The sequence below is a fragment of the Arachis ipaensis genome, chromosome B5, assembly GCF_059453495.1.
Source record: "Arachis ipaensis isolate K30076 ecotype BB chromosome B5, ASM5945349v1, whole genome shotgun sequence".
Taxonomy (NCBI): Eukaryota; Viridiplantae; Streptophyta; class Magnoliopsida; order Fabales; family Fabaceae; genus Arachis; species Arachis ipaensis.
In genome coordinates this window covers 149,520,247-149,592,335 of record NC_142440.1, presented here as the reverse complement: position 1 = coordinate 149,592,335, position 72,089 = coordinate 149,520,247, and the positions used below count along the sequence as shown (strand labels likewise).

General features: G+C 35.2%; 4 protein-coding genes across 5 annotated transcripts; 3 read left to right on the top strand and 1 right to left on the bottom strand.

The window, feature by feature from the left end:
- The first annotated feature begins 15,753 nt into the window (after positions 1-15,753).
- LOC110263050 (zinc finger BED domain-containing protein RICESLEEPER 3-like) lies at positions 15,754-20,222 on the top strand. The gene is made up of 2 exons (XM_088487432.1): positions 15,754-16,290; positions 20,178-20,222. The coding sequence occupies exons 1-2, from the start codon at positions 15,754-15,756 to the stop codon at positions 20,220-20,222; spliced, it is 582 nt and encodes a 193-aa protein (XP_088343558.1).
- An 8,683-nt stretch (positions 20,223-28,905) lies between these two features.
- Positions 28,906-29,385, top strand: LOC148566198 (uncharacterized). Its single transcript, XM_088487431.1, has one exon. The coding sequence runs from the start codon at positions 28,906-28,908 to the stop codon at positions 29,383-29,385; it is 480 nt and encodes a 159-aa protein (XP_088343557.1).
- A 15,786-nt stretch (positions 29,386-45,171) lies between these two features.
- LOC107641298 (putative ABC transporter B family member 8) lies at positions 45,172-53,270 on the top strand. 2 transcript variants are annotated; one of them, XM_088489162.1, is made up of 10 exons: positions 45,172-45,607; positions 45,717-45,771; positions 46,205-46,383; positions 46,945-47,402; positions 49,144-49,687; positions 50,398-50,577; positions 50,809-52,104; positions 52,186-52,601; positions 52,690-53,047; positions 53,199-53,270. In XM_088489162.1, the coding sequence occupies exons 1-9, from the start codon at positions 45,365-45,367 to the stop codon at positions 53,045-53,047; spliced, it is 3,729 nt and encodes a 1,242-aa protein (XP_088345288.1). In that variant the 5' UTR covers positions 45,172-45,364; the 3' UTR covers positions 53,199-53,270. The 2 variants fall into 2 exon arrangements, with proteins under 2 accessions (XP_088345288.1, XP_016200280.2); XM_016344794.3 differs by lacking the exon at positions 53,199-53,270 and having other exon boundaries at positions 52,690-53,156.
- On the bottom strand, positions 53,023-54,445 carry LOC107644430 (F-box protein At5g07610-like). Its single transcript, XM_016348287.3, has one exon. It carries the CDS (start codon positions 54,412-54,414, stop codon positions 53,158-53,160), a length of 1,257 nt encoding a protein of 418 aa, XP_016203773.1. The 5' UTR covers positions 54,415-54,445; the 3' UTR covers positions 53,023-53,157.
- Positions 54,446-72,089: the final 17,644 nt, after the last annotated feature.

The following is a 72,089-nucleotide window of genomic DNA, read 5'->3' as shown; positions in this document are numbered from 1 at the left end:
CAATGGCTGAATCTTTTAAGAGCCAATGCTGACATGCAATTTGGTTCTCGATTCTCGCTACTCTTGTTTTGCTTATAATTGCAAAATTTGTTGTCTCGATTAAAGAATCAAAGTCACAAGCACTAGTTGTTGTGCTTTTCTTGGATAGAACATGATTATGGCCGACTTGCAGCCCTCTCCAGGTTCTTGGCAGGATTGGCGTTAAGATCCCTACCACTCTTTTCTTTACTAAGAAAAGGATGCCAGTTCGAATGGACTCTTGAGTGCGAAGAAGCATTCCAGGAGTTCAAAAGGTTTTTAAGCCAGCCTCTTATTCTGACCCGACTTAAAGTTGAGAAAGAACTCGTCCTGTATTTGTCCGTAGCTGACAAAGCTGTAGCATCAGCTCTAATACGGGAAGACGAGGTCGAGCAGCATCCTGTATACTTCACCAGCAAAGTTCTACAAGGCCCTGAATTAAGGTATCAAAAATTGGAGAAGTTTGCGTATGCCTTAATAGTAGCCTCTCGAAGGCTACGGCCTTATTTTCAAGCTCACACAATAAGAGTTCGAACGAACCAACCCATGAAGCAAATCCTCTAAAAGACGGATATTGCGGGTAGAATGGTTCAATAGGCCATAGAGCTATCCAAGTTCGACCTTAAGTACAAAACTTGGACGGCAATCAAAGACCAATGCCTCACCGACTTCGTGGCAGAATATGCAGGAGATCAAGAGGAAGGTTTCACTACATGGGAGCTATACGTAGATGGATCCTCCAACAAAGTTGGAAGTGGTTCAAATTGGCTCTTGTAAACTGTCTTCAAACTACTAGCGCCAATGATGATGTCCGTTCTGAATAAGCCAGTGGCTGAATCTTTTAAGAGCTAATGCTGACATGCAATTTGGTTCTTGATTCTCGCTACTCTTGTTTTGCTTATAGTTGCAAAATTTGTTGTCTCGATTAAAGAATCAAAGTCACAAGCACTAGTAGTTGTGCTTTTCTTGCATAGAACATGATTATGGCCGACTTGCAGCCCTCTCCAGGTTCTTGGCAGGATTGGCGTTAAGATCCCTACCACTCTTTTCTTTACTAAGAAAAGGATGCCAGTTCGAATGGACTCTTGAGTGCGAAGAAGCATTCCAGGAGTTCCAAAGGTTTTTAAGCCAGCCTCCTATTCTGACCCGACTTAAAGTTGGGAAAGAACTCGTCCTGTATTTGTCCGTAGCTGACAAAGCTGTAGCATCAGCTCTAATACGGGAAGACGAGGTCGAGCAGCATCTTGTATACTTCATCAGCAAAGTTCTACAAGGCCCTGAATTAATCTATCAAAAATTGGAGAAGTTTGCGTATGCCTTAATAGTAGCCTCTCGAAGGCTACGGCCTTATTTTCAAGCTCACACAATAAGAGTTCGAACGAACCAACCCATGAAGCAAATCCTCCAAAAGATGGATATTGCGGGTAGAACGGTTCAATGGGCCATAGAGCTATCCAAGTTCGACCTTAAGTACAAAATTTGGACGGCAATCAAAGACCAATGCCTCACCGACTTCGTGGCAAAATATGCAGGAGATCAAGAGGAAGCTTCCACTACATGGGAGCTATACGTAGATGGATCCTCCAACAAAGTTGGAAGTGGTTCAAATTGGCTCTTGTAAACTGTCTTCAAACTACTAGCGCCAATGATGATGTCCGTTCTGAATAAGCCAGTGGCTGAATCTTTTAAGAGCTAATGCTGACATGCAATTTGGTTCTTGATTCTCGCTACTCTTGTTTTGCTTATAGTTGCAAAATTTGTTGTCTCGATTAAAGAATCAAAGTCACAAGCACTAGTAGTTGTGCTTTTCTTGGATAGAACATGATTATGGCCGACTTGCAGCCCTCTCCAAGTTCTTGGCAGGATTAGCGTTAAGATCCCTACCACTCTTTTCTTTACTAAGAAAAGGATGCCAGTTCGAATGGACTCTTGAGTGCGAAGATGCATTCCAGGAGTTCAAAAGGTTTTTAAGCCAGCCTCCTATTCTGACCCGACTTAAAGTTGGGAAAGAACTCGTCCTGTATTTGTCCGTAGGTGACAAAGCTGTAGCATCAGCTCTAATACGGGAAGACGAGGTCGAGCAGCATCCTGTATACTTCACCAGCAAAGTTCTACAAGGCCCTGAATTAAGCTATCAAAAATTGGAGAAGTTTGCGTATGCCTTAATAGTAGCCTCTTGAAGGCTACGGCCTTATTTTCAAGCTCACACAATAAGAGTTCGAACGAACCAACCCATGAAGCAAATCCTCGAAAAGACGGATATTGCGGGTAGAATGGTTCAATTGGCCATAGAGCTATCCAAGTTCGACCTTAAGTACAAAACTTGGACGGCAATCAAAGACCAATGCCTCACCGACTTCGTGGCAGAATATGCAGGAGATCAAGACGAAGCTTCCACTACATGGGAGCTATACGTAGATGGATCCTCCAACAAAGTTGGAAGTGGTTCAAATTGGCTCTTGTAAACTGTCTTCAAATTACTAGCGCCAATGATGATGTCCGTTCTGAATAAGCCAATGGCTGAATCTTTTAAGAGCCAATGCTGACATGCAATTTGGTTCTCGATTCTCGCTACTCTTGTTTTGCTTATAATTGCAAAATTTGTTGTCTCGATTAAAGAATCAAAGTCACAAGCACTAGTAGTTGTGCTTTTCTTGGATAGAACATGATTATGGCCGACTTGCAGCCCTCTCCAGGTTCTTGGCAGGATTGGCGTTAAGATCCCTACCACTCTTTTCTTTACTAAGAAAAGGATGCCAGTTCGAATGGACTCTTGAGTGCGAAGAAGCATTCCAGGAGTTCAAAAGGTTTTTAAGCCAGCCTCTTATTCTGACCCAACTTAAAGTTGAGAAAGAACTCGTCCTGTATTTGTCCGTAGCTGACAAAGCTGTAGCATCAGCTCTAATACGGGAAGACGAGGTCGAGCAGCATCCTGTATACTTCACCAGCAAAGTTCTACAAGGCCCTGAATTAAGGTATCAAAAATTGGAGAAGTTTGCGTATGCCTTAATAGTAGCCTCTCGAAGGCTACGGCCTTATTTTCAAGCTCACACAATAAGAGTTCGAACGAACCAACCCATGAAGCAAATCCTCTAAAAGACGGATATTGCGGGTAGAATGGTTCAATGGGCCATAGAGCTATCCAAGTTCGACCTTAAGTACAAAACTTGGACGGCAATCAAAGACCAATGCCTCACCGACTTCGTGGCAGAATATGCAGGAGATCAAGAGGAAGGTTTCACTACATGGGAGCTATACGTAGATGGATCCTCCAACAAAGTTGGAAGTGGTTCAAATTGGCTCTTGTAAACTGTCTTCAAACTACTAGCGCCAATGATGATGTCCGTTCTGAATAAGCCAGTGGCTGAATCTTTTAAGAGCTAATGCTGACATGCAATTTGGTTCTTGATTCTCGCTACTCTTGTTTTGCTTATAGTTGCAAAATTTGTTGTCTCGATTAAAGAATCAAAGTCACAAGCACTAGTAGTTGTGCTTTTCTTGCATAGAACATGATTATGGCCGACTTGCAGCCCTCTCCAGGTTCTTGGCAGGATTGGCGTTAAGATCCCTACCACTCTTTTCTTTACTAAGAAAAGGATGCCAGTTCGAATGGACTCTTGAGTGCGAAGAAGCATTCCAGGAGTTCCAAAGGTTTTTAAGCCAGCCTCCTATTCTGACCCGACTTTAAGTTGGGAAAGAACTCGTCCTGTATTTGTCCGTAGCTAACAAAGCTGTAGCATCAGCTCTAATACGGGAAGACGAGGTCGAGCAGCATCCTGTATACTTCACCAGCAAAGTTCTACAAGGCCCTGAATTAAGGTATCAAAAATTGGAGAAGTTTGCGTATGCCTTAATAGTAGCCTCTCGAAGGCTACGACCTTATTTTCAAGCTCACACAATAAGAGTTTGAACGAACCAACCCATGAAGCAAATCCTCCAAAAGACGGATATTGCGGGTAGAATGGTTCAATGGGCCATAGAGCTATCCAAGTTCGACCTTAAGTACAAAACTTGGACGGCAATCAAAGACCAATGCCTCACCGACTTCGTGGCAGAATATGCAGGAGATCAAGACGAAGCTTCCACTACATGGGAGCTATACGTAGATGGATCCTCCAACAAAGTTGGAAGTGGTTCAAATTGGCTCTTGTAAACTGTCTTCAAATTACTAGCGCCAATGATGATGTCCGTTCTGAATAAGCCAGTGGCTGAATCTTTTAATAGCCAATGCTGACATGCAATTTGGTTCTCGATTCTCGCTACTCTTGTTTTGCTTATAATTGCAAAATTTGTTGTCTCGATTAAAGAATCAAAGTCACAAGCACTAGTAGTTGTGCTTTTCTTGGATAGAACATGATTATGGCCGACTTGCAGCTCTCTCCAGGTTCTTGGCAGGATTGGCGTTAAGATCCCTACCACTCTTTTCTTTACTAAGAAAAGGATGCCAGTTCGAATGGACTCTAGAGTGCGAAGAAGCATTCCAGGAGTTCAAAAGGTTTTTAAGCCAGCCTCCTATTCTGACCCGACTTAAAGTTGGGAAAGAACTCGTCCTGTATTTGTCCGTAGCTGACAAAGCTGTAGCATCAGCTCTAATACGGGAAGACGAGGTCGAGCAGCATCCTGTATACTTCACCAGCAAAGTTCTACAAGGCCCTGAATTAAGGTATCAAAAATTGGAGAAGTTTGCGTATGCCTTAATAGTAGCCTCTCGAAGGCTACGGCTTTATTTTCAAGCTCACACAATAAGAGTTCGAACGAACCAACCCATGAAGCAAATCCTCCAAAAGACGGACATTGCGGGTAGAATGGTTCAATGGGCCATAGAGCTATCCAAGTTCGACCTTAAGTACAAAACTTGGACGGAAATCAAAGACCAATGCCTCACCGACTTCGTGGCAGAATATGCAGGAGATCAAGTGGAAGCTTCCACTATATGGGAGCTATACGTAGATGGATCCTCCAACAAAGTTGGAAGTGGCGTAGGCATAATCTTAGTCAACCAAGAGGGAACTTAAGTAGAAGTCTCCCTCAAATTTGAATTCTCAGCCTCCAACAATCAAGCAGAATATGAAGCCTTGATTGCAGGGTTAAAACTGGCAGAAGAGGTCGGCGCAACCAAAGTAGTTGTGTTCAGCAACTCTCAGGTGGTGACTTCACAAATCAATGGAGAGTACCTGGCGAAAGACCCTAACATGAAAAGGTACTTAGACAAAACTTTGGAGTATGTAGGGCGATTTGCCGAAACTGAGGTCAAACACATAATTCGGGATCTTAACAGCAGAGCAGACGCCCTTTCCAAACTAGCAAGTACCAAGCTAATAGGGAATAATAGAAGCCTGATCCAAGAAACTCTCCAAGAATCCTCTGTCACAAAAACAGAGGCCAGACAAGACATCCTCGAAGTATCCGGATTAGACCTCGGATGGATAAACCCACTAATCGAATACATGATGTTCGACATCCTACCCAAAGAGGAAAAATAGGCCAAGAAAATCCGAAGGGAAGCACAAAACTATACCTTGGTGGAAAATGTTCTCTATAAAAGGGAAATATCGACACCATTATTGAAGTGCGTCCTGACCTCAAAAAAATCGAGGTACTTGAGGAAGTCCACAGTGGTATCTATGAAAATCATCTCGGAGCAAGGTCGTTGGCTAAAAAAGTAATCCGAGTTGGGTTCTACTGGCCAATCTTGCAAAAAGATACCACCGAGTTCGTGAAGAAGTATCAGCCATGCCAAATGCATGCAAACTTCCACGTCACTCACCCCGAGGAGCTCATTAGCATAACTTCTCCATGGCCTTTTGCAAAATGGGGATTGGATCTATTAGGACCCTTTCCCCAAGCGTCTGGGCAAGTAAAATATCTAATAGTGGGAGTAGACTACTTCACGAAGTGGATAGAAGCAGAACCGTTAGCTACCATCATAGCCCAGAGAAGTCGGAAGTTCCTCTACAAGAACATTATCACAAGGTATAGGGTACCCCATTCCATCACCACTGATAATGGCACTCAGTTCACCGACTCTTCCTTCAAAAACCTGGTAGCTAGCATGCAGATCAAGCATCAATTCACTTCGGTAGAGCACCCACAAGCAAATGGACAAACCGAGACAGTAAATAAAGTTATACTGGCAGGTTTAATGAAAAGGTGCGCATGGACTGAGGAACTCCCTCAAGTATTATGGGCATATCGGATTACACCTCAGTCTACCACAGGAGAAACACCCTTCCGACTTGCTTATGGCACAGAAGCCATAATATCAGTTGAAATCAACGAGCAAAGTCCAAGGGTGAACTTCTACAACGAGGTCGATAACGTACAGGGGCACAAAGAAGAACTCAAGTTACTTCCCGAAGTCTGAGAACAAGACCAGATAAGAGAAGCAGCGCTGAAGCAAAGGATGACAAACAGATACAATAAGAAATTCATTCGAAGAAGCTTCATAGCAGACGACTTGGTTTTGATAAGAAACGATATTGGCATCAACAAGTCTGGAGATGGAAAGCTTACTGCTAACTGGAAAGGGCCATACAAAATTAGTGAGGTCCTAGGAAAAGGCTACTACAAGGTGACCGACTTGAACGGCACGAATTACCTAGGTCCTGGCATGCTTGTAATATGAAAAGGTACTATAGTTAAAAGCAAACTCCACTCTCTGATGTACTCTTTTTCCCGACTTTGTGGTTTTTTCCCAAAAAGAAGGGTTTTCCTGAAGGGGATTTTAACGAGGCATCAAAGTGGAGGCTAAGGGACAGCCATTTTTAACCCCTTAGTAGCAAAAAGTACCTTCACCAATAAATGAAGATCTTTCTCTACATCTCTTTGTAAAATTCCGTTAGTTATTATCATTTTTCTACAAAACGTGCCGACTTAAGCTTAACAAAACGTAAAAATTCCATGCCCGACCTACGTGGTCGGCAGGATAAAATGACGAGGTACAAGTCGGTGTAAAGAGGTTATAAAAGCAGATCATGATAACTCGGAAATACCACGACCAATAAGTCGGAAAAACCGAGAAAGAATTGAAATGCATCGCGAAAATAACCTAAGTTATGAACAATTCAAATAAGAAAATTTGAATTTATGAGGAATGCAAAAAGAGATAAAAGGAAAACCATAAAAAATAAAGGCAGAAGCTGTCTCAAGTCTTTGAAAAATCCAAATAACTTAGACAAAACACAGCCTGCCCAGATAAAAGGTTTTTCCAAAACAAAAAGATCAAAGGGGCTTTTTTCATAAAAAAACCTAACAAAGAAAAAATTGCAGAAAAGCATGCACACACCAATTAATCTTAAATCCCTTATCCAAAAAAGGGGTAGAAATTAAATGCATTTTTTGTTAACAGCTATAAAAGGCTAGGAAAGTCAACAACAAAATCACCACAAAAAGATAATAAAATTGTTCAAAAAAGGGGCCCATAGGACAGGCCCCAAAATAGCCAGAAATCAATTAAGTGGAAGAAAGATTGGAATCACCAGCAGGAAGGGAGGTCAGATCAGCAGCAGGGAAGGACGGAGCAGCCTCTTCAGGATCTTGAGTGGGAACCTCTGAAGAACTCGGCAGGTCTCCTTCTTGTTACTCCTCACGAGGAGGAGACTCTATTATCCTCTGTCCGCGAGTCTTCAGATCGGAGTCAGTCTAAGGTCGAGGAGGAGAAACAATAGCCCCATTCACGACTATCTTATCAGGATCGAGAGGGAAAAGGTCCAGGTCAGGAGCGATAACGCCGACTTGTTCCTTGAAGATCCTCCAGTCCTCCTCCGAGCTCTCCGCCATGGAGTCTTCCAGATCCTAGTAAGCCTCCCGACCTCTTGCCAGTTCCTTCTTCAGGTCAAGATTCTCCCCAAAAAGTCTGACATAATTCTGCTCCACCTTTTTCTTAAGGCCCTCTGCCATGCCACACTGGCCCATCAACCTCTTCTCCCTTAGCTCAGCGACCTCCTCCTTAAGCCTTTTCTCTTTCTCTTGATAAAGAAAGATCCTCCCCTCTAACTCCTCAACCTTTTGGGTAGAGCCCAAAGAGCTAAGGAGAGTTTTTTCCAAAATATCAAGGAGCCTCGTGCATACCCCAGCTGCCTGAACACTCCCCTGAACCATAGTATTAAGATGGTTTCGAACGGAAGCATCATTCATACTAATTTGAGTATGGGGAAAGATGTGATTCCGAATGAATTTGGGACCATCAAAGGAGGAATCCCCAGAAGATGAGCCAGAAGTCTTGCATTTTTTCTGGGTGGGTTCAGGGAAGGAATGGGCTGAAGGATGGGTGGAGGAAAAGGAGAAGCAGAAGACGAAGTTACCAAGATCGGACGAGAAGTCCCCAGATCACGAGGGAGAGGAGGAGGAGGAGGAGGAAGAGGAGCGCCAACAACCCTGGCAGCATCAACCTGGGCCTGAGACCTCCTCTTGGCCTCCTGGACTTTTTGGTAAGAGGCGCTAGAACCTTTCTTCACCATCTCTGAAAAAGGAGAAAACAAAGAATTAGTTTACAAATCAGAAGACCACAAGTTGGAAGCAACAAATCGAAAGATTACAAGTCGGAAGTTATCAAAATCAACAACGCAGCTACCTAATTGGGTCCGCACAAAACTCGGAGACCCCTGAAGAAATTTTTTGGTATCCAGGTAAGGGGCTCTCCCCCAAGCTTCCTGGAAGAATCCCACTATGGTCTTCTCAACTTCATCCAAATCATCTAGACCGTACTTTTCTACAGGAGAAGCTTTTCGCCAATATAGAGGAAAGAAGGGGCTGGAATGTTCATCAAGGAAAAAGGGATGGTGACCCTCTACTGCTTGGATTTTGAATAAAAATTCTTGAAATCATGAAAGGACTCGTCAAACATGGAGAAAACTCTCCGACCTTGAATGGCCCAGAAAGATACCTACTGCTGCTTATTATTTTGCCCACTGAAGGGCTTGGTCATATGAAAAAGATAAAAGAAAATCTTCAAAGAAGTCAGAAAATCTAATTCTCAGCTAACAAGTTAGTAAATTTTCATGAAACCCCAAGAGTTAGGGTGAAGTTGGGTGGGAGCGACGCGACAATGAGACAATCAGCTATTTCAAAGTCAGAAAATGGTAGAAGAACCCCCAGACGGGTAAACGAACAATCGTACATAAAAAGAAAGGAGGGTCAGCTTCAGTAGCCTCCCCAAAACAAACCCGGTCTTTAGGACCCGGGGTAATCAACTCATACTTGGGCTCACATCAGAGCCAAAAATCTTATGGTGGGTGTGGAGATCGATGATATAGTCTGTGTCTACCCTAAGAACCGTATCATCTACCCACTCAGAAACGTGAGAAGTCATCTTTTTCCAGTAAAAAGAAATAGGAGAAAGGCGACAAGACCTACAGAGGAAAATGGAAAAAAGATCAAAAACAGGGTCTCTAAAAGGCCAAAGCAGTCCCTCAAAAAGAATAGAGTCACTAGACCTACCAATAAACTTACTGCAAACACGAAAAACTCCTCCAAATGCACAAAATAAAGCACTAAGAAAAGGAGAAAGAAAAACTAACCTTTGTTGGTAGAAGCGAAGAGAAGCGGAGGCAACAGTAATCGCAACACCCCAAGAAGGAAGGCTAAAACGCTCTCTCTTTGAAAAAGTAAGGATTGCAAGTAAGGGATTTCAAAAGACGAAAGAAGATAAAGAAAAGAGAGGAAAAAGTATTTATAAACACGCCAGGGGCAAAATGGTAAAATTGGCGCCATCATTAAAGAGACGCGCCGTTACCAATGTAATTGCTCCCACGTGTAAATACAAAAACTTTAACGGACACGACGTTTGATTAGACGTGACTGTTGAAGAAATTTGAATCACGTCAGTTCTAAAAATCACGTCGGTTCTAAAAATCACTTCGGTTACAAGACCAAGTTCAAATACTCGAATCCTACTCATTAACAAAAGAGATCAGACTCGAGTAGGGGCACTGTTCATACCCTAACCCAACACTAAGGCCCAGGACTAAATAAGCCAAGAAGGCCCAATCCAAAGATTGGCCTTTGTTAACAACCGACCTCCCTCGAAGAGGTCGGATTCTACTCACGCTTTCTTTCCAAGAAGTCGGGCTTTGAGGATAGCTAGCAGATAACACTTATTCAAATAAGTAACTGCCGCTAAAATCTCTCAACCCACTTGCATGAGCCATATCTCAAATTCTCTAAGATTAAGGGACGGTTATCCACCTTAAAAGGTGGAACTACTCCAACGGTGGTTATTAGATCACCACTATAAATACACTGACACCTCTCAGGTATCTCTAAGTTCCAATACTTTGTAAACCTATAAAAACCCTTTGCTGATTTAGGCATTGGAGTGTCCTTGCAGGTACCACCCCCATTCCTTCACACATACAAGTCGGATGGTGGCTCCCGAGCGCAAACTGAATCGGAGATCTCCTCCTTCAAACGATTGGACCAACCTTACAAGTCCAGCCCATTAATCTCCGGTTACCCAACGTAACAGTTACAATGGAAAGAGATATGACTATGATCAAACAAATCCTAGGAATAAACATCATTTGAAAAATATTATGAAGAATGTTTAATGGACATGCATTGGTGAATTTTGTGAGAGTGTGGACCCACGCAGTATACAGCAAAGTCAATTACCTTGAGTCATTGGCAGAGATGTGAGTATAAGGACAAAAATTCATGATTGTTCAGTTTTTAATCAAGTTGACTTTTAGTCAAGTACACGCCGAAAAGTACCTGAAATGGAAGCATATGCTAATCAAATTGTATTCGTTTTATGTTGTTTCTTTTTCATGTCAACAATTTAAACTTTCTTCTAACTCCCAACCTTCATTATTATATTGTATTTCATTCTCTGTTCTTTCTTTTTCAACTTATTCATCATCGTTTTAATTTTTCTTTTCATTCTTCGGCTTCACATTTTTTCCTCGTCACTTGTTTGTTTTCACATTTTCTTTCTTATTTTTATTTCCCCTTATTCGTGAATAGTTCTTCAGCTACCACATTAAATAAAAAGGGAGAATAACAAACCCATTAAGCAACTTTTCTCATATCTTTTGTATTTTTTTCCATTTGAATATGTGAGTATTTTGTTTTAATTTATTATAGGAGAAATATAACTTTTTTTTATTTAAAATAAATGAGAGAAAAGACTAATAATCACATTAAAAATTTAGATGTGTCTCTATTTTCATAATACTTTAGATATATGTCTATTTGGTTAGGAGAGGTATATATATATAGTTAGATTGTTTCGGACCTAGCATTCGGAGCCTCAACAACTTAATGATGACCTAGCTCCCAAGTCCAAATCATTCTTACAGTCCAAATTAGCTTAAATAATCGAAAATCACTAACCAATATTCAAATTCAAGTATTCTCTTTATCTTAGCCAACTGAAAAGATAAGATCACAAGACATTATATAAAGGGGAGCTTAAAACTCTTCCAGGTACGTTACACACCCCCCCCCTTAAACCTCTACCTCTTAGATCCATTTTAATTTGAGCGTCGGAGTATCTTTGCAGGTACCACTCCTTGCCGATCCAAAGGTCCGATCACATCATCACCAAGACCGACGAGTTCTCGATCCTTCTATCAACCTGTACGAGTAAAGTCTTGTATGTTGGCACCGTTTGGGGACCTGCAAAACCTTAGTAGCAAGACACATAAAGAGCGACTTTCAAATCACCACCACGAACCAAACCCACCAACTCCGCCCCTCCCCCCAGCACATGGACCACAGAAGGACAACTATCCCTCAACTCACGGGAGGGTAACCAGTGTCGTCCACGCCCAGCCAACCTACAGCAAGCAACAATTGTGAGTAGATGATCGCCGATCTGGCGAAGGCAGGACAATCGACGACTTGGGAGAATATGCAAACCGGATAATCCGGGAGCTCCACTATCAGATGCAGACCTTGGAAGGCTAGGTCGCCTTTAAAGAACAGTACCAATGGGAGTGCACGAGCGAGGCGGTCTCCTAGACCATGTCGCGACGAGAGCAGAAGAACGAGAGGTCGCCAAACCAACATCACAATAGATGCCGAAATCACAGCAGATATTGGGAATCCAAATGCCATCGTGATGATGACAAAAGGATACACCAAAAAGATTTCATGCGAAGAAGAAGTGAACACGTGATAATGGGGCTACTCCATTCACCGAAAGAGTCCTAAAGGCCAAGCTGTCAAAAGGTTTTAAGAAACTAACTGACATGAATTACGATGGCACTAAAGATCCTCAAGAGCACTTAATAGCCTTCGAGGCCAAAATGAACCTAGAGAGAGCAGCCAATGCGGTTCGGTGCAGGGCCTTCCCGGTGACACTGGCTGACCCAGCCATCAAGTGATTCAACGCCCTTCCGAACGGCTCGATATCCTGTTTTGATTATGGGTGGCAATAGGGCAGTTTTTGCCCTACCCGACCCTGATCCTGTCCTATAATAATCCGCATCGAACCGGTTCCGTTTCTGCCCGCGGGTAGTAAAAAGTTAAACCCTAACCCGCCCCGCTCCTATCCATCTCTATAATTATTAAAATCTAACAAATAAAATTAAATTTTAAAATTTATATAACCATTATTACATACATAACATAAATTAAAATAAAAATTTAAATATAATATAATATTATTAATTATTTTATTAATTATTTTATATATATTACATATATTATATATTAAAATTATATATATATATATATATATATATATATATATATATATATATATATACCGGAGCGGGTATAGACGGGTTTAATCTAAACCCACCCCGCCCAAAAATCCGTCCCAAGCGAGTAGAGACGGGTGGGTACCTACAGGTTCGAGTAGTGTTGCCACCCCTAGATTCGACATCTCTAAAAAATTTATGGCACAATTTACCCCCACGGATCACAAAGACAAAATACCCAATCAACCTTTTCGAAATCACCCAACTACCAGACAAACCCACAAGAAAACACCTAGATAGGTTCAACAATAAGTGCTTGGAAGTCGATGGGCTATTGAACTCGGTGGCCAGTTTGTGTCTGACCAAGATGAGGGAAGATTATCGGAAGCACCTCACAACCTTTTTAAATATATATCATAATTATTTTTAAATATAATAATACAATATATATAACAATTATTAGTTGAAATAGAACATAAAAGAAATATTTACTCGTTTTTTTTATCCCTAAAAATGCAGATTAAATATATAAATCGGATATAAAGATACCTAAAATCTGTGATCCAATCCTATTAATGTGTAGATTGAATTGGATTGGATTCGATCTGACCTAACAGTCTTGCAGATCGGATCAATATTCTGAGTTTCCTTCTCATTGAGTTCTGCATCTAAATGTCAGATTTTCTCATCCGCCTTTATCCATTGCAACTCCTGATGCAATTATTGTTCCACCTTTGTTTGTCAGGCTAATTTAGTATCCAACTATGTTAAACGGTCGTTGTGACCATGAACGAGGCCCATGAGCTCCACGACATTCCTCTAAGTCGATTCTACTTTGTGGTGGTATGTGAATTCAATGCCAAAGTCATCAATAAGTGTTTTAGTGGAGTAAAGTTAAAAATTGGGTCAAGATTATCCGAGTTAATGTGATTTATGGAGATGTTAGTAGCTAACGGTTTCAAAGGAAGAGGGGTACCACTACCAACTATACAATAGTTCCTGCTCTGTAGGGACGACTTTTACATGGTGGGAAATGATTCTTAGCTTCTATCGTGTGAGAGATGTGTGTAGGTGGAGAGTTACTGATTTAGGAAATCGATCCTCTCCATTTTTTTTAACACTTGATAGAATAAAGTGTGATCTCTCACGTTTAATTTCATAAGTGAAACAAAAAATAAATAAAAAAGAGAGAACAATGAAGGGTGAGATTAGGGATGGCAAAAATTCCCAGCAGGACGGGTACCTGCGGGGATTTATCTGTCACGGGGCAGATATGGGGACGATTTTGTACCCATGGGGACGGGGGATGGGGACCCGTATATTAAACGGGGCGGGAGCGGGGATAGAGGTTCCCGTCCCATGGAGACCCGTTTAAACCCGTTTATGTAAAAAGACTAGAATACCCTTTATATATATATATATATATATATATATATATGAAGGAAAGTGAAAACCCTAGCCGTCACACTTGCAATTCACAATCTTCAACCTAGTCTCTGAACTCTTCACCACCCTCAAACCTCAGCCTCTTGCCCTCTCTGAACCACGCACGGTCGCACCATCACCACCACCGACCGCCACCTCTCGCCCTCTCAGTCCTTTACCGCTACGGCGCTACCTCCCACCCCTTAGTCCATCACCGCCACCTCTCACGCACTGTGGAGTGGACGTCAGTCAGGTCACAATACATCACGCACACCGCAGCAGGGAGTCTGTCAGTCAGGTCACGATACATCACGCCGGTCGTCACCTCTTCTTTATTCGTCGCGCCTTTGCTTGTCGTCACCTCTTCGCGTCGGGTAACTGGGTAAGTCATAGAACACTGCTCACACATGCTTTACTGCTGCTTCTCCTCTTCACTCCTCACCGTGATTGATTTGATTTGGATTTTCGATTTAGGGTAATTAAGTTTAGAGTTCTGAATTTTCTGATTATGATTTCTATTTAGGGTTGATTTGATTCTGAATTTTTTATTTAGGATAATTAGGTTCTTAGTTCTGAATTTTCTGATTCTAATTTTTATTTAAGGTTATTTGATTCTGGATTTTTAAATTTGGGTAATTAGGTTCTAAGTTGTAAATTTCTGATTCTGATTTCTATTTTGGTATTTTGATTTTTTTATAATTTTCTGGTGATCATTACCGGATCAATGTCATTCTTGAATCTAAGAAGTTTGCAACATTCATCTTGGTTTGATATCGACATGCAATATTTCCTGTTTACAACATTCATCCTGGTTTGTAACTCAGATTTTATTTTATTTGATTTTAGATTAAAGTGATTTTGGATTAGAGTGGTCAGCAATCTATCATTATTCGTTAGTTTGTTCTTTTGTTTTTTTTTAACTCATTTATTATTTTCTCAAACATCTGTATTGTTTGAGAACTTTTTTTAATTATATTCTGACGTTATTAGGAGCATTGAGTTCTTGTTGGAAGAAAGAAGATAATGAAGTAAAGTTATGTAGTCTATCATTTTTTTGAAAAAAGAGTTGTGCCATTGATTAAGGAGATAAAGACTAAAATTCTTAATGCATTGGTGTTTTAAAAACTTAATAACTGTTTTTTTTTCATTTTATGTACAATTTTGTTTCTTTTGATCGGTTAATCATGCATTGGTTTAGGATGTTGACTAGATAAACTTAATGAAACATAATGGTTTACAAAAGGAAAAAATGAAAGTTAAGTGAGATTATAAAGATTAGCCTCATTTATATATACATAAGTTTAAATTAAGGTCAAACTGGTCAGAGATAGATGTAAGAGAATTCCAGATCCAAAAGACAAACATCCCCACTTCAATGAGCCACAAAATTGGTCCCTGATTATTACTTAATAATAACATATATATTTATTGATTTCTAATTCCGTTGATTTCCTTTGAAGCATGCTTAAAGAATATTCATCCATCTCTTCAGTTACATGTGTAGCAATTGTTAATTTTATGTATCAATTTCGAATTTTAGCATTTATGTCTTCTGAAGCATTTATAATATAGGTAACGTAATTGACAATTGTAACTCAGATTTTATTTTATTTGATTTTGGATTAAAGTGATTTTGATTCATGATTTATATTTCATGATTTATAGAATGTCTTCTTCGGATGCATTGAGTAATACTCTTGAAAAGAGTACTCCATCGGAAGACCCTATAGGCACTAATATTCAAACTACACAAGAGGCTCCTCAATCTCAACCTCAAGAACCCCCAACAGATACCACAACTACTAATGAAGGAATGACAAACTCTACAAGTGGTGTTCGAAAGAGGAAGTTAACCTCTGAAGTGTGGAATCACTTCAAGATTGTGGAAATCAAGGAAAAATTAAAGGCTGAATGTAATTATTGCAAAGCGAAACTACTTGGTGACCCAAAACAAGACACTTCGCACTTACGTGATCACTTCAAAAGCTGCAAGCTCCGCACCACTAGAGATATAAAACAATGTATGATGAAGACAACTCCAACAACTAGTGGGAAAACAGTTGTGGTTAGTGCATATACCTTCGACCAAGAAAATGCAAGGAAAGAGTTATCAGTTATGGTTTGTCTTCATGAGTATCCGCTATCTTTTGTGGACCACATTGGGTTTCGACGATTCTGCAATGCTTTGCAACCTCTTTTCAAGGTGATTACTCGCAACACTTTAAAGAGTGACATCTTGAAGTCTACAATGATGAAAAGATCGAAGACAATGAATGTTCTTGAGCGTAATAAAAGTCAAGTTGCAATTACGACTGATATGTAGACAGCAAGCAACCAAAACAAAGGTTATATGGCTATCACGGCTCATTACATTGATGATTCTTGGAAATTGCAAAGCCGTCTTGTGAGGTAATAATATTATCATTATAGGTTCTTCTGAATGTTTATATGTTTGCAAAGCTGTCTTGTTTACACAATTGCAAAGCTGTCTTGTTTATAATTTATAATTGTACTAAATTATCATTACAGGTTTATATATGTGCCGGCTCCCCACACGGCTGAGGTACTTTCAGAGGTTCTTGTGGATTGTTTGATGGATTGGAATCTTGATAGGAAGGTATCCACTTTGACTGTTGATAATTGCAGTGTTGGGAATAAGTAGTATGACCACAATCCAATCAATCACGTGTCAAATAATTTGTTATTGTTATTATATTAAAATATTAATATAATAACGTCCTTGATTAAATTTAGAGATTTATCATTGTGATAGTGATCACAATATTGAGAGATAAATCTTTTATAATTTAATCTAAATTGTTCTTGGTCATAGGATTATTAAAAAGGACATTAATAATCCGGAAAGATCAATATATATATAATGGTCTTCATTGGATGAAGATTAATAGATCTCATTTATTAAATTATATATATAGATGGTGTATATAGAGATATGACCATTGAACTGACTCACTTTGAGAATTCCTAATGGTTATAATTACCGTATATTTGTCAATAGGATATTCTCAAGATGAACACAGTAATAGAGTTTCCTTAGACCTGCGACTGTCATAGCAATTAACAATGTATTTATTATACTTTGATTCCGGACACTTAATACCCTAGGGTGCTAGTTGAATGGATATTGGGTATGATTTAAATACTTGTAGAATTAATGATTAGTCAATAAGAAATCCGTCAACTCTCGGTAAAGAGTTTGAGCTCTATGATTATAATGACTGAGATAAATAAAACCTTGGCCAAGGGGATTGAATGAATGAAGAAATGAGTTTCTTAGGTTATTCACAGTTCATTATAATAATGGTAACAAGTTAGAGTTTGACAATTAAACCATACTCTAAGGGTTAACCAAGAGCTGGAAAGATGGAAGGAATTATACTTTGTTCTTCTAAGGTTCTTGGTAAAAATATATTACTTCATACTATCGGGTCGTTGAGGAGTGTTGCTAGACGCCAACCTTGATTAGTAAATTTAGTATGACTAATTTACTACCCGCTTAGTATTAAACCTATGGGGTCACACACTAACGAGTGTTTTAATCTTTGCTGTAGAATTATTTAATTATTAATTTGATTTGATCAAATAAATAATTATATTAATTCAAATAGAATATTATTATATTTTTTGCTAGCACCAAGAATATAATAATAGTATGATAATTGAGAATATTATATGAGATTTGAGAATAATTAGTTATTCTATTTCTAAACTTGAATTCTAAATTTGGATGAGATCCTAACTGATTCTGTTTCAAATTGAGTTATGATATGATTCATAAATTTGAAAGATTCAAGTTTAAAATAACAAGATATGATTTAAATTTGAATTGAGAATCAATTAAAATCACTAACAAATCTCATACTATATATATGTATGCCAAGAGAAGAGGAATGTGAAAGAGACGAGAATAAAACACAAGGGTTTTATTCCTTTACCTCTACACACATAAATGTATGTGAGCCTGATTCTTGGAGAAGAATTTAATGGCATGCAAAGAGTTGCAAGAGGTTTCTCAATTTAGATCAGATGTCCATTGGTCAAGGAGTTGACAGCAAATGTTGGTCTCGGTGTGGATACGCATAGAGTCTTCGTACAATCGAAGAATAAAATTTTTACTAAAGCGTCTAAAGGTATTTAGATCTGATCTATATATTATTGGAATAAAGTTTAAGCACAAAATAGATCTTTAGGATTACTTTCTTTTCTTCCGCTGCGTGTTATGAACACATGGTAATCCTTCCGTGGTATCAGAGCTTTGGCTTTTTGTGTTTAAATTTTATTCCTATTTTCTTAAATTTGTGAATTAATAGGATTAATTCAATTTTTTTTAAGCATGCGATGCAGTTATTTCCATTGAGATGGTTTTCTAATAAATTAATAGTTAATTTATTTCAATGTTAATTATTTAATTGTGATTAAATTATCATTTTTTTTAATATAAAAGTTATATTTATAATCAAATATTTTGTTTGATTTTATTTATATATTAAATTTTATTGTGATTTTGATTACAATAAAAGGAATAAGATGCAAAATATCTTTTATTTGTTTCTTATATATATAAGTGTATATATAAAGGTCAAATTTGATTTGATAATTTTTTAAGGCTAAACGTTAGTACATGAAAAATCAAATTTTGATTTGATTATGTGTTTTGAACACTATAATTTTAGAAATTAGTTTTTCTAATATTCTTGATTATAAAGAGCGGCCTGACAACTAGGAGTTTTATTTTTAAGATACTAATCAGTATATATATATTTGATGTATTAGGGATTTAATTTTATATTTACCTAGACAACCTAGGAGTATAAAATTTAATCCATGAATACTGGTAGAAATTCTCTAACAATTGAGATAAATCCTAAAAGTTAGGAGTTTGCCAAAAAAATAAATTTATCTCTTGTTTACAAGGAACAACCTGACAACCAGGAGACTTGTACTGAAAGATAGAATTTATTTATGCATATGATGATGTATAAGGAGAATTAATTTTATACTTGAACCTAGACAACCTAGGGGTATAAAATATAATTCAGTTAAATAATTGTCTGACGACCAGATAATTATTTGGGATTATAATTGTATGGGATGCAATTTAATCATGTTTATTTAAAATAGGTATGAATAACAACTTGACAACCAAGGTACTCATTCATGATTCTAAATAATTTTAACAGAAATATAGATTTCTTAATTTACTTTCATATTTTAAATTTTTAAATATGTATACCTTTTGTGTGGCATACTTGAAAGTAATATAATGGCTAACATCTGAGAATTGTTCTCATATATGAAAGGGTTATCATGGAGATGATAATTCAATTAAAATAATATCCTCCAATAAAATTAGTTTTGGAATGGTCAGAACTTTTGAAGTATTTGTAATATTATTTTACCTGGTTGTTTTGACAACCATAAGTTCTAATTTCAAAGGTATCTCCCTACTATTTATTATTGAACATCTTGAGAAGATGTATGGTGCCCAAAGTAAGATAGTATGACTATCAAAGATTTTATTTAAACTAATGGGAGTATTGGGCAATATATTTTGAGTTAAACAACTTTAGAAGTTGGAATGCCATTAGGCAAATGGCTTTAGCGAGAATTGTTCTTGCAAGCATTTTTGGAGATTTATTTTGTTACAAACAAAATTTTCCTTAATATGATTAAGGTTTGTGATCTTTTTAGAAAAATTCAACATGAATATTTTTATTATAAGAGATTAAAGTAAAATCTCTAACATCTAATTGATATTGAATAGAGAATGAGATTCTCTCAACGCACAAATACTAGTACTCCATGTACCCTATCATGTTTTAAGACATGAAATTTGATTTAGATGAGTATCATTGTTTGTTAAATATTTAGACTACATTTTAGAAATGTTGTTAAATTAACAAAATTTCTCACTAACATAGGATTTGAGTGCTACACAATTCATAACATTGAAGGAGATGTTGACGTAAGTAAACTATTAAATTACATATTGCACACTATGTTTTTATATTATTGACTTATTGAGTTATTATATGATTTTAACTTTAAATTGTTTTCTTGTCGATGTAGGATTCAAGTAAGTTAGAATCTATCATCACTACCATTACGGGATGAAAGGAAGATTGAGATGGTGGAATTATGTTTTTATGATGTGATGAACTTTATTTGGTTGTTTATGAACATGGTTGGTTATTTATGTAATATTTGGTTGTTTATGGATATGTTTGGATGTTTATATTTATTGTTATTGCTATTTAGGTCTTTAAAAATTATGGATATTATGTTTGTAATGGCAATTGAGGATTATCTTTGATTTTCTCTAATTTTTTTCATTTTTTTAATTTTTATTATTTTTTATAAAAATTCGCGGAGACCCAGGTCCCCGGCCAATACGGGATCCCCGTTATCCGCCATGGAGACGGGGACAGATATTGGAGGTGGGGGGCGGGGGCGGAGGGCATGTCCCCGCCCCATGGGGACCCGTTGCCATCCATAGGTGAGATTAAATACTAGACACCATTCAATTTTTTTCTATTGGAGAGAATCCACTCTCACTAATTTACTCTTCATGTTGGGTCTCTATCGGGTCTTGGAGTTCGATTTAGGGCTTGATCCCGTGACTTGACCCGCTGACTTGTTGGGTCAGGTCGGGTCTCATGCTTTTGGGCTAATCATGGTTTGTTCATGCTCTTCTTGAATAGTTTTGGGCTTCCCAATTTTTGGACTTATGAAAGAAAACAAATTTGACCAAAAAAAAAAGGAAAACAAATGAGAGAGAAGGTCAGTCACCATAATAAATTCGAATATATTTCATTTGTTATATTGGCTAAAAGTTATCTGTTCTTCACTTTTATTAATTATCGTATGGAATTTTTTCTCTATGGATCTTAATATAATAAAATATTGCTTTTGAATTTTTCATCCCGTGTTCAGACAATTAATAAGAACTAAAGCAAACAAATCTAGAGGATAAGAAAATTGAAGTGGGTAGAATGAACAATCCAATCGAAATTTCACTTATCTAAACTTAAACTAAAAAATGAATCCATAACTCCATATTATGTGATGTTTAAGGATGATGACAGTGTGAATGTGTGATACTATTTTATTTAATTTTTAATGTGATTAATAAAATATTTAAATTTTTTATATAATAAATACACAATATATATATATATATATATATATATTAAAAACCAATCCTTTTTTTTAATGTACATTTTCTTATGTGTTAGTTAAACCTTTGTTTATATATATTTATAAAAATGGAACAGTAAAATCCCACTCTTGCAAGGGAATCTGTAAACAAACCAGAAACCTTTTCTTGTGGGTGGGGGGAGGGAGGTGTTTATTTAGACAAAAAAAAGTTTGTGTAGTCAGAGGAACAGAAATCAAGAACAACGATTTGAATTTAACCATGTGTTGCAAATTAATCACGTGGCAATAAAAAGTTGAGACATTATTATTCTATTGTGCCTGTAGCCTAGTACTGCAGTGTTCATACTGCTTTAGTTAGAATCCTTAAGCACTTCGAATATAGAAGATTATTGCCAAACTAAACAAATACTAATTCTAGTCCTTTGCAATTGGCATTGCCTTAAACGAACAATTAAGTTCACACTCCCCGTGCGTTTTGTTCATTAATTAAATCTCAAACTTCCCCTACATGTTCCCCTCTTTTCAGCAATGGCTAAGGTGCATTAACTCTAACCATTATTATTCTCAATAATACAAGTACATATATATTTTTTATAATATACAACATACACGTGTTTCACATGAAAATATTACGTATATTACATAAGAAATTAAAACACTACATAAATAAAATCTATATGTGCGTCATGTGGACCAACCTATACAACATAGAGCCATGGTACTAAGCCCGACAATTTCTTGGCTTTTTAGGCATGAAAGCTAATTATTTTCTCTAGAATACACTAATTAGGTTCTTTTTTCCCAATTTGAAAAAAACAAGTTAGCGCGGATGCGTTTGATTCTGAGAATAGAATAAGATAAGACACTGAGAACAGAATACATATGATAAAAATTTTTATATTTTTATTTAATGATAAACTAAAATAAATTATAAAAATTTATTTCTTTTATTCAAAAAATTTAAAAAATATATATAAAAATAAAAAATGAATAAAAATAATAAAAAATAAAAAATAAGTTATATTTTTTATTAATGTTTTTGTATCTTTTCTATTAAAATAGACATAAAATATACTAATTTAATATTTATAAAAATAATGTTTTTATTTATATCTTATTTATTAAATATAATTTTATATTTTTGTATTTTTATATTTTTTTTTATCAAAGATATGAGACTCGAACCCGCAACTTCTTAATTGAGTATGAAGAGACTATATCATTTGAGCTATAACTCATTGGCTATATTTTTTATATTTTTGTATTCTTGTCTTAGGGTGTGTTTGGCAACTACGTTGAAAGAGAAAAAGCACGTTATAGCTTCTTGAACGCTTCAATTTTTGGTTTGGCTAATTTTTCTATCTATAAACGCAGAAGTAATTTTGGTTACAAAACCACGTTTACAAGAAGCAAGAATTTCTAGCTTTTCTGATGCACTAACTGATTTTTAGCCATTGACATTTAACTTTTATTTTTCTTTTACCAACTTTATTCTTTATACATATTATTGTATTATTTATAAAATTCTTATTATTTCTCTTTACATGAGTTCTTCTTTCTATTATTTATTATTTATATTTTTTATTAATTTTTTATTTGACATTATATATTTTTATAATGATAATTTTTGTGCATTATATTTAGTATTATCTTTTTATAATATAATTTATTGATCCTATTAGGTAAAATAAATTAAACAAAAAAATTAATCATAAATAATAATAATAGTAAAAAATTATAGCGTATTAAAAAAGAGTATTAAGAATATTAAAAATATACTATATAAAAATATATAAGAAAAAAATATAAAAAAATTAAATATATATAAAAAATAATATTATAATTTAATGTCAGTCCTTTTTAGTAATTATCTATCTAAAAGTGATTTTAACTAATATTATCTAAACAATATTTATTTTATCAAAATCAATTTTAGTATAAAATTGCCAAACATAAATCATGTTGACACAAACTTACTTCTACTCAAAATCAATTTTATAAAATCAATTTTATTCAAACTCCAGTTTGACCAACCACAATTCAAACACACACTTAGTGTTTCCGTGCCTATAAATAAAAGTAACCTAATATGCTAATTATGCGAACCTAACCTAAACCTAGCCTATGGAAGTCCGGCTAAATAAAAGAGAAAATTGAGCTGCATTTAAGCCTAAAATACCGCGTTGTTATAGTGAAGAGGATACCGTACTAAACAACACTTTGTATAGAAGTAACTAAACAAAAGTTTCTACTTTCTATACTAATAAAGCAAAATAATTGGTCGGTTACTACTACTCTTGATAATAGAGTTTGTTTTGTGATTATTTTTTTTTTTAACTAAAAATAGGAGATTCGAATTCGTAATTTTTTAAATGAGTATGAGGAGACTATACCATTTGAGTTATAACTCATTAGAAATATAATTTATTAAATATAATTTATTTATTTTTTTTGTGACTACTTGATAATAGAGTTTGGAAATAATAGATGATTTTATATATCAAGAAACAAAAAATAAATTGTTTAGTTTTTCATTCAAAAAAGAAAATAAAATATCTTTTCATTTTTCCATATTATAATTATATATATACTAATGTAATATAATTATTAGTTTTTCAAAAAAGAAAAAGATTAATATTACCAAAATAATTAATTTTAATCTTTTTTTAATGACTTTTATTCTATACCCTCATGGATGTTTAGTTCAGATTTCTCAATTTTGTAATTATTTAGAATGAAATTTTGTTAAATGACCTCATTTTTCTGCAAACTACAAATTATTGATTAGCTAGGGATGATAATGAGATCATTTTTGACATTATTTGATTTCGATTTTTTCTACTTTATCTTACTCAAAACTCACCCCTTTTATCCACAGGTATTAAAAATCTATATCCTAATCCTATTCACTGGATACCCGTATTACTCTTAATTTTTTGCCTTTTTTAAATATATTTTAGTCATTATTTTCATTTAAATAATAAATTTTAGTATAAACTATCAAAATATGTAGGGCAATTCACTTAAATAAAATATTTAGAAAAATATTTTACTAGAATACAACTTTGAAAAATAGAAAACACAATTATAACTTTCACTTATTCTATAGAAACTGCTACTGGCAGTCACCGTTTACGTGGATTAGTATGCTTACAGAAATTATTATAGGCAGCAGTGGTTTTTGAACTAATGGAGTTAGTCATAAACCGCTATAGGCAGTAGCAGTTTATGTATTGTGTACGCATATGATTCTTGTCTATATATACCCCTCCAAGACAATGAGTTAGTAGTGGAGTGCCATTTTTCACAAGTGGATGGTGAGGAGAGTTTCCTAACTCTAGTGTATTGTTCTGGTAAAATTCAGAAAAGCAAAAGACACGATGTTAAATTTATAGATAGGGAACCGCTTAGTCTTTTTATCCAGTTATTGAGTACGTTGGCCGATATAAAAAGCAGCATATTACAGAAGTTGGGGGTGTGTGGGACAAAGTGGGTAAAAAAGTTGTTCTACAAAATTTCTATTGCTGTTGTGTCTACCGGTGTGAAGTATATATGAGACATTTCTAATAGAGTCCGATGAAGATATGCAGGTCTTATTTCACTATAGGCGAAGTTTTCCTGAAATTAGAATACTCAAGTTGTTTTCCAAGTTGGAAGATGGCGTCAACAGCTTTGGGGCATCAGCTTCGAATCCTCAATCGACGACGATGGAGGTGCCTCAACGTTGATGCCTGTGGTAGCACCTACTTGTTTGTTGGGTGATCCTCCATGTGTTGCAGTTGGTACTGTTAGTGTGCGTCGGGGTGTTTCCAATTTTGCAGTTGAGTCTGGACCGGATCGATTTGAAAATGCGAAGCGAGACGATGATTTGGACAATGAGGTAGTCGACATTGTTGGGGACAGTGATGATGATATTCTGAGCAATCCACATATACCCCATGGGCCATTGAGTTCCGGCATACAATAACATCCTCCACACTTGTCAACCTTGAACTTGGAAGTCATAGGCCAACAGTTGGACATCTATGCAACCTTTGGGGGTCAGGGACAGCATGATGCAACTGCTCTAACGGAATTTCAGATTGGCCAATCTTTCCAAAGTAAGGAGAAAGTTGTGCTCAACATGAAGGATTATAGCATTCGGTGTGGAGTTGAGTACAGGGTGATGGAGTCGGACCATTTTAAATACCATGGAAGATGCAAGGAGTTCGGCAAAGGGTGCACGTGGATGATTCGTATCACGCTCCAGCAAAGGAAGAGCACTTGGGAAGTTAGGAGCTACAACTGACCGCACATGTGCTTGGCCACATCGATATCAAGCGATCACAGACAGCTTGATTATTATGTCATATGTGTGAGGATCTTTCCGTTGGTTAGAGTGTCGGTTACGATAAAGGTGTTGCAGCAAGCTACTAAGGACAGAATCAACTCTGTTCTCCTAATGTAAATGTCATACCTGATAATAATGAGGGAACCACCTATCTCTGCCCCTACCATCCTTAGCATGAAGCCAGTCTATGTTCAAAGCTCGCTCAGGAACATACTACACACTGCCAAGTTGTGGGACCACCCTATCAACTTGATACCACTCAATGACGGCAAAATATATCAAGCTAGTAACTACTCACCATAACTAACAATGCTCCTCCGTAAGTATCTCAGGATGAACCACAACAAGTACGTCGAGGGCGGAGTAAGGCTCCCACACAATTTGAAAATTCAACATCCTCATACGTAAGAACATTATATACTGTTAGAATAGTGAACCGCTACTTATAAAACCACCCATGCACATGAAATTTACATCTCGAGCGCTTAATCGATCTAATGCAACGCGATAATGTATAAACCTTTGCTCCTTCCTATCATTTGGCGGTAAGTATGCTGCCCACCTGAATGATAGTAAGTGGTAAGATGAAAGTTTAACCTAACATATAATAGTTTATAAACTTGAAACAAATAAACGATACTTGGATGCCAACAGAAATGAAAAAACCTCAAATCTGTGCGGTCTTAGAGGGGAAAATCACCAGAAGATCTAACTCTGTAGCAACTGGAAAGGACCCGCCAAGTTGGTGATATTTCTGTTTGTCACCCGACACATGCATCGATACAACCATGCCAATGTAGCGGTACCCCAGATATAACTGCCCATGTCATCAAGATTCGCCACAAAAGACAACCACCAAATATGAACCCGGTTCGCACTCTTGTCCCCAAATAATTGAGTGGACAACAACATCATAATATAGGTACGTGCACATATGCAAACAGTATCTTCGGTCGCATCAGCTGGTAACACCCTAAACCTCTCATGGAACCATGTGAAGTAGACTGTCATCTGCTTCACCTTATTTGGCGGTGGCAGCTCACCAAATAACTCCTGAAACCATTCCCAAGATGGTCGGCCACCCTCTATGAATATTTCAAACTCAACCAAGCACCCACTATCGGTGTTCCCATCGACAAGCAACCCAAGCTGAAATGCCATATCTTGCAACGTGACGATGCACTCTCCGAAAGGCATATGAAAAGTATGGGTTTCGGGACACCACCTCTCAATGAATGCACTCACCATAGGCTCATCCAACTAGAACCAACGACTGTTCAGCCTGGCCAAGTGGTACAAACCAACCCTCTCCAAATAAGGTATGATCCGTTCATGCATGGCCATATTTTGTTGCCGCCGAACACTGTAGATACACCTACTCGACTACATCATACAGTAAAAATAACTACAATGCAATTGAATCCTACTTGATACACGAATAAACCCTAAATAATTAAGTACACCAAATAATTAAAATTACATAATTAAACAATTAAATAATTAAATTATTAAACAATTAAATAGGTAAATACCAAATCGGTACTCGAAAGATTTTGGCGCTGACAAAATAGTACTTGACTTTTGTTATTGACAAAATAGTCCTTAAATGATTTTAAAATTTGACAAGCGTGTCTCTAAACTCTCCGGAGCACATTTCCGACGAGAAGGATGTTTATCAAGTATGTGTACTAGAGTCTTCTTTCACATTCATCTTTATCAAGTTGCAATCTTTGACTAAAACTTTTGACTATCCAAGTTGGACAATTTGCAAGTAGTTTTACGAGTCTTCCAACTTGATAAGAAACATTTGTATCATACTTTATTCTAGACTAACTTTAAGTTCTATAATCTTTAATTTTCTTGAAATTTTAACTTGCTCCATTTGTAACTTCTAACCATTTTTGTTGACTTCAAACCAAAAGGAAGCATTTTGCTTCTTCTTTTCACAACCTCTAGCCCCATTTCCATTCCTGAACTAGTTTATTCGTGAAGGCAGATCTCTGACCCTATAAAAATTTTGTGAGTTTCCGTTAATTTTCGTCGTGAGTATTTTTGCCATTCTTAGATTGAAAAGAGCAGTAGTAGAAAAAAAATTATGAATATTGTGTTTGTCATACTGATTCATAATTTGAAATTAGTAAAAAAAAGTATTGGTTATTAGGTGAAAATTAATCTGCCACAAATTATATTTTACATTAGATTATCAATATTTTTTTTATTTTTATGGTAACTTATTGATCTTATTATTGTAGTGATTATTTATAGGGAGGTAATCTTCTTTTTTATTCATGAAATTGGTTGAGCAAGACCGAGTCCATGGGAAGATCACAACAGTAAACTATCTCGAAGAAAGGAACCATTGGAGAAGGAATCTGAAAGGGAATGAGACGACAGGAAGACGGATGACTGAAGCAAACCAGGAGGGACCGGAATCCAATGATGTGGAGGGTATTTCAATGAACGTGGGACTGGGAGAAACAAATGGTGATGGACAAGGAGGGGAAAATGAAGACCAAGTACTACAAAAGACTGACACAGAGGCGGATAAGAACAAAGGCTTGGCAATGTACAGCGGCAACCAAATCCAGAGTTGGGAAGAGGAAATAACAGAGAACAAAGAGGCTTGAAAATTGGCGGTAGAATCAGGTGCGATCCCGTGCAGTGATGAAGAGGACATAATGGCAGCTCTTCAAGAACAAAATGAAGTATAGCCCTGAAATGGAGGCAGGCGAAACAAAAAAAGAAAATCAGAAGAAGTAGTTCAAAAATCCGTAAGCAAGTGTGTAATAAAATTTATATATGATTTTAAGCTCTTGGAATGTTAAGGGATTGGGAGGAGTTGCAAAATTGAATATGATAAAAAGCTTAAAAAATAAGTATAAAATAAAAATGTTGGGTTTGATAGAAACAAAAAAAGAGGTGGTGAATAAATTTGATATAGCAAGTATTTGGGATAATCATAGATCTAGTTGGGAGTGCGTTAATTCAACTGGAGCATTGGGAGGTTTATTGTTAATATGGGATGAATCTGTTTTTAAATTGATAAATTGCTACAAAAGAGATAGGTGGTTATGTGTAGAAGGAGTGATGACTAAAGATAACTTTCACTGTGCGATTTGTCTGGTGTATGGACTGCATGTGAGAGATGAAAAACTCTTACTATAGGAGAAATTAAGTTATATTACAGGGATATGTCAAATTCCTTTTTGTTACTTGGGGGACTTCAATGAAGTTGTGCATACAGAGAAAAGGAAATGGGTGACTAGCTTGTCAGTAACTGTTAAAGACTTCAGAGCATGGATAAATGATATGGAGTTGGTGGACTTGACTCTTAATGATCGCAAGTATACATGGTTTACAGGACAATCTTGTAGCCCTATTGATAGAAGCCTGGTTAGCCTAGAGTGGTTAGACGCGTACCCGAATACTCGACTTAGAGGAGGGCCGAGAGGGTTATCAGATCATTGCCCCTTGATAGTGGAAGATAGAAGAATAGCCCAGGGTCCAAGACCGTTCCGTAGACTAGACTCGTGGTTCACAAATGAAGGCTTCCTAAGGATGATGAAGGAAGAATGGAGGGGTTTGGGAGATGCACAGTTTTTGGATAAGCTGAAGGCATTGTCGAAACCACTGGGTAGATGGCACAAGCAACACTTTGGTAATATAGTTGAGAAGATAAAAAGATTTGAGGATGAGATTAAGAAAGTGGACGATATGGTTAGCAACGGGGTATATGATGGTACAGTAGAAGCAAGAAGAAATGCATTACTAAGATGTTGTGAGATATGATATACGAGACAAGATATACATCGGAAGCAAATGTCTAGATGTCGACATGCCAAGAAAATGGACAGGAACACAAGATATTTTCACAATATCGCATCGGCAAGAAGAAGGAATAACCGAATTGAGTCTTTGGTGATTAATGGAAGACTGGTAAGGAATCATGCAAGAATTAAGGTCGCCACTAGGGATTTGTATAGGAAACTGTACCAACAGGAAGCTTCGCCAAATATTAGCTTTCAAAATGGTCTAGTCAATCGGTTGGAGTCGAAGGAAGCTCAAGTGCTAGAGGTGTTACCGTCGGAAGAGGAAATAAAGAATGCAATATGGGATTGCGAATCATCTAAGACGCCGGGTAGTGATGGATACAACATGAACTTTATAAAACAGTGCTGGGAGGAGATTGGAGTGGAGTTTACTAAAGCTGTGACAACATTCTTTGAGACGGCAAGGCTACCAGCAGATTCCAATGTTACTTGGGTAGCACTGGCACCAAAATTTGTGGGCGCAAAGGAGATAAAGGATTTTAGACTGATCAGTATGGTTGGATGCATTTATAAGGTGATATCAAAAGTGTTGACAAGAAGAATGAGGAGCATAATGCTGGACTTAGTTGGGTAATCACAGAGTGCTTTTGTGAAGGGTAGGAGAATACATGATGGAGCATTAATAGCATGTAAAATAGTATAATGGCTAAAACTGAAGAGAAGGGCGTCAGCAATCATTAAATTGGACTTCTAGAAAGCCTATGATAGAATCAAGTGGAACTTTGTTGATATTGTGCTAGAAAAGATGGGGTTCGGTAGAAGATGGAGGGCATGGATTAGAGAGTATATTAGGACAACATCTATTTCCATAATAGTCAACGGGTCACCATCGAAACAATTCAAGATGGAAAGGGGATTTCCGCAAGGCGATCTTTTATCACAATTTTTGTTCGTTCTTGTTGTAGATGTGTTGAATAGGATGATTGGAGAGGCGGTAAGGAATAGGAGAATAACTCCTCTTTTAGTCGGAAGGGATAATATATAGTTATCACACCTCCAATTTGCTAATGACACTGTATTGTTCTGCCCACCGGAGGAGGAAACAATGAGAAACTACAAGAGACTATTGAGGTGTTTTGAAGTCATGTCCAAATTGAGCATTAACTTTGATAAGTCCAGCTTGATTCTGGTAAACTATAGTCAGGAGTGGTTTAGTCGGATGGGCGGACTATTAGGGTGCCAGGCGACAACTCTACCGGTAAAATATCTGGGCATTAATCTAGGAGCAAACCCAAGACTAGTAAAAACATGGAAGCCGATTATAGATCAGGTAAAGGAGAAACTGAGTTTGTGGAAAGCAAAAGTACTTAGTAAAGCAGGGAAGTTGGTCCTCATCAAGACAGTTATTAATAGCCTACCCATTTACTATCTGAGCTTGTATAAAATACCAGTTGCAGTGGCGAAAAAAATAATTTCATTGCAAAGAAGGTTCTTTTGGGGGAAGGACGATGGTCGACCTGGGCTGGCTCTGGTAAAGTGGGACATGATTCAGGCTCCGAAGAAACTAGGAGGGCTATGTGTGGGAGATGCGATGGTTCGTAATACCGCCTTATTGTTCAAGTGGTGGTGGAGATTTTCTAAAGATTGTCCACTGTGGAAGAAGATTGTGTGCTCGTGCAATAATCTGAACCCTAGACAGCTATTGTCTATTCAAGATCTACCAGCAAAAGTGGGACCGTGGAGAAATATATGTCACCCACAAATAAAAGAGCAAAATGTCAGATAAAAGATGATTGATGGACTTGCTATGGAAGTAGGAGATGGTAGATCAACCGGATTTTGGGAGGATACATAGTTACAATCTGGGAAGCTGAAAGACTCCTTTCCGAGGCTCTTCTTGGTTTCAAATAACAAAGGATCCGTAATTTGAGACTGTGGGTTTCGGGATGGGATAGAGTGGGTGAGAAACTTCCGATGGAGGAAGGAACTCCGCCAATGGAAGACTGATAGTTTGAATCAACTGCTTGATATCCTGCACGCTGTGAGATTGATAGCAAGGGTACAAGATAGAGTGGTGTGAAAATTTGACAAGGAAGACGTTTATACTACTAACTCATTTGTGCAAGTTTTGCAGAAACAGACTTTGACGGATGATATCCTTAGCTACAAGTTCACAAATGGAATCTGGAAAGGACTAGTGACCCTTCGGGTTGAGTTGTTTACTTGGTTTGTGCTAGTAGGCCGAGTTAATACAAAAGATCGTTTGAGTAGATTGGGTATCATTGATCAGAATGATAACATTTGTGTTATGTGTAACAAGGAAGTTGAATCTGTACAACGTTTGCTTGTTACGTGTGAGTATGCCTGGCAGGTATTGTGCGCATGGATTACTCATGTGAGTTGTGTTTGGAGCATCCCAGGGTCCATAAAAGAACACTTTGAGAACCAGAGGATGATGCCTATGAGAAAAGACGAACGTAAAACATGGTTAGTGAGCTTTTTCTCAGTTATATAGAATGTATGATTGTGTAGAAATGAATGCATTTTTCAGAATAAGGCTACAGCTGCGGTAGATTGCGTTGCTAGATCGTTTTGTTACTCCAACGAATGGTATGGAAAATAACTTATATTGTTGATGGCTATGTCGAAAATGACATAGAAGTTGGATCGTTGTTATCTTTTATATTATGTACACTCCACCGAATATGTTGAGCTTGTCTTTCTTTCAAAAAAAATAAAAAATAAAAAATTTAAGTTAATATAATTTTTAAATTTTTAAAATGATCACTTAAGTTCTCTACCTTTAGAAACGCCATTTTTATTAGTTCTGAATTAATTTTCGTCTAATATGTTGCGCTGATATGGTCAATTAAATATCACCCTATTGTTTTAATGCCTATTATTAGATGTAAATGTCTTTTTTAATTGATTGTGGTCAATATATTCTCCAAAATTTGTTCATATGACTACTTATTAATTAAATAAAAAAATTTCTAGGTATCAATTAAGTAACATTAATCAACTTCAAATACCATGTATATTGACTACTATCTTAAAGCTTAAAAGAAGTCAACTTCAACTAATTGTTATGAAAAATTTTTGGAAAATAGTAATTTTTAGTATTTTTTATTATTTGATTAATATAAATATTAAATTATTTTTGACAAATAAATTTTATTAATTTATGTGTGTAAATTTTAAAAAATATAGATATAATTTATATTAATTATGTATGTAAAATTTTAATAAATATAAATACAAATTATATATTTTTTATGTGTAAAATATCGATAAATATAAGTACAAATAAATTATTACTAATCAAGTATAAAAATACTAGTCATATATCGTTATTCAATTGTTATAGTGTTAGGGTGACCTTCACATTGAAGGGTATTTACAAATTTGATTAATTAATATTATTAATATTATTGATATTAATATTAATATTATTAATATTAATAAACGGTTACTAACCATTTAGTACCATTTGGTTGAAGGGACACAATATTTTAAGGATTGTGTATGTTCAAAATATTGTGTCTATTGGCTAAAGGGACACAACTCTTTAAGAGTTGTGTATGTTCAAAACATTGTATCTATTGGCAATAGAAAAGACACAACCATTTGTATACATAACTAATCATAATTACTATGTGCAATATGTATAAATAAGTCCTTGTTTACTATTTCAGACATGACGTACTAAGTGTACAAATTATTCAACCATTAAGAGATTTTCTTTGTTCAAGAGAGTTGAGAATTTCTTACTATTGCTAATTAATAAATTCTTAGGTTTCATTGTATCCTGGGAGAGTATTGTCATTAACCCTATAGCAACTAAGTGTGGGGACAAATATCTCTCTAAAGAAAGCAATCTAATCGTGCCTTGAAACCACTATATAAATATAAGATTTTGTCATCTTACCATCTTCATATACCCAACAATTTTAGAGAGATATTACTTGAAGATGGTACAAGATCAAAACACCACGTTCAAGGTCATGAATCAAGAGTTTGTCAAATTAGATCGCTTAGATGGAACGAACTTCAATCGTTGGAAGGACAAAATGATGTTTCTTCTTTCAGTTCTCAATCTTGCATATGTGATTGACCCAAAAACTACACCAATTGCCAATGCTGCTGAAAAATTTCACACTGGAAGAGGAAGAAGAGATTGTTCAATTGAAGAAGAAATGTGATGAAGATACTTTTGCATGTTGAGGTCATATGTTAATTCAATCACCATTGGAGATTTGGAAATCTTTGGAAGAAAGTACAATACTAAACGACAAGGAACAGATAAGTTTATTATGATAAAATATTTCGAATTTATTATAAATGATACTATGCCTGTTATGGATCAAATTCATGAATTACAAATCCTTGTAAGTAGACTTCGTGATCTACAAGTGGTGATTCCTGAATCACTACAAGGTAAAGAATAATTTTTTAATGAATTTGATCACTTTTGTGAATTATGTGGTATTGTGCATGAATATTTCGCTCCATATACTCCGCAACAAATAGTTTGGCGGAAAGGAAAGAAAGAAAAACCATACCTTAGTGGATATGGTCAATTCAATGTTACTAAATGCAAAATTGGCTTACAATTTGTGGGTGAAGCATTATTGACATCATGTCATATCCATAATAGGATACCATCAAGACATAGAAAGGTTTCTCCTTATGAAATTTGGAAAGGAAGGAAACCTAATTTAAATTATTTTAAAGTGTGGGGGTGTTTAGCCTTTTATCGAGTTCCTGATCAAAAGAGAACTAAATTGGGGCCAAGAGCCATAAAAGGGGCTTTTATAGGATATGCTCAAAATTCTAAAGCATATAGAATATTAGACTTAGTGTCTAATGTAGTTGTTGAATCAAGAGAAGTAGAATTTATTGAAAATAAATTTATCAATTATTCAACTTCTAATTTAGAATATCCCCCAAAATGATACTAATGTCTCACAAGAAATTTATATAGAGCAACCAGAAAGCTATGTGCTACCCAAAAATGAAAAGAAAGTTTTCAAATTAATTAAGTCTTTGTATGAGCTAAAACAAGCGCCTAAACAATGGCATGAGAAGTTTGATTCAGTGGTGTTATCAAATGGCTTCTCACGTAATAGTGCGGATAAATGTATACACTCAAAAATTTACAAAAGATTATGGAGTAATCATTTGTTTATATGTTGATGATATGTTAATCATTGAAACAAATTTAGAAGGAATTCATATAACGAAGGAGTATCTAACTTCTAAATTCAAGATGAAGGATTTGAATGAAGTTGATACAATATTAGGCATAAAGGTGCATGAGAATGAAGTTGGCTTTACTTTAAATCAATCTCATTATATCAAAAATATATTGAAAAAGTTTGATCATCTCACAATTAAAGAATCCAATACGCCGTATGATCCTAATCTTAAATTAGAAGGAAACATGGGAAGACCTATAGCACAATTAGAATATGCTAGCGCTATAGGAAGTTTAATGTATGCAATGCATTGTACTAGACCTGATATAGCATTTGCTGTGTGCAAATTATCAAGGTTTACAGGAAAGTCTAGCAATCAACATTGGAAAGCTATAACAAGAGTTCTTGGTTATCTCATGAAAACCATAAACTTGGGATTACATTATAGTGATTATCCCGCAGTTTTAGAAGGTTATTCCGACGCAAGTTGGATTACAAATCTTAGTGACAACAAATCCACTTCAGGATGAATTTTCACCATAGGTGGTAGAGCAATAAGTTGGGCCTCAAAGAAACAAACATGTACTACACATTCTACTATAGAGGTTGATTTTGTAGCTTTATCAGCCGCAGGTAAAGAAGCGGAATGGTTAAGAAATTTGTTATATGATATAAAGCTGTGGCCACAGCAGACGACAGCCATTTCAATCTTCTGTGATAGTGAATCAACCATGTCTCGAGCATATAATAAGGTTTATAATGGAAAGTCTAGATATATAAGTTTGAGACATGAATTTGTGAGGCAACTAATAGATGATGGTGTAATTACCATCACTTATGTAAGATCTCAAGGAAATTTAGCAGACCCTTTGACTAAAGGTTTGTCAAGGGATAAAATCAAAGAAACTACTACTAAAATGGGATTAAAACCTATTATTGCTAAATGATGGGAACCCAACCTTATTCTAGTAGACCACTAGTTTCAAGATTTAATGGGTAATAACAAGTTATTTAGCAATTGGAGCACTAAGGTATAGGATTTAGTGCTATTTACAATAAATTAGGAGGGTGAGTTTAAACTCTTAATGGAATGATAATATTATCTATCAAAAGATTCCACCTATATGAATATAAGAGTGGTGCCGCTCTAATCGAGAATTTTAGAGGTTTTATTCTCGTAAATATTCATGAAACCAGGATGAGCACAAGGCCATATAAGTGCTTAAAATTGTAAACTCTTGAACCTGGAGGGTATAAGTAATGTGTGTGATTTTTGGTACTAGCATATGGAGTATAGGTTTAATCGATTAGACACCTATTACTTCGTTAGAACTTTAAAATTTACACTAAAAGAATGTTTAATCTTAGTGACACATTCTTTATGCATATACTTGTATGATATTTAAATTTTGTAAATAGTGGGGGATTGAAGGGTATTTACAAATTTGATTAATTAATATTATTAATATTATTGATATTATTATTAATATTATTAATATTAATAAACGGTTACTAACCGTTTAGTACCATTTGGTTGAAGGGACACAACCTTTTAAGGATTGTGTATGTTCAAAACGTTGTGTCTATTGGCTAAAGGGACACAACTCTTTAAGAGTTGTGTATGTTCAAAACATTGTATCTATTGGCAATAAAAAAGACACAACCATTTGTATACATAACTAATCATAATTGCTATGTGCAATATGTATAAATAAGGAGAAAGTATAGGGAGCCAATGACCTAAGCGTACAATGTGTACAATGAAGGTTTAGAAAGTATTAGAGATATGATTATTAGTGTTACATTATCCTGTCAGGTTACGCTTTTGGGATGAGTGGTTTCAGGACATGGTATTAGAGTTCCAGATCCAGAAGGTCAAGAGTTTGAACCCTGGTGAACCCAAAATTAGCTTTTTATAACATGAGATGTTTATTATCTCTGGTATCCGGATAGTTATTCTGGATAGTATAGGTGGTATCCGGATGGTTATTCTGGATAGTATATATGATGTTCATTTTATTCATAAACCAAAGATTTAGCCCATTGTACATATTGTACAATTAGGCCATTGGCTCCCTAGCACTACTCATAAATAAGTCCTTGTTCACTATTTCAGACATGACGTACTAAGTGTACAAATTACTCAACCATTAAGAGATTTTCTTTGTTCAAGAGAGTTGAGAATTTCTTACTATTGCTAATTAAGAAATTCTTAGGTTTCATTGTATCCTGGGAGAGTATTGTCATTAACCCTATAACAACTAAGTATAAGGACAAATATCTCTATAAAGAAAGCAATCTAATCGTGCCTTGAAACCACTACATAAATATAAGATTTTGTCATCTTACCATCTTCATATACCCAACACACATCAGTACTACTACACTAACAATTATGTAAGATATAGATGCAAGTTTTTTGAAAAACTAACAAAATTCACATTTATAAAATTGAAAGACTTAAAAGTTTAGTTGCCATTTTAAAAAGCTAAAGAACTATATTAACACATCCAATCAATTTCATAAATAAATCTATTTCTAAGTGATATATCTCACCTTTATATAGTTTAACTCTCTTTTTGTAACACAGTGTTACATTGGAACTTTTTAGTGAAGTAAAATTGAGTTTTAATGATGTCTCGTTTTTAGTATGCAAAAAATAATTAAATAAATAATATACGATTCATATTATTTATTTCTTCATACGCTCAAATGAGTATATTTTATTAAACAGATCTATCAAACATGTTATCGGCAATACGTATATAACAACTTGTACTCGCAATAATATTTTTAAAAGAACGTTGTTAATATTTTTGTTTTGGGAATAATTTAATTTGAATTTTTCTTTAAAACGAGAAATCAGGGGACACAAGCCTCATAGTGCAATTTGTAAGAGACATTAGTACATTTTTTTGTGAAAAGCTAGGATATTATATTATATATATTTAAATAGATAATGGTTGTTAACGTTGTTGATCATAGCATTGTGGCGATGATGAAATTTCAACATTTCATACCAGAATTGATAATAATTAATGGGTGGCTCGTGGCCAAAGAGACCAAAGTGATCGACTGTCAATGTTTGATAATGATGTAAAGATATGGGTAATTGATATGATGATGATGATAATATAATTAATATAATATAAAAGTGTAAGCATTTGAGCCATTTCACATTATAAAATTATTATATCAGATAAAATTTGGAAATCCATCTTCTTTCACGCTACCCAGCTTTTCAGTTTTTATTTTTTATTTTTTTTAATTGTGTCAATAGTCGTTGTATAGAGACAATAATAACCACTTATTTGGGTTTTTTTTTTTTTTTCATAACTATCAACTACACTCATGATTAAAAATAAATAAAAATTTTACTTTCTTAATTATTTTATTCTTTTTACAAAACTAAATAAAATATTCACTAAAAATAAAAAATACAAATTGACCCAATGATTCCATTAATAATAATAATAATAATAATAATAATAATAATAATAATAATAATAATAATAATGGAATACACCACTTAGAGAAACCAGCACCTAAATAAATATTAGTAAAACGAGATGATGATCTATACTTAAAATTAAAATTGTCGTTGATTGGTTCATGTAATGATGATTATCATCAAAGTAGAAAAGATCACTAGGTCTCTTCTAATTTATTTCCTTTATTTTTGCTTTAAATGAAACTTTATGAAGGGCAATTTATCCTTAGAATGTAATTAGGTTCCTCATCATATGAAAACTGAAAAGTATGTCTAAATCACAAACAAAAATGTTTGGAAGATAAAAGTAAATATCTAAAGTTACTTTCTTTTATAATCTTTAATGATCGCTTATTTTATTTTGTATTCATTAATTATTATTAGAATAATTAAATTATATTTGATGTAATAAATATATAATTATAAATATTATATACATAAAATTATAATCATTAAATAAAATAAAATAAAATAATTATTCTCTTATTATCTTCTTAACATTATTAAATTTATTATATATTTTTTTTATTTTATATATGTATAACTTTATCAATAAATAATTATAATTCTAATTGAATCTTTATATTTAGGAAAAGTATATGGTACTAACATATTATCTGCTAACTTATTATTAATAATAATTAATTATTATATTTTAAATACATATATAAAGAGACACATCTAGAAAATATATTTTTTTTCGTAAAGTATGGTGCAAAGTATTTTTTTAGTCGCTATCCTAAGAATGCTATTGTGACAAATAATATGTGTGAGGGCTGGAATGCAGTTATAGTGGTGGCTAGGAAGAAGTCGATTATGACATTGTGTGAGGAGCTAAGGGTCCATATTATGAAAAAAATGACCACACATAAGAAAATCCTAGAGGCATACAAAAGAAAATTGACACCAGTGCAGCAAATGAAGTTGGATAAATGAATTAAGCTAAGAAGTCACAAGTGGAATGCTTAGTGGTGTGGGGACAATGACAATGTTATTTTTTAAGTCTCTAGAAATTCATACAAGCTTAGGGTTAATATGAAAAATCACACATGTACCTGTAATTTGTGACAGCTCACATGACAAGGACCTACTCCTCCTGCATTAACTCGAGCTACTTTGGGCCAGCCTACCACTACACCAAAAAATTTTGAGGTAATCTCCAAAGAAACAGTGGCTACAACAAATGGAGGAACTTCTTCAAGACTACTCAAGTTCATTTCAACACTAAATTTCAGGCCACCCAAGTAGACTTAGTTATTCAAGATGCTCATGTCATGAGATATCACATTTTGTTATCTGTTTTTGTGTTTCTCTTTGGTTGCTAATCTTGTATTTTGGAAACTATTTTGGGGTTTAGACATATTTTATGATACATTTTGTACAACGTCAAAAATATAATTTCTGTAGTTACATGTTCGAAACTTTGCCTGACAGATTTGTGAGATATATTGTTAAAACTTTGTCTCACAGGATTTGTTAGTTACATTTTAAAAATTGTCTCACAGGGTTTGATGGATACCTTTTGGAAAGTTTTCTAGTGTGAAATGAGAATATCTCATCTTTGTGTAACTGTGTATTGTGATTATGTTTTCTATTTCCTCAATTCAGGATTCTGTGTTTCAAATATGCATAAGTCATGAAATGTGAAAAACAGGGATAAATGAATATACTATATCTATTATTCCAGGACCATAATTTACTACAATTTCAATATTCGGCTTCAACTGCATTCTTAATATTTAGCCACTTGCAAAACACTAAAATTACACAAACAGAAGTACACTACCATTATGGTGTTGTAATTACACTAAACACCTTTCCTATTACAATGCCCAACAAAATCAACCCAAACAATTTTCACTTGCTAAGAGCAGCAATATTCTTCTCAACGTTTTTGCATTCAACCAACTTCTTCTCTACCTCTGCAATCCTTTCTTCCATCATTTCTGCTGTACCTCCATTTTTTGACACTTCATCAATAGAAAAAGAGGCAATATACTCATCTAACCAAGCAAAGTATTTTTAATGTCGTGCATTGTTCTATAGCAAGCATAACTAGTGTTAAACTCCAAAAATCACTAAATAACTCATCACACCAAACAAAATCCTAAACATGAAATTTAGCTTAAAATAAAAACAATTAAAGAAAAGCCTCTTTGGATTCTGAGAAGTGCCAAATTCAAATAAAATGGCATACGTTTCGCAATTGTACATTGGAAAAACAAATTTCTTCTTTCTCCTCTTCGACACTCCTTCCAGACTGCTTCCATCGGCAGTCATTCGATTGCTCCAACTCTCCTCATATCCACTGCATTATTTCTCACAACCGCATGAGGACCCATAATTTGCAGTGTCCATGTTCACTGTTTCAGAGTTTTCTCACATCGATGGGTGATGAAAACCCTAATCTTTCAATCTTTTAACAAAGGAAATTTATGGGAGTGACAAATAACGACAACGTTTCAGTTGTAGAGAGGAGATCATTTGTCTCTCAAACAATTCTAGTTGACACGTGATATTTAATATGAACAACTTAATTTTTAACTGATAGGTTATACTGACAATGCGTTAAAAATCAATTACAGAGATCGAACGATCAAATTACATAGAAGAATAATGAAAACCTGTTTAAAGTTTAGTGATAATTGATCAGAATAAAAAAGAATATTTACCCAAAATTTTAAAAGATTAATTATGTACTTACAAAAACTATTACTTTTACTAACAAACCGCATATCCTTTTCAGGTTTTCTTAACCCGTGAAATGTTTATCTGACAAAGTTGCTTGTCTCATATATATTAGCACCTTTATAATTTATTCAGTTGTTGCAAATGAAATTATTACTACTATTATTTTTTACAATATATAAATTTGTTTTGGGTTAGTTTAATTTCTCCTTAGCTAGTTTCTTTTCATTAATGGAGCCTAATAATTTAACTTTTAGCCGACCAATGTTTAAAACCCATCTAAGGTACAGTTTAGTATATTATAAAAAATTTATTCTTATCGACTTATTTTTTATGCACTGGTAATATATAAAATATTTTATTTAATTATATTTATTATTTTAAATTAATTATTCACATAATTAATATAAAATATAATTATTTTTACTAATATAATAAGATGTATTGAATACACATAAAATTATTTTACACTCACCTTCGAATTATTTTCCTATTGCTATCACATTTGTGGGCCGGATATAATTCTCTCTTAGTAAGTTAGTCTAAGTAAATTATTGGAGTACCACAAACTCCACCTTAATTAAATCTCCAAATTTATCCCTATTATTATTATTATTATTATTATTATTATTATTATTATTATTATTATTATTATGTGAGTAAGTACGCATTTATTTTTCCTAGGACTCTGTCTGGCAATGTTGATAAATTTCATGAAAATATGTTAATTGCCTTTTAAAAACAATTAAAAACTGAATAAGCATATCATATTTATCATGGTACGTACTTAGTATATATTCCTATAGAATATAATACGATATAATTTAAGTACTTTACTAATATATACATACTCTAATCAAAGAACCAAGCTATTTAAAACAAAAAAGTTAATAAAGTGAGAGACTCAAAATTTAATCACTTTCGAATTAAATATTTTTTGTTCTCAGATTTTCGTTGGATTTTCCAACAATAAATCTAACAAAAATACTCATTATTTTAAGAATTATTTTCCACATACAAATTTTTTATCTATACAAGTAGTATAAGTTCATATATTCTATTTCACGTCATACGCACCTCTTTTAGTACATCGATTTCACGCGCATTCTAATTTAACAGATTTTCCAATCAACGCGCGCACGTTATTCTTCTTCTTACTGCACGTTCTTCTTCTTCTCTTTCTTCTTTTCTTTCGTTATCGTCGTCACCAACACCACCTCCTCCTCCTCTTCCTCCTTCTTTTTTCATTGGAATTTCTTCTCCTTCTTTTTCCTCCTTCTCCTCCTTATCTCGTTGTTAAAGATAACGAATAATTCAAGTTCAGCTTATCAATTGAACCAAAACGAAATTGATTATTGTTTTGAATTCAATCAAGTAGCTGAGGTGTGGTTCGATTTTAGTTAATTTTTCGTTAGTAGTTTATGATTCTATAGGTGAATAATGTTTTATCGTTGATGGTTTGAATTGAATTAAATGTAATGTAAAAGTTCTGCATTAAAAAATATTTTTCTGTATTTGCTGCAAATTTGGGTGTAACACGAAGATATTTGGGTGTAACACGAAGATATTTGGGTGTATTCTTTAAGAATTTTCGGTGTATGTGTGCTGATAAATTCTGCATAATTCAAAACTCTCTTCTCCCTCCTACTCATCATTTGCTGCTTCTTCTTCTTCTTTTTCATTATCATCATCATCATCTTTTTTTTTCTTATTCATCTTTTTTTTTTCTTATTTTATCTTCTCAAGTTTCTTCTTGTTTTATTTTTTTAACAAGAAAAAAAACAAAAAAAAATCAAATAAAGAAGAAAAAAATACAAAATTACTTGAAATATGATGAACTTATATTCGTTCAACTAAAAGAAAGAAAGAAATAAGGAAAAAAAGAAGAAAAAATGCAGCATTAGAGAAAATATTTTTCTGTATTTGCAGCAAATTTGAGTGTAACACGAAGATATTTGGGTGTATTATTTTAAGAATTTTCGGTGTATGTGTGTTAATAAGTTCTGCATAATTCAAAACTTTTCCTCTTCCTCCTCCTCATCTTCTGCTGCTTCTTCTTCTTTTTTCATCACCATCACCATCTTCTCCTCCTCCTCCTCCTCCTCCTCCTTTTTTTATTAGAATTTCTTCTCCTTATTCATTTTTCTCTTTCTCTTCCATCATTAGTTATCTCGTTGTTGAAGATAATGAATAATTCAAGTTCAGATTGTCAATTAAAATGAAATTGATTATCTTGAATCCAAGCAAGTGGCTGAGGTGTGGTTCGATTCTAGTTAATATTTTTGTTAGTAGTTTATGATTCTGTGGGTGAATAATATTGTTGTTTTTGTTTGTGAAAATTATTGTTCATCGTTGATAGTTTGAATTGAATGTAATGTAAAAGTTTTGCATTAAAGAAAATATTTTTCTGTATTTGGGTGTAACACGAAGATATTTTGGTTATTCTTTAAGAATTTTTGATGTGTGTGTGCTGATAAGTTCTGCATAATTCAAAACTCTTCTTCTTCCTCCTTCTCATCTTCTACTGCTGCTTCTTCTTCTTTTTCATCATCATCATTATCTTCTTCTTCTTTTCTTATTTTATCTTCTCAAGTTTTTTCTTGTTTTACTCTTTTAACAAGAATAAAAACAAAAAAAATCAAACAAAGAAGAAGAAGAAACACATAATAGTATAAAATTACTTGAAAGAGGATGAACTTACATTCGTTCAACTAAAAGAAAGAAAGAAATAAGGAAAAAAAGATGAACAAAAAAATACAGCATTAGAGAAAATATTTTTCTGTATTTGCAGCAAATTTGAGTGTAACACAAAAATATTTAGGTGTATTGTTTAAGAATTTTCGATGTATGTGTGCTGATAAGTTCTGCATAATTCAAAACTCTTCCTCTTCCTCCTCCTCATCTTCTGCTGCTTCTTCTTCATCTTCTTATTTTATATTCTCATAATTCTTCTTAAGAGAAAAAAATCAAACAAAGAAGTAAAAAATACATAATGTTGCAAAATCAATAGAAAGAGAAGGAGGAAAAAAATGCCGCAACAACAACAGTAATAAAAAACAACGATGAAGATGAAACACGCGAAGAAAAAGGAGGAGAAATGCAAAGAAGAAGGAAGAGGAGGAGAAACACAAAGCGCGCTATGAAAACCGTTGAGTAGCGCGCATATTAACACGCTCATATGGGTGAGCGTCCTTTTTGTTAGATTTATCCCAACTTGTATGACTTGTAAACTAAAATAACTTGTATGTTTAGCACTTCTACTATTTTAAATAGTTTTAGTGCGAAATTTAATGTTAGATTTTGTGTCAGGAAATTTTTATTCGACAATAAAAATCATAACCTTTTTGGTTGACTACGCATTATTGATAGATAAAATCCGAGGGTTTTAAGTTTTTTTTTTTTTTCAGTGTACAATGTATACATGATAAAAATTACAAATTTAATTATATTAATTCTTATTTTATTATTTTACATTGTTTTTCATTTCAAATTTCTTTTCCACACCAAAGCTAAAGTTTTTCACTTTTGAAATAAAGAATATTTTGAAATGATTGAATAGAACAGACTTTTTTGTTTTTCAAATTTTTCTTTTTAATTAACTTCATAATAAGTTAGTATTAACTTTAGATATATAAATCCAAGAAAGAAAAATGTTGATCTCCATTATATTCCGGTTGTAAACCCCATAGTAATATATATTATATATTAATTTATTGAGAGAAAAGCAGCATTCAAACTTGGGGTGATAGATACTTAATTTTATAAAATAATAAAGGAAGGAAACATAATGGCCTAGTGACATCAAATTAGAGCACTAAACTAACAGAAAAGGAATGAATAGTGACATATCATGGCTAAATAAATTGGATCTATTGGTAATAATCTTCTTTCTTTCCCAAACTGGACAAAAGGGTTATCTCAGATCTCATATTTCGGGTTCAGATACATTTTTTTAATGAATTTAATTTTAAGAGGCCGGAGTGCTAGGGGCAGTAACTTTTGTGTTTTGTAACCATCAATTTGACCATCAATAGCATTTTTAATGGTATGAGATTACATCCAATGATGGGAGATCACTCACTTTTCTTTTGATGGTTAAGTGCTGGCCACAAAACACAAAAGTTACTGGCTCCCTAGACTTTCTCTAATTTTAATATACAGTCAGTGTAAAATAATTTTATACGTATATTTAATTATGTAATGTTATGAACAAAAATAACTACTTTTTACATTAATCATACAAATGATCATAAAAAAAAACAAATATAATTACACAATTGTATAAAACATTTTAAATTGTTTGTGTATTAAAATTAAACTCTTTTTAATTAAAAAAACAAAACACAAAACACATCTTTAACAACCCCACAAGAATATTATTATTAGAGCTTATTATATTTCATGGTGTGCTTCTCATCACATATAGAATATGCCACTACTCACTCTTTTTGTGTCCTTGGTGACAAGGAGATGCATCAACATGTTCACACACACCTCACACACAAATATGTATTATATATATAAGTAGTATTAAGTAGTTTAGGAACAAAACTACTTCATAATTCATCTATAATTTTTCTCTCTTGTTATAATTAAGAAAGGTCCTTAATTAATACACATAAATGGGTTCACCCCCAATGAATAAGGGAGAGAGGAAAATAGAGAGAGGTTCCATAGCTATAATCTTGAGATATGCAGATTGTGTTGATGTTTTGCTTATGTTAATGGGTGCTGTTGGAGCAGTTGGAGATGGCATGTCCACAAACATTCTTCTCATCTTCGCTAGCCGCATCATGAACAGCTTAGGATATGGCAACCAACAAAGTAGTGGCACTGCCAACAATTACATGTCCCAGGTTGAAAAGGTACTACTATATTTTTAATTTGTTTCTTAATTTCATTTGTTCACTTTCTCTAATACACCACATGTTCTAATTAACCAACTTCATTCCATTTCTTTTTTATGGTTTACAGTGCAGCTTGTATTTTGTGTACTTGGGACTAGCAGTGATGGTGTTGGCCTTCATGGGTAACATTCATTCCCAAATTCCATGCTTGCTTTAATTACTTTTTGGGGTCAAGGCATAGTCAACACCCTTTTGATTCATTGTCCATTAATTACCCTCATGAACTTCCACATGTTTGAAGGGCATATATATGTTTAACTAATTTCATCATCATTATTATTTTTTTTAGTACATATGAAACATGAGTTATTGAAACCCTAAAGTCTAGACTTTTAGACATAAAAGTTAGCTAATATATATGCTTTTTTTTTAAAAAAAAAATATATACAAAGTTTAAATCTTTAATAATATATTTATTATGCATTTATTAAAAAAATTTAAAATTTTTATTGATAATATAACCTTATTATGTAAATCTTTATATATTAAGAACAAACAAAAATATATATACTATTAAGGAAGTGAAGAATTGATGATGCATTATTTAATTTGCAGAAGGGTACTGTTGGAGTAAAACAAGTGAGAGGCAGGTGTTGAGAATTCGGTACAAGTATTTGGAAGCTGTTCTAAGACAAGAAGTGGGGTTTTTTGAATCACAAGAAGCAACTACTTCTGAAATCATCAATTCCATATCAAAAGACACTTCTCTCGTCCAAGAAGTCCTAAGTGAAAAGGTTCAATTTCATTTTAACACTCTTCTTTATCAAAAGTACTAAGTACACAAAAAATTAAACTTAATCACCATGTATTGATAATAAATGCATAGGTTATTTAACTAAATTTTAATATATATTTTATATTTTAATATAATTTTATACAAATAATTAATTTAGTTATAACTATTTTTTTATATACACCTAACATGATTATTTCTTTATTTCTTTCATATCCTAGCTTAGCTTGCTTGCATGATTTAATTTTAAATTAAACTACAGTCTCATCATAGAACTCATAAATAAAGTTTAATGAAATAGATCAAATAATTTACTAAATTGACAATAAATTGAGATAATTATTAATGCATGAATATAAAAAAAAAAAATAATATAGTTTTACAAGCTATCATCACAATTTGGAATTGAAATTGCAACCATAACTGCAATTCAAAATGGAAATATTAATTGAGCAACATTTATCTTTATTTTAAGAACACTAGTCAATTTTTACTATTAACATTTAAAACTATGTATGCTTGTAATTTGATAGATATGATGATGATGAGTTTGGTTTTTCAGGTGCCACTATTCTTAATGCACTCATCATCATTCATCTCTGGGATTGCTTTTGCCACCTACTTCTCATGGAGGCTGGCCTTAGTAGCATTCCCAACACTTGTTCTTCTCATAATCCCCGGCATGATCTATGGCAAATACCTAATCTATTTGTCAAAGTCATCTGCCAAGGAGTACGGCAAGGCGAACGCCATCGTCGAGCAGGCGTTAAGCTCCATCAAAACCATTTATTCGTTCACAGCCGAGAGGAGAATCCTTGTGAGGTATTCAGAGATCTTAGAGAGAACCTCAAGGCTTGGAATCAAGCAAGGGATAGCAAAGGGTTTAGCTGTTGGAAGCACAGGTTTATGCTTTGCAATTTGGGCTTTTCTTGCTTGGTATGGAAGCCATTTGGTTATGTACAAAGCTGAAAGTGGTGGAAGGATCTATGCAGCTGGAATTTGCTTCATTATGAGTGGACAGTACGTATACTTTTCTTACATATAAAAAATTACTTTTGAAAATACGAGTTTAATTTTGATCCACTAAGACAATGTAAAGCACAGTCATATAATTACTTCTGTTTTTTAAATAACTATCCATACGGTTAATATAAAAAATAGTTATTTTTACTGATGTGACTGTACATAATTAAATGTACCTGTAAAACTATTTTAACAATGCATCAAAATTAAATTCTTAAAAATATATACTAATTATGAATAGTAATTGATAAATTATATATAAGTGCGAATTACATGCAATAATCATGTAATTAAGTGTATGTCATGTGCAATATTAACTTAGCTAATATGCAGCTACTATTCAATACTGATACCTAATTAATATGTCTTCTAAGTATATTTTCTGGTAATTTAAGGATATTTTGATACATAAAATAATTTTTTATTTATTATTTTGATTTAAAGAGATGAGAAACTCTTGCGCCCAGAAATTTTTAATAAATTATTATTAACAAATAAATTTTATTAATTTATGTATATAAATTTTAAAAAAATATGAGTATAAATTATATTGATTCATATATACAAAATTTTGGTAAATATAAGTACAAATTATATATTTTTTATATGTGAAATATCTGTAAATATGGGACAGCTAAAAGTTCATGAAATCTAGCTAATGCTGTAAAGAATCTAACATGTAGTTGCCAGCTTGTCACAGTTTTATACACACTGAAGCAATGCAATTTTCCTTTATTAGAGAAATGATGGTATTAAAGTTACTAGTTTAGTTGCATGATTAATTTGGATCGGATGATAACATTGACCACTAATCATGTCACTCTAGAAAAGTAGTGTTCATGTATAATATCTTTCACCAGTGTGTCAATTATTTTAGAAGAGTAGCTGAAATAGTGAAATGAGCGGTGTCTAATAATGCTCCTTTCAAAAAAGTGATCTCTTAAAGCATTATGATTAAAAGCAAGAGTACGTACTTAAAAGGAAAGGTTACTTTAGTGCACTAGATTTTCTTCTTTTTTAAAAAAAATCATTTTAATTAATTAGTGCATACTGGTTTTTCTGTTCTAGTGTTATAATTTAGATTAGATGTCTTAGTTTAATCTCCTTCGGCTTAGTAAACTTTCTACTAAGCGCAACCATAGCTTCAAATTAAAGTGCTTTATTATGAATTATTGATAAAATTGTCACTGTATACTATAAAAACTTGACGCGAAACTAATTGATTTTATCTGAAAATAATACTAATATATATTAATTAATTAAATATTCATATTGTTTCATCTAATAATCTCTTCAACTTATTTTTCATCAGTAACTTCAAATGACGAATTAACGTTGATATGAATCTAGCAAGAGCCATATTTTGTTGCAAGGGTTTGTAATGGAAAAACTACAATGAAGTACTTGATGAAAAATAAGAATTTATGATGAAATGAAGTTATTTTTATCACGAAACTATTTTTGTCAAAAATTTAACAGGTGGCATATGAATATTAGGCTTCATAAAAATATTGAGTTATAAACTTTTCGATTATAGAAGTTTTAATATTATATTATGAAATCAATTTTTAAAAAAATTAAGCCAATATAAAATAATATATAAATAGTTATATCTTTAACAATTTTAATAAATAATTTTGTACGATATTTTTTTTTTTTTTGCAATTTTGTTGACTAATTCTAGAAGAACACATGAATTAATGCTAATTATTATTGTGACAAAAACAATACAATGTAGATCCCTTGGAGTGGTACTTCCAGATTTGAAGTACTTGACCGAAGCATCAGTAGCATCCACAAGAATCTTCAACATGATTGACAGAAAAGCAGTAATTGATGGTGAAGACACAACAAAGGGAATAGTGCTAGACCAAATTAACGGGAACCTAGACTTTGAACATGTGAAATTCACATACCGTTCAAGACCAGACAACCTCGTACTCAATGACTTCAATCTGAGGGTTGAATCAGGCAAAACGGTTGCACTTGTTGGTGCAAGTGGGAGTGGAAAGTCAACGGCAATAGCGTTGGTGCAAAGGTTCTATGATGTGGATGAAGGTGTTGTGAGGGTTGATGGTGTTGACATAAAGAGCTTGCAGTTGAAGTGGTTGAGGGGTAAAATGGGGCTTGTGAGTCAAGAACATGCATTGTTTGGGACATCTATTAAGGAGAATATTATGTTTGGAAAGCTTGATGCTACCATGGATGAGGTTGTTGCTGCTGCTACTGCTGCTAATGCTCATAACTTTGTTAGGCAGCTCCCTCAGGGTTATGAAACCAAGGTAAAATAAAAAAGATGTTTTATATTGATATTTAACTTGCATTTAACAGAACAAATTAACAATTGTGGCTTAAGACAAAACATTTTGAATTTTGTTTAAGGTTATTGTGTTTAGAATCTTTTAATTTATCAGTAATATGACTAATGTGATTTGATAAAAACTGTGATTGTCACTTTAGCACAACTTTTTGTTTAAACTAAAACTACTAAAAGGAATATGAGATCTTATAATTTAACAAAAAATTTCTATCTATTTTTGGGTTCAGAAAAAACTGAGACATGAATATCACTCATTTTATTCTCATGATCAACTTTTTAAAAATTATTTATAGTTTTAGGTACTTAACTTTTGATTTTAGGGACACAAGAATTTGATTCTCTTATTAAGGTAATCTAAGGAAACTGTTTCATTATCTCCTTAAGTAAATAGTACAAGTGACTAAAAAAAATAAGGCCTAGCAAACTATTTTTCTACATTCTAAAGGGCCTAAATTTCTAGGCAACAAAATTAAATAGATATATTTACTCTATTTTATCAAAGAATCAATGCTCCCAAATAGTGCAATCCTTTGAAGAGAAATAAATTCGTGTTCCATTACTCAATGGTTCAAACTAGCTCAACTTGGATGCTTTAGCTATACACAATTTTATTGTTGATCTGTATCATTGAGTAACATGCAGATACTAACCTAATTGATGATGGCAAAGTAGATTGGAGAAAGGGGAGCACTTCTTTCAGGAGGACAAAAGCAGCGAATAGCAATTGCAAGAGCCATCATAAAGAATCCAGTGATTCTTCTTCTTGATGAAGCAACCAGTGCTCTTGACTCTGAATCTGAATTACTTGTCCAAAATGCCCTTGATCATGCCTCATTGGGCAGGACTACATTGGTAAGTTCAATAATCCATTTAATACTTAGTCATAATACACAATTATTAACACTCATCAAAATTATGCTTGAAACTAGTTGATTAGTTCACACATCAATTTCGTTAGGTGGCATAACATAAGGCATTAGACATTATACATGTTTGTAATGTTTGATATCTTAGCCTTGTTTGATAACAGAGAAATGTTAAGTGACTAACATCTTTGGTTGACAACAACTTAACTTTGATCAGGTTGTTGCACACAAGCTATCAACGGTCCGAAACGCAGATGTCATAGCTGTTGTCAACGGCGGTTGCATCATCGAAATCGGCACGCACAACGAGCTCATAACCCGTCCAAACGGCCACTATGCAAAGCTAGCAAAACTCCAAACACAACTCAGCTTTGATGATCAACAAGAAATATCCAATGCTCTTTCTTCTGCAGCAAGAAGCAGTGCTGGTAGAACCAGCACAGCAAGATCAACAAGCCCTGCAATGTTCCAAAAATCACCAATCCCTATTGATGATAACACCATAACCCCAGAATCATCTCTTGTTTCTCACCCTTCACCTTCTTTCCCAAGGCTTCTATCTCTGAATGCACCTGAATGGAAACAAGGTTTAATTGGTACTTTTTCCGCAATAGCTTTCGGCTCAGTGCAGCCCATATATGCCTTAACAATTGGTGGCATGATTTCTGCATTTTTCGCCGAAAGCCATAGTGAAATGATTCACAGAATCAGGACTTACTCTTTGATTTTCACTTCTCTTTCTCTTGCTTCCATCACACTCAACCTCTTGCAGCACTACAATTTCGCATACATGGGAGCAAAATTAACAAAAAGGATACGGCAGAGAATGCTTGAGAATATCTTAACATTCGAAACGGCTTGGTTCGATGAAGAACATAACTCCAGTGGAGCATTGTGCTCAAGGCTAAGCAATGAGGCTTCCATGGTTAAGTCCCTTGTCGCGGATCGCGTTTCATTGCTTGTTCAAACAGCTTCTGCTGTCAGTATTGCAATGATCATAGGACTCGCCGTGGCGTGGAAGCTCGCTCTTGTGATGATAGCAGTGCAGCCACTCACAATCCTCTGCTTCTACACAAGAAAAGTTCTTCTCTCTACACTCTCATCAAAATTCATCAAGGCACAGAATCATAGCACACAGATTGCAGTTGAAGCAGTGTACAACCACAGAATTGTGACTTCATTTGGAAGCATACAAAAGGTTTTGACATTATTCGATGAAGCGCAGGAGGCGCCAAGGAAGGAGGCGAGGAAGAAGTCATGGCTGGCCGGGATTGGAATGGGGTCTGCTCAATGCCTAACATTCATGACATGGGCTTTGGATTTCTGGTATGGAGGGACATTGGTGGAGAAGAAGGATATTTCTGCAGGGGATGTGTTTAAGACATTCTTTGTTTTGGTTAGCACTGGGAAGGTCATTGCTGAAGCTGGAAGCATGACTTCTGATCTTGCAAAGTCCTCAACTGCTGTCAAATCTGTTTTTGAGATTCTTGACAGGAAATCACTTATTCCCAAGGTATATGCAGCAGTGCATGTTACTGAGTCTAAGTTCTTAACTCTAGTTATCAACTAATTTTGGTTTTATTATTTTGACTAGGCTGGTGATTGCAACAACGGAAGAAAGTTGGAAAATATGAGTGGGAAGATAGAATTAAAGAACGTTGATTTCGCCTACCCAAGTAGGGCAGGAACACCGGTATTGCGCAAGTTTTGCTTGGAGGTGAAGGCAGGGAAGAGTATTGGGCTAGTTGGAAAGAGTGGTTGTGGAAAATCAACAGTGATTGCATTGATCCAAAGATTCTATGATGTTGAGAGAGGGTTTGTGAAAGTGGACAATGTGGACATAAGGGAACTAGATATTCAATGGTATAGGCAGCACACTGCACTTGTTAGCCAAGAACCTGTCATATATTCTGGCACTGTAAGGGACAACATCTTGTTTGGGAAGCAAGATGCAACTGAGAATGAAGTTGTTGAAGCTGCAAAAGCCGCAAATGCTCATGAGTTCATATCGTAAGTTCTCATTTTACTTATAATTAATGTTAGCTATACCAAGTTAAACAAGTACTTATAGTAGAATTGCATTCTATTTGCAATGCAGATCATTGAAAGATGGATATGAAACAGAATGTGGAGAAAGGGGAGTGCAACTATCTGGAGGGCAAAAGCAGAGAATAGCAATAGCAAGGGCCATAATAAGGAACCCAACAATATTGCTGCTTGACGAAGCAACAAGTGCACTTGATGTTCAATCAGAACAAGTTGTGCAAGAAGCATTAGACAGGATCATGGTGGGAAGAACCACCATTGTTGTAGCACATAGGCTCAACACCATCAAAGAACTTGACTCGATTGCATATGTCTCAGAGGGTAAGGTTCTTGAGCAAGGAACCTATGCTCAACTTAGGCACAAGAGAGGTGCCTTCTTCAATCTTGCATGCCATCAAATCCAAAATTAGGTAGCAATAATAATAACAATAATGTAATTATTATAATGAAAATTTACATGTCTTGTAATCCCTAAAATAAGTAATAATCCTATCACTAATTAGTACTTTGAACTTAAAATCTAAAGTTGTACCAAGCTCTCAATATGCTCAAATGATATAGGAGGACTTTCAGCCGATTCGTTCCAGGGCACGTAGCGAGAATAAATCCGTTTAAAGGTGTAGTCTTTTAACCGGAAAACAACAACATTATAGTTTACAACCAACACCAAAGACATGCCGCTGCAATCATCTTCACTATCTTGAATAAGGTGAAGCACTTTGACGCTGGCAATGAAATCATTCGGCCAATACATTGGAGAAAGATCAAGTGTGTGCAGAAGAACCCACTTAGAATAGTCCATAGCCATCTGATACACTCTTATCATGTTGCTTCTCTCAGGAGAACTAAATCCAACCAAATTCAAGTGGCCACATGCAGCTGCAGGAATGTAAAAGTAATCAAGATCCGGCAAGGGAGGCATGTTGTCATCCCTCAACCGCAGTTCTTTAAAGTCAAAACGCAAACTCACAGACATCTTCGCATACGAATCCGGATCAACGAAGCCAATCCAGTGCACTGAACCGTTGAAGTAAACTCCGTTATGAAGTTCGAACTTGGCTGGAGCCATGAGAGGGGACCCACACGGCCTCCAAGAACCAGGCTCGGCTTCATCAGTCGAAGAGTATACCATTGTTTCAAAGCGCGAGCGGCTTGAATTTTTAACTGCTTTAAATTTCCATACGCAGATAGCAACGTAGTCAGACGACGAAGTTGAGGGATCAAAAGCGAAGTTCATATACAACCATGGCGATGATTCGTGGCTATCGGCGTCAAGAGCCTTGTAGGGATCGGGGAGGAAGTTGAAGCATTCAGTGGTTGGGTTACAGACAAAGAACGATTCTATTGGTAAGAATGCTCGATTTTTGTGGTGGTGTAATATTCTGCAAAGCAAGAGGCCATTGCATGATTGCACAATGTAGGCGAGGTCCTTCGGGTGGATTTCGATGGAGTCGAAGGGAGATGATGAGCCGTGACTTCCGTTCTCTAAGGATAACGGCTTGATATCGTTATGGTTATTGAAGTAACGGTTTTTGTTATCATCATCTTCTCCAGGTTCCAAGAAAATGCTAGAGACCTTGGTGATGTTGGCGTGGCGGAAGACATGGCGGTGGCAGAAATAAGGGGAGGAGATGATTGTGGACCATCGTTTGGAGACGCATTTGAATCTGATTAACGTTTTGGCGCCAAGGTGCAGGAGGATTTCAGTCAACAAATCCTCATTCTCTTCGATTTTTTCTGGTGAAGATGGTGATTTTGATACTTTTATTCTGCTCATTGCTCTTCTGATTTAATTTACCCACTATAAATCTCCCCGATGCATCTGTGTTGTTCAACTTTCTTTTATATGGTGTAAAAGAACAACAAACCCAAACCAGTGTGTTTGAAAACCCTGGAATTCAATTCCCATTCTGAAAAGAAAAATAATAAATTAAATTAAAAGTAAACTGCTAAAATAATATTTAAAAAATACGACAAAAAATTAAATATTAAATATATATTTTAAAAAAAATTTAAATATTAAATATTAAATTTTGATATAAATTTTTATAATTATTATTTAAAAAATAAGATATTTTTATTTTTAAAATTTAGTAATTTTTTGTCAAGTAAATTTAAAAAAAAATATGTGAATGATTATATTTTTTAAAAAATAAAAAATTTAGACATTAAATTTTATTTTAAATATTTTTATGTATTTTTTAAATATTTATTTAAATATTGTCACAAAAATTTAAATCAAATAATTAGGTCATTTGTTAAATATAAAAAATTTTTTACTTACAAAAAATATAATATTTATTATTTTTTTGTATTTTTAAATTATTCAAGGACAGTTTTGACAATAATATATTTTTCAAAAATATTTTTTGTTAATGATAAAATCTTTTAAATACTAAATTAATCAATTAATAATTAATTAGATAAAATTCAATTAATTTTATGAGCAATTTACATAAATAAAATAAATGGGAAAAAGTGTTACACAAATACAACATTTTGAAAAACCAGACGCAAATGCAACAAACCTAATTATATTTGATTCGCGACACCCTAACACGGAATCTGAATATACGTAATCCGCTAGACTTTGTCGCAGATTACGTTCAGAAGCTGCAAACACATAAACCGCTACACCCTGCAGCGGTTTATGAACAAATGGGCCTAAAGTGATACGCGAGACCTTGTAGCGGATTATGAAGAGAGTGGAACTTTAGAACAAATTCATGAATACCAGTATAATAGTAACAACCCATGATGCAAAATGTACGAAGTCATACAAATATACTCGTCATAAGCAATAAGTCGTACAAATATATGAAGCTATAGAAAATATAACAGCCACCAGGCATTAACACTACCACAAAATAAATTACTACATAAGTCATACAAATATAATAGTCACAAGTCATTAACACTAACAGGAAATAAATAAGTCATAATTCATACAAATATAACAGTCGGAACTAACACAAGGGGCGCTATTGCTCGTCACCATCATCATCATGGTCGTCCCCAAATGGACCAAGTAGCTGCGAGCCTGTGCCACTTCGAGTCGGACGCCTAACTCTGGTCGCTCGCTGATCTCCGGGTGGAGCATCCTGTAGACCCACTCCAAATATAGATGGCGGCGTCCCCCCCCCCCCCAACGCCAAACCAAGTGTCGTACGGGCTACCTGCGAGCTCATTAAGGTCGATCGGCAGCTGGGAGTCAGGAACCTGGGACGGCACATCTGTTGGTTGTGGCCTGTACTCCGGAGGCTCGGACGGGCCCCCTGGGATCGGACTCTGGTACTGCTGAACGTCGTCGCCCTATATGATCTCAGCAAAGTCCGCATAGAACTGTTGCCTGATGGATATTTTGGAAAACAAATTCCAACACCCAAAACTAGCCGGCAAGTGTACCGGGTCGCATCAAGTAATAATAACTCACATGAGTGAGGTCGATCCCACAGGGATTGAAGGATTGAGCAATTTTAGTTTAGTGGTTGGTTTAGTCAAGCGAATCAAGTGTTGGTTTGAGTGGTTTGTAATTGACAAAAGCTAAATTGCATGAAATGTAAAGGGAGAGGGAAGAATTGCAGTAAATTAAAGAGAACAGAAAATAAAAGTACTGAATCTTAAAGAACAAGTAAATTAAATTGCAGAAGCTTAGATTGCAAGAAATGTAAATGACTGAATCTTAAAGTGCAAGGAATGTAAATTGCTTGAATTATAAAAGGAATCGGGAACTGGGGTTGCAGAATTTAAACAAGCAGAAGTAAAAGACAATTAGCAGAGAAATAGAAGAAGAATTTAAATGCAGTAGATCTAAGAGAAGAACAATTACTTGAAAATCTAAACAGAAAGTAAAATGTAATTCAATTGCAATAACTAAAAGAAAGTTGAAGATCTCAGGGGTGGAGGAGACTAGAAAACAAGTCTAGATCTCAAGTCCTTCCTTGATCCAACAAGAACAATTGTAAAAGAAAATGGAAAAGTAAATTGCAGAAGAAATAGAAGAATGAAAGCAGTAAACAGAATTTGCAAACAAACCCCAGTTTCTAGAATTATGCAGAAAGATAAACAAAGAGATCTCAAGGTGAGATTGACACAGAATTTCTTCAATTCTCCACCCAAGATCCAAGATAAGAAGTAAAGAGTGCTCAAGCAAGAACAAGGAAGAAGAGAGATCAATTCTCCTTCCAAATTCTCCAAGATCCAAATTCAAAGTAAAAACTCTAAAAATTACAAAAATGAAAATTCTCAAAGAAGCAAAAGGTGTGTCCTCTCTAAATCAAACTAGCTTCTATTTATACACTTTCTATTTTTGGATTTTAAAATTTGGAGTGGGATTTTTAATTTGGTGAAGAATTGAATTTAAATTGAATTTTTGTCCAATTTTAGCCCAAGAGTGTTGCTCCCAGTGGAGTGATCTGCTCTTGAGGGGAGCGGAGCATCAAGGCTTGTCTTTGGCCCCTTGTTGCGTGCCAAGGTTGGGTAGCAATCAGGATAGCGCTCCGCTCTTGTGGAGAGCGGAGCATTGCTGCTTGTGGTGTGTCTTGTGCGCGCACCAAGTTCTCTGGGCTGTGTCAATGTTGCGCTTCATGCCTCCCTGCCTGTGTCACAATTGTGCAAGGCATGAGGAGAGTAGCACTCTGCTCTTGGCAAGAGCGTAGTGATGGTTTCAGTGGCTAAGAGAAGGGGGGGTTGAATCTTAGCCCCCTTTTTGCTTAATAACCCTTGCTGGACTTAGAGGAGACTTTTCTATTTTTGCTCATCACTTTACACGAGACCTTTTCTTTTGTCTCGTCCCTAGCCACGAGACTTTTCTTTTTGTCTCGTCACTTGGCACGAGATAATTTTGGTTTTTGCTCCTGTGCAGTAGAAACAGAAATGTAGGAGAGAAGAGTAGAAGATTACACCCAGATATATCCTGGTTCAGCTGCTAAGTGCAGTGCAGCCTACATCCAGTCTCCATCACAAACATGATGGAATTTCACTATAATCAATCTGATTACAAACTGTAAAGTGCTAACCCAACTTACAAGGGAATTCCCACAGAATCATGAAACACAACATAGATGAACAAAGGAACTCTAAGACATCTATGGCTTTTTCTTTTAATTTTTCACTCTCTGCCTTTTTCTGCTCTATGGCTTTTTCATACAAACCTCACTGTTTGCCTTTTTCCATGAGACTCAAGACATGACAAAATTAAACAGAAAAATTACAAAACAGAATACATTGAAGGAGAAGAAAATCTGTAAGTTTAGGTAGCTTTGAGAATCCTGTGCCTTGCACTCTCAATGCTTACTTCTAACTCCTTGCTCCAACCAGTGGCTGTTCCCCCTTTTTATAGAAGAGAGAAGCCTCCACACTTGAAGCTAAAAACCCAAGCCAACTTCTTCTTCCTTCAAGAAACCGGTTCGGCCACACAGAGAGAGAAGAGATAACCATGCAATAACCAACATGCAATTACCTCTAGTCCTTCCTTGGTCATCACTCTTCATCAATCCGAGCTCTCCATCCTTGGCTTGCTCTCCAAGATGGATTTCTGGCCCTTGATGCTTCATGATGATGATGACTTCATCTGCTTCAATCTCTGCCTCTACCATCACTTCGCCACTCTAGCTACTTCCTGTGGTGGTTGAGCAGAATCAAAAACAAGCCATGCCTCCAAGAATCTCACCTTGCTGGCCGAATCTTCTTCTTCCATTTTTGAGCATGAAGAGCTCAAGATTACTTCACCAAATCTAACCATATTTGGTGAAAATCTCAGCCACAGCTTTTTTTTATTTTAGTATATTTTCTTGCTATCATTGTGATGGTCTTGTAGCTTGCCTTCCCTTCTTTTTGATAGCTCAAAGTAGCTTCCATGGCTTCCATAATTTCTGTTGAAGTGACCGAAGAGAAGAAAGAGATGAGAGAGAAGATAAAGTGGAACTAAAAGCATGTAATGAGTTTGAATAAAATAAAACAAGCTGAATTAATTCCTACTCCCATTTCTTTCTTAGTGGCGTGTAGCATTAATGAGCCATCAAATCAATTGTATAATCTCTCTCATGTTTCCAAGGTCTGCAATAACTCCAATTAATAAAATTTGGATTCCATCAAAAGATAAAAGTGATATCCGTTGAAGCATGTAGCACATAATCAAAGGAATGAGTTTCTTTTGTTAAGTGAATAAAATAATATTGTGCCCCATTTCCTTTTAATTTCGGACCAAGCATTTTTGGTCTCATACCAAGACCTTTAATTGGGCTTGTTATCATAATTGCTAGCCCATTTAATAAAACACTTGTTTCAGCCACCATCCTCATTATAATTTTAACATCAAGGCTGAATGTTGATTTTATTGGGTTGGGATCTCTTCTTTTCATTTCGGCCCAATTGGCATAACCATGATTTCAGCCAATAGGAACAAAATAATTTGTAACAATGCTGAATGTTAACTTTAATTTGGGCTTGCACCAGAATTCTTTTATTTTCGGCCCATATTAAAAACCTGCATCACAAAATTATTAATTAACATATGTTAGATGAAAATCAAATTAATAATTTTGTAATTAATATAATTAATAATGTTTAGTCATCACAAATATTTAATTTAGAGTTTTCCAAACTCATCAATCTCCCGCTTGATGACAAACATTATTAAAATTGAAATAGAAAGAAATTTAAAGATTGAGTAAGGAATACTCCCTTTGAATTTGAATTTCTCCCTCTTTCTAAATGTCACATAGCTCCCCCTTGATGTATGCTTATTTTACCAAGGGAAGTACTAACTTGTAACATTTTAATCAAGCTTCAAAAAATGATGTTATTTAGCATATCATGAGATGCTAAATGCTTGATTTATGAGCAGTTTTAATTGATAATCAAAACTCATTTGATATCATAAACTGATTTACTGCTCAAACTATAATCAACTAAAAAGTCTTTTGAAAATAAATTGCTGTTTAAAATATTTTCCATTCAAATAAGAGCAAAGTAATTATGATAAGGAAAATATTTTTAATCAAGCTTGATCCTTTCAAACCATAGCAATTTTCAAACTTCATGTTTATATCATAGTTTAAAGGAACTACCAAAGACAATTCAAAACAGTAATCTAAACAACAATAATTTTATTAAGGTAAGTCAAATGTCACACAACAAATATTTTACCAAGATAAATATTAAATTACAATCTTCAAAGCTTCAAGCATCAACTCAAAACAGCAAGCATCAATCAGATGCAATCAGATGCAACACATAACAAAATATTGAAACTTAAAACGAGGGAGGTCATGAATCCAAACAAGAATTTCATCCCTGTTTTATTAATTTCAATTTTCAGCACTTTCTCCCCCTTTTGGCATCAAGGGGCACTGCAAAATAAATGAGAACAACATACAAAAGGCAAAATATTTGTTTTTCACCAAAACACAATGGTCCAGTCAGCACACATGCATTTGAGCAAATGACAATCAAAGCTTAACTCGAAATTAATCCACTAACACAGAGTGTTCAAAACAGAGCCAGATCAGAGCATAAAACAAAACAAAACAAGTTAATGAAACATAACAGTTTCAATTCAGCCATTTTTCTCTTCTCCCCCTTTTGTCATTAAGGAGGGACCCTGCAAAGCAATGCAATCCATAATAATTCAAGCATAAAACAAAACAGCATCGAGTTAAGTTTGGTACAGTCATCCAAGACACATGAAAATAGTTCCCCTGAGTCAAATACACATAGAGCAAAATAACAGAGCATTCAGCAGCAGCAACAGGTAACCAAAACTCAACATGTTCAAAAATATTTCCTGCCAAACAATTCAATCAAGCAAAAATATCCAGCAACATAAAGTTCAGCCAACATATTAGATCAAATAAAACTTGGCAGGCAATAAACATCAGAAAATTCAGAGTATCATTAGATCAGTCACTCTCTTTTTCTACTATCCTCCCCTATTAAGATATGATGTGATAATCTCCAAAAATTATTATTATTTTTTTTTAATAAAAATATGATGAAGAACTCAAACGGGCCAGAGTCATGGAGTGGGTAAAAGAAATTGGTTGGGCCCATGATTATTAATATCAGAATCTGTCTCCCCTGTATCAGTGCCAGTTCATCACGTCCTCAATTTTGTCTCCTGATTTCCTATGAGACAAAAACAAACAGAATCAATAAATTTACAAATTCTCAACAGAACTTAATTCTATCATTCCCAAACTATTTCTCAAGGTGCAGAATCTGTCTTCACAGAGGGGCTTAGTGAAAATATCTGCAAGTTGATCTTCGGATTTTACAAATTGAATATCAATAGTTCCCTTTTGCACATGTTCTCTAATGAAATGATATTTTATCTCAATGTGCTTTGTTCTTGAGTGCAAAACAGGATTTTTTGAAATATTTATGGCACTCATGTTGTCACAGAACAAGGGTATACTATTGATCTTTAATTTGTAATCCTCTAATTGTGTTTTTAACCATATTAATTGTGAACAACAAGCAGAGGCAGAGATATATTCAGCTTCGATTGTGGATAGAGCCACTGTGGCTTGTTTCTTGCTTGACCACATATTGAGTGAGCTTCCAAGGAAGCAACACATGCTGGATGTGCTCCGTCTATCCACTCTATCTCCCGCATAATCTGCATCACAAAATCCTACTGCACAAAAGTTATCAGATTTAGGATACCATAATCCATAATCACAAGTTCCTTTAATGTATCTAATGATGCGCTTAACAGCCGTGAGGTGGGATTCTTTTGGATGAGATTGAAACCTTGAACATACATCCACACTTTGGATTATATCCGGTCTAGAGGAGGTAAGATACATAAGCGATCCTATCATTCCTCTATACCGTGTTTCATCCACATCTTGACCATCATCATCCTTTTCAAGTTTTGTGTTGGGATGCATTGGAGTACCCATTGATTTGGAATTTTCTAGGCCAAACTTTTTGATAAGTTCTTTTGCATACTTTTCTTGGTAAATAAAAGTACCACTAGGAGTTTGTTTAATTTGGAGGCCAAGAAAGAAAGTAAGCTCTCCCATTAAACTCATTTCAAACTCACTAGTCATGAGTTTTCCAAACTCTTCACACAAGGAAATGTTGGCCGATCCAAATACAATGTCATCAACATAAACTTGAACAAGGAGTATATCATCATTAGATATTTAGATGCTTTAATAAATAAAGTAGTATCGGTGGTACCCCCTTTGAAATCGATTTTCCAACAAGAAGGCACTAAGCCTTTCATACCAAGCTCTTGGAGCTTGTCTAAGACCATAAAGAGCCTTAGTTAGTTTGAAAACATGATTTGGAAACTCTTTATGTTCAAAACCGGGGGGTTGTGCCACATACACTTCTCTATCAATAAAGCCATTAAGGAAAGCACATTTAACATCCATTTGAAACATTTTGAAACCTTTATGGGCGGCATAGGCAAGAAGCAACCAAATTGCTTCCATTCTAGCTACCGGAGCAAAAGACTCATCAAAATCTATACCCTCTTCTTGATCATAACCTTGGGCCACTAATCTAGCCTTGTTACGAACAACTTGTCCATCCTCACCAAGTTTGTTTTTAAATACCCACTTAGTACCCGTTACCTTCTTACCATCCGGATAAGGTACTAATGTCCAAACCTCATTCTTGTCAAATTGAGCTAGCTCTTCTTGCATGGCCTTGACCCATGATGGATCTTCAAGAGTTTGTATGACGTTATTGGGCTCCATTTGTGACAAGAAAGCAAAGTTGCTAGGTTCGGTTTGCCTTTTGGTGGAGGATCTTGTTGTTACACCATGAGAGGGATCACCAATGATGAAGTCATGAGGATAACCCCTCATAGACTTCCATTCTCTAGGCTTTCGGATAGGTGTAGAGCTTTGATGAACTTCTGGTGGTCTCACTGTTTCAGTTGCTTGTGCCTGCTCAGGAGACAAAATGAAAATGTCTCCTCCAAACTGACGAGATAAAACCGGGCTGACAGATTCTTCATTTTCCACAGATTTGGGATTTTCTTTATTTGTTCCAACCTCTTCACAATCTGAATCATTATCCTTCACAATACTGGGAATTAAGTTAGAATCACAAAAAGTAACATGTATGGATTCCTCTATGGTTCTATGTTCTTTGAGATAAACTCTATAAGCCTTGCTTGTGGTGGAATATCCAACAAACATTCCTTCATAGGATTTTGGATCAAATTTTCCAAGGTTTTCCTTATTGTTAAGCACAAAGCATTTGCATCCAAAAACATGAAAATACTTAAGATTTGGAGGGGTTCCTTTCCATAGCTCATAAGGGGTTTTCTTTAACCCTTTTCTAATGATTGTTCTATTCAAAATATAACATGCTGTGTTCACAGCCTCAGCCCATAAGAATTTAGGAATCTCATTCTCACATAACATAGCCCTAGTCATTTCTTGAAGGCTTCTATTCCTTCTTTCAACCACCCCATTTTGTTAGGGGGTTCTAGGGCATGAAAAATTATGAGAAATCCCTAAGTCATCACAGAATTTTTCAAAGTCTTGATTTTCAAATTCTTTTCCATGATCACTTCTCAAATGGGCAATTTTCAGATCTTTTTCATTTTGGATTTTCTTACAAAGGGTGGAAAAAGCATGAAAGGCATCATTCTTATGAGCAAGAAAAAGTACCCATCCAAATCTAGAGTAATCATCTACCACCACAAGACCATAGTGTTTACCTCCTAAACTTTGAGTTCTAGTAGGACCAAAAAGATCAATATGTAACATTTCCAATAGCCTTTTGGTTGAGATTCCATCTTTTGTTTTAAAAGAGGATTTTACTTGTTTGCCCAATTGACAAGCGTCACAAGTAAGATCCTTGTCAAACTTGATGTTTGGAATTCCTCTAACCAAATTTCTTTTGACTAGCTTAGAAATTTGATACATGCTAGCATGTCCCAACTTTCTATGCCAAAGCCATTTTTTAGATTCAAAAGATGTAAAGCATGTTACATTTTGTTCCTTTAAATCCTCAAGAGTTAATCCATACACATTGTTGCATCTTTTAGCTTCAAGAAGAACATTCCCAGTTTTCTCACAAACAACTAAACAAACAAACTTCTTAAAAATCACTTCAAAACCCAAATCACATAGTTGACTAACACTAAGTAAATTATGTTTCAAGCCATGTACAAGGAGAACATCATTTATACAAGATGAGAAATTTTTACCCACTTTCCCAACAGCCACAATTTTTCCTTTTGCATCATCACCGAAAGTGACAAGCCCTCCATCATATTCATCAAGCTTTATGAAGAAGGTTGTCTTTCCGGTCATATGCCTAGAGCATCCGCTGTTCATATACCACATATTTTCCTTCCTTTTGGATGCTAGGCACACCTACAAAACAAGCTTAAGTAACCTTAGGTATCCAAATCTTTTTGGATCCTTTTACGTTAAACCATCTTCTATGTCCTAAGCCATTGTAATAAAAAATAATTTTATAAACCTTATCACCGACCATTCTTTCACCAAAAAAGCATTGAATGGGAAAGTGTCCATTCCGATTGCATAGTCTACAAAATCTTGGAGTTGCTGTTTTGTTAAGGTAGGTGGGATCTTGAAATCTTGTATCATTAGAAGATGAAACAATATTTTTAAAATGTGATTTTTCAGATTTATAGAACCCCAAACCAGCCTTATCATAAAGAGGTTTTTGACTAGCCAAGATGTGATTCAGATTTTCGGAACTTTGGGTGAACTTGGCTAAGTCTTCCTTAAGTCTTTTAACCTCTTTAAGCAACTCTTCATTTTGCTTAAAACAATCTACATATGCAAGAACAGAATGGTTACTTTCACAGCTTCTAACTTGGGCTCTTAACTGCTTATTCTCTTCAACAAGATCACAAGCAGTTTCGGCCTCTCTCACTTTTTCTTTTAAAAAACTGTTTTCAGCCTTAAGAATGGTGATTTGTTGTTCAAGTTCTTGATTTTCCAGCAGAAAACATCTTATTTTTTCAGAAAGGTGGTCTATCATAAGATGAAGATCTTCAGTGTTAGGATTATGAAAGACTACCTGATCTATGTGATCTGCCATGAGACAAGGCTGTGACTTGGTTTCGGATTCCTCATCATCATCATCCGAGTCATTTTCCAAATCTTCCCATGAGGCCATCAGTCCTTTCTTCTTTCCTCTTTTCAGCTTCTCCTCCTTCTCTAACTTGGGACAATCAGATTTGAAATGCCCCATTTTCTTGCAGTTGTAACAAGTTACTTTGCTAAGGTCTTTCTTCACTTTCCTTGAGCTGCTGCCTTTGCCTTTAAGCTTCATCATTTTCCTGAATTTTTTGGCAAACAACACAAATTCATGTTCAGAGGAGTTATCACTGGATTCTTCATCCAGAGGGTTAGTTATAGAAGAAAAAGCAATTCCTTTCTTTTTTGAATCTTTTTTCAAATAGGTGTTTTCAAAAGCAAGAAGATTTCCTCTCAAATCATCAAGTGTCATGGAATCTAAGCTACTGCTCTCAGAAATAATTAAAGCTTTTGTTTCCCACTCTTTTGTGAGACATCTCAACACTCTTCTCACTAGCACAGATTCAGAATGTGTAATTCCCAGAGCATCTAAGCCAACAATGATGGCGTTGAACCGTTCGAATAGTTCATCAATGGACTCTCCTTCCTTCATTGCAAACATTTCATACTCTCTATTTAACATGTCTGTCCGAGTCTTATTTACAATGGTGGTTCCTTCATGGGTAATTTGCAATTTGTCCCAGATTTCCTTTGCCATTGTGCATCTTGATACCCGTCGGTACTCCTCGAAGCTGACAGCACAGTTGAGCAGATTAACTACCTTGGCATTTAATTCTATCTTCTTCCTATCTTCCTCAGTCCATCTTGCTTCTGGTTTGAGAGAGACTACTCCTTCAGCACTTGTGGTAGTTGGAAATTGAGGCCCTTCCAGAATAATTTTCCAAAGTCTGTAATCCACTGCTTGTACAAATATCTTCATCCTCTCCTTCCAATAGGTATAATTTTTCCCATTGAAAAGAGGAGGTCTGTTGCTTGATTGACCTTCAGTTAGATTATAGGACACCACATTTGCGCCACTGTTTTCTGCCATGAGGATCTTTACTCCAAGCTGCAAAGCTTGATCTCTTTGAGACCAAGCTCTGATACCAATTGATGGTTTCAGTGGCTAAGAGAAGGGGAGGTTGAATCTTAGCCCCCTTTTGGCTTAATAACCCTTGCTGGACTTAGAGGAGACTTTTCTGTTTTTGCTCATCACTTTACACGAGACCTTTTCTTTTGTCTCGTCCCTAGCCACGAGACTTTTCTTTTTGTCTCGTTACTTGGCACGAGATAATTTTGGTTTTTGCTCCTGTGCAGTAGAAACAGAAATGTAGGAGAGAAGAGTAGAAGATTACACCCAGATATATCCTGGTTCAGCTGCTAAGTGCAGTGCAGCCTACATCCAGTCTCCATCACAAACATGATGGAATTTCACTGTAATCAATCTGATTACAAACTGTAAAGTGCTAACCCAACTTACAAGGGGATTCCCACATAATCATGAAACACAACATAGATGAACAAAGGAACTCTAAGACATCTATGGCTTTTTCTTTTAATTTTGCACTCTCTGCCTTTTTCCGCTCTATGGCTTTTTCATACAAATCTCACTGTTTGCCTTTTTTCATGAGACTCAAGACATGACAAAATTAAACAGAAAAATTACAAAACAAAATATATTGAAGGAGAAGAAAATCTGTAAGCTTAGGTAGCTCTGAGAATCCTGTGCCTTGCACTCTCAATGCTTACTTCTAACTCCTTGCTCCAACCAGTGGCTGTTCCCCCTTTTTATAGAAGAGAGAAGCCTCCACACTTGAAGCCAAAAACCCAAGCCAACTTTTTCTTCCTTCAAGAAACCGGTTCGGCCACACAGAGAGAGAAGAGATAACCATGCAATAACCAACATGCAATTACCTCTAGTCCTTCCTTGGTCATCACTCTTCATCAATCTGAGCTCTCCATCCTTGGCTTGCTCTCCAAGATGGATTTCTGGCCCTTGATGCTTCATGATGATGATGACTTCATCTGCTTCAATCTCTGTCTCTACCATCACTTCGCCACTCTAGCTACTTCCTGTGGTGGTTGAGCAGAATCAAAGACAAGCCATGCCTCCAAGAATCTCACCTTGCTAGCCGAATCTTCTTCTTCCATTTTTGAACATGAAGAGCTCAAGATTACTTCACCAAATCTAACCATATTTGGTAAAAATCTCAGCCACAGCTCTTTTTTATTTTAGTATGTTTTCTTGCCATCATTGTGATGGTCTTGTAGCTTGCCTTCCCTTCTTTTTGATAGCTCAAAGTAGCTTCCATGGCTTCCATAATTTCTGTTGAAGTGACCGAAGAGAAGAAAGAGATGAGAGAGAAGATAAAGTGGAACTAAAAGCATGTAATGAGTTTGAATAAAATAAAACAAGCTGAATTAATTCCTACTCCCCTTTCTTTCTTGGTGGCGTGTAGCATTAATGAGCCATCAAATCAGTTGTATAATCTCTCTCATGTTTCCAAGGTCTGCAATAACTCCAATTAATAAAATTTGGATTCCATCAAAAGATAAAAGTGATATCCGTTGAAGCATGCAGTACATAATCAAAGGAATGGGTTTCTTTTGTTAAGTGAATAAAATAATATTGTGCCCCATTTCCTTTTAATTTCGGACCAAGCATTTTTGGTCTCATACCAAGACCTTTAATTGGGCTTGTTATCACAATTGCTAGCCCATTTAATAAAACACTTGTTTCAGCCACCATCCTCATAATAATTTTAACATCAAGGCTGAATGTTGATTTTATTGGGCTTGGGATCTCTTCTTTTCATTTCGGCCCAATTGGCATAACCATGATTTCAGCCATAAGGAACAAAATAATTTGTAACAATGCTGAATGTTAACTTTAATTTGGGCTTGCACCAGAATTCTTTTATTTTCGGCCCATATTAAAAACCTGCATCACAAAATTATTAATTAACATATGTTAGATGAAAATCAAATTAATAATTTTATAATTAATATAATTAATAATGTTTAGTCATCACAAATATTTAATTTAGAGTTTTCCAAACTCATCACGTAGCACTCCTTTTGCTTGGGTAAGGTCCCAAGTTCGAAACATGGTGGGAGCTTTTTGGTGCAAATTTCCTTGGTTTCTTGTAGCGCCTTCTCTCCACTCTTCATGACTACCCTTGGTTCAAATCCTTGTGAATGCAATTTGGCCAAGTGTGGCTCATTTTTCTTTGTGAGTAGCGCTCCCCCACTCCCCCTTGCTCATGAGTTCGAACCTTGTGGCAAGCATTGGCAAACATTTTTCCTTGCAATTGTTTTGGATGGAGCCCGATAATGATCTTGGCAAGAGCGGAGCATCATTCTTCTCCCCTTTCTCTCTTGGTTCAAAATTGTGCTCTGCTCTCAAAGGGAGCGTAGCATCCAAATCTTGCTTCCTTGGTTCATTGTTGTGCTCCCTTAGGTAGCGTTTGTTTTGAGGTACTGGGACAGAGACTGGAAGACTGAGACTCAGTATCATATTTGTTGGCTCAAAGACCGGTACTAAAATTTCTGTCTTTGTCTCCAAAATTTCAGTATTTCAGTACCTCCAAAAAGTGGGGACACAGGGGACTGAAATTTTTAAAGATGGAAACTAAAACTTTAATAACATTTATACCTAAAATACTCTCATTTCAATTAATTAATTCGAATTTTACCCTTTATACAAATTAAATTAGAGCTTCATTCTTGTTTCAATTTTTGTCTCTCACTTTGCACCAAACAGAATACTGAAATTTATTTCAATCTCTGTCTCTAAGTTTTTGTCTCTCAGTCTCAGTTTTTCAGTCTCTGTCTCTCTACCAAACGCTACCTTAGAGAGTACTGAGCTCTTGGAGAAAGCTTCGTGGCTTTCCTCCTTCATTGTGCCACACTTCTTTGTTTCCTTTGGCCACGCTTCTTAGGCCACGCTTTCTTGTTTTCTTCTTTTCTTCACCTATAAATAATCAAAACAACCAATCAAAGTATCACCAAATTCACAAGGTTTATAAATCATTTAAATATCAATTAAATTTAGCTTAAACCTCATGATTTAGTATCAATTAAATGGTGGTTGATTGATTCAAAGAAACCGTGCAATTCCATTCCAAATTACTTACTTACAATGCAAGAAAGTGCATAAAACCTAATAAAAACAAAGAAAAAGACTAGTAAAACTAGGCTAAGATGACTTGTCATCACAACACCAAACTTAAAACTTGCTTGTCCCCAAGCAAGAGAAGAATTATGCTCGAAGGTTCTTTCAGTTAGAAGTGGATTGAAGAATAACTTTTCATATCCTGTAAGTGAAGTGATTAAGTGACAGTGGGGTGAACTCTAAGTTATATGCTCATGCAAGGGCTTCAGTGCTTACTAGTCCCTACATCTTGGAAGTCTTAGGTCTTAGAACTTTCATCCAAATAATATAATGGAGATCTCTCTATAGGTAATCACCTTGAAGCAGCTTATAATTTTTGTGTTTTGGCCTCGACTCTAAGTGTCATGTCTCAAAGCGGCTATTTAGATAATCTTTCAATCAATACTCCTAAACCAGTTGGTTTTAAGGTATTAGGTGTTAAAGCACCCCTAAGGATTTACTTGCTCAAGCCTCTCTCTTTGACACAATTCGACCACAAGCATTTACTAGGACAATAACTTTTTGAGTTCTTGTTTCTTTCTTCTTTTCTGCCTAGTAATTGATGCTCAGAACCTTGGGCCATGCTCTTTTATTTTTGTATTTTCTTTATTTTCTTTTGTTTGCTGCTTCTTGGATCAATAAATGTTTGAGAATCTCCACAATACTTCTTTGAACTCTATGTCCTGCCTATGAGCTCCCATGCAAGTTTTCACAAACATGCAGCCACAATGCATAATCATACAATTAGAACCACCACTTCTCCTAATCTTTTGCTTGCCTCAAATTTGTTTAATTCCTCAATCCCTCTTTTCAAAGAACTATCATGTGATGCCTTTTTGAGACATTGAGTGCAAACAAGTTTGGAGGGTATAGGGTGTGAATGATCAAGCATCTTAATTATTGAACTACAGAGAGACTATACTAGACAAAAAGACAGATAGGGATATAATATCACTTTCAATCATGGCAGTGTCTGATGCAAAACAATCACTTAATAATACAATCTTTTGGAGTTTACTTGCTTTACTCCTCATCATCATCATTGCTAGTCTTCACATTCCTCTTTCATCTCTTTGATTGATGATGCTTAATCTTTCCAAAAACTTGTATGATGCTTTGCAGTGATATTGAAGTTGCTTGTTCCCCAAGCACTTGAAAAATGGTTAGCATGCATGAATTATTTATGGGCTTTTGAACTCACTTTGGTGTGGGGACACCAAACTTAGTACCTTGCCAATGGTTCTCATGCATCAAATTAAACATATGTAGAACTCTTTTTCTTTGCTACAGGTGATAGAACTGAAATCTGTGAAATAGCAGATTGGTTAACTAGTTTATCTGATTGCTTGAGGCCAGCATTATGCAGAAGGTGAGAATGTGTTTTATGATGAAGTTTTTGGTGGAACACCAAACTTAAAATCCTTCATTCTCCCTTAGATTGTTTTGGTGTGTAACACCAAACTTAACTTCTTGCAGTACAGATAAAACTAATTGACATTTTTATTAAAATAGCTATGAAAAGAAAACTACCTCAGGTTGGGTTGCCTCCCAACAAGCGCTTCTTTATTGTCATTAGCTTGACATTGGACCATTTTTTTATGGTGGTTGATGACGGTAGTGTCTCAACTTATCCCCCCTGACTGTGAGCTTCTTCTTTGTTCCTTGATGTTCAATTTCAGCATGCTCTAGTGAGAGTATTGTACTGACAGTATAGTAGTCATCAGCTTGTTGGCTTGCCCCCAGTTGTTGATAGATCAATTGTACTTCATCACCCTTAGAGAACCCCTTTGTTAGAATCTTTTTGTTCTTCCAACCCTTTTTAGTTTTGTTCTTGTTTTTCTTCCCTCTTTTTGTTGATCCTTTCTCCTTGCAAGTGGGCTTCACTTTGGGACTTTTCTTCTTAGTGGCTAACACTTCAATGTCTTCTTGAATTTCTTCATCACTCTACACAATCTCTTTCTCTTTTTGTCCTGCTGTGTTATCTATTTCTTGCTTTGAAAGGTAACTACTGATCGTCTTGTTGATTCCTTCCTTCCACTGTGAGTCTTCCTTGTCAGTTTCCATGCACTCCTTTATTTCATCAATGAGCTGTGTTTCTGGAAATACATTCAGGGTGACGCTTTCATCATGCATTCTGAGGGTCAACTCTCCTTGCTCTACGTCTATAATGGCCCTAGCAGTGGCCAAGAATGGTCTCTCCAGTATAATGAAATCACCTTCATCCTCATCTGAATCTAAGACCACAAAATCTGCAGGGAATATGAATTTGTCTACCTTTACTAGAAGGTTCTCAATCACACCCCTGAGACATATCACTGACTTGTCCACCAATTCTAAAGACATCTGTACTGGTTTCACTTCTTCTATGCATAGCTTTTTCACTAGAGAGGAAGGCATCAGATTGATACTAGCCCCTAAGTCACACATTGCCTTGTTGATGGTCATACTACCAATGGCACAAGGTAGAAAGAAACTTCCAGGATCTTCAAGTTTAGGGGGGAGTCCTTTCTGGATTAATGCTCTGCATTCTTCAGTGAGCAGTATAGTCTCATTCTCTTGCCAACTTCTCTTCTTGTTAATAAGCTCCTTCAGAAACTTGGCGTATAGGGGCATTTGCTCTAATGCTTCAGCCAGGGGAATGTTGATCTCCAATTTCTTGAAGATTTTGAGAAATTTAGGGAAGTGTTGGTCCTTAGTCTCCTTGGTGAACCTTTGGGGATATGGCAATAGAGGTGTGAAGTTCACTCCCTGCCTGTGGTCCTTAGTTGGCTCGTTCATTGCTTCCTTCCCTTTTCTTGAAATTTGTGGCTGGTCTCCCTTTTCTTGGGCCTGCTTTGAAGTTTGCTTGCTTGCTGTTACATCTTTATCATTGGCTTCCTCTTTTTCACCCTGTTTCTTGTCATTTTCCTTTGGCTTCTTGGTTGCTTCTTCATTTTTCACCAAGGTCTTTCCGCTCCTTAGCTGTATAGCTTTGCATTCCTCTTTTGGATTAGGAATGGTGTCACTTGGGAGTGAGCTTAAAGGCTTCCCAATAGCAATTTGCTTGGAAAGCTGTCCAATCTGTCTTTCCATATTCTTCATGGAAGCTTCCTGGTTCTTTGTTATCATCTCTTGGTGCTTCATCATTTTCTCCATTAAGATCTCTAAGTTGGTGATCCTCTGAGAGTCTTGTGAGATTGGTTGGTTGTGGGGTGTTAAGGGTTGATGGTAAGTGTTTTGATTGGTGGCTTGGTTATTGGATGGATGATGGTTAGAGTTGGGGTAAGTGTTTTGTGG

What these genes read in the sequence shown, in the direction of transcription:
- LOC110263050 (XM_088487432.1), top strand. Translation starts at nt 15,754, where the DNA reads ATGTCTTCTTCGGATGCATTGAGTAATACTCTTGAAAAGAGTACTCCA. An exon ending in CTTTGCAACCTCTTTTCAAG is followed by an intron (nt 16,291 to 20,177) that starts GTGATTACTCGC and finishes TTGTCGATGTAG; the next exon opens with GATTCAAGTAAGTTAGAATC.
- LOC148566198 (XM_088487431.1), top strand. Translation starts at nt 28,906, where the DNA reads ATGGAGTTGGTGGACTTGACTCTTAATGATCGCAAGTATACATGGTTT.
- LOC107644430 (XM_016348287.3), bottom strand. Translation starts at nt 54,414, where the DNA reads ATGAGCAGAATAAAAGTATCAAAATCACCATCTTCACCAGAAAAAATC.
- LOC107641298 (XM_088489162.1), top strand. Translation starts at nt 45,365, where the DNA reads ATGGGTTCACCCCCAATGAATAAGGGAGAGAGGAAAATAGAGAGAGGT. An exon ending in ACATGTCCCAGGTTGAAAAG is followed by an intron (nt 45,608 to 45,716) that starts GTACTACTATAT and finishes TATGGTTTACAG; the next exon opens with TGCAGCTTGTATTTTGTGTA. An exon ending in AATGCTCATGAGTTCATATC is followed by an intron (nt 52,602 to 52,689) that starts GTAAGTTCTCAT and finishes TTTGCAATGCAG; the next exon opens with ATCATTGAAAGATGGATATG.